Source organism: Micrasema longulum, unplaced genomic scaffold (genome assembly GCF_059751315.1).
Source record: "Micrasema longulum isolate JH-2025_06_02 unplaced genomic scaffold, ASM5975131v1 h1tg000861l, whole genome shotgun sequence".
Taxonomy (NCBI): Eukaryota; Metazoa; Arthropoda; class Insecta; order Trichoptera; family Brachycentridae; genus Micrasema; species Micrasema longulum.
Window position 1 is genome coordinate 2,515 of NW_028278053.1, and position 72,089 is coordinate 74,603.

Consider the following 72,089-nt stretch of genomic DNA (forward strand, 5'->3'; position numbering starts at 1 on the left):
TATCTAGTGAGGTCCCTATATCACCGGAAAACCCCATAATTGAGAATATAAACAAATAAGTAAAGAGCCATAAAACATAAAAATAATTCACCATGGAACCTAATGATTGTCAATTAGGACGTTTGAAAATATAAAAAAATCATTTGTTAATTTATTATAATGGGTACCTACAGTAATGGGAAATCAAAATGTTTTAGCTGTTCATTAGGTAGTAATTATTACTCTACTAACAAAACGTAATTATTACCATACAAACTCTATTCTACAAACAAAACGTAAATGAGGTATATCAGCTCGATATTCATCCAAAAATACTTCAGAAAAAGATTCTTCGATTTCGTGCTCTTCGTAAGAGTCATATTATAAATTATTATCACAACCACTTAAAAAAATATCGTTATTGTCATATTCACTTTCGGAATAGGTTGAGCTGCTAAGCCTCCGAGTTTCTCGGCGAGGTACTATTATTTCTTTATCACTTTCACTATCCGTTATCATTTTGAATTATATATTTTGTAAATTTATTCATAATAAAAAGGACGCTTTGCAGAGTTAAATTGTTAATTAGAGTAACAAAGTAAGATTAAAAATATATATAAATGTAAAAAATATGTAATTTACCTCAGCTGTTTGTAATTTCGGCAACTGTTGTCTATCTCGCTCAGTCCATTATGCGTGAACTAGCTACTATCGAAACGGAATATTTTTCTTAGAAGAAATATCAATTTGTGAGACAGTTGTACAAAAACATATTTTTTTTAAATTTAAATTATATTATAACAACTACCAAGAAATAATATCACTTCTTTTACCGTACTACTACGTACTACTTTCACGTACATTTACCGGTTACCTTTAGGTTTCAATCTAAATAACTCCCTACAAACATTTAGACATACTCAAAATATTGTTGATTAAAATAACTTGCATAAAAAATTTAAAGTAATTTTAGGCATTACCTAGGAGGTGAAATAATTTATCCAGATGAAACTTACCGACATCAATAAAGGTTTCAGCTCTTTTAGTTTGCAAAAGTCAACAGATGGAAGAGTTGAGGTAATGTAAAAATAATCATGAATATGTATGTGTAGACATACCCAGAATAGTGAATATCTCGCAGTGTGTAAAGTGGTAATTTAAACCAGCCAATGACAGATCATAAGTCCTGTAAATGCCTAGACTTCCATATTCCCTTGGCAAAAATGTTTTTCCTCTCTGTTGCAACAAATTTCAAGATATATTTTACTCAATTTTTGTTTAAATGCATTGATGGAAGTGGTAGGTTTGATAATTTATAACAGAGCACTTTGCCCCGCAATTAACAAAAAAACTATAATAATTATTTCGTTTCAATAATAACAATGCGCCTTGAGATTGCAGTACGAGATCAGTTTGTTTGTTTTTATTTTCAATTAAGAAAGGGTTTACAACCGCTGTACGAAAATTGTCTATTTGCGGCATGAGTTGTCCATCTTGCTCACTCCATTAGGCTTGAATTAGATATTTATGAAATGGAAGATTTTTCTTGGAATTGCTATTAATTGATAAAACAGTAGTGTGTTTGGAAAACAACGTATTCGATAAAATATTTTTGAAATATATAAATGAGAGGATTTCTGATTAGATTCTTGAAAAACTGCGTAGCAGCGTAAGGGTTAACCCTTACGCTGCTACGCAGTTTTTCAAGAATCTAATCAGAAATCCTCTTATTTATACATTTAAACAATATTTTATCGAATACGTTGTTTTCCAAACACACTACTGTTTTATCAATTAATAGCAATTCCAAGAAAAATCTTCCATTTCATAAATATCTAATTCAAGCCTAATGGAGTGAGCAAGATAGACAGTTCGTGCCGCAAATAGACAATTTTCGTACAGCGGTTGTAAACCCTTTCTTAATTGAAAATAAAAACAAACAAACTGATCTCGTAGTGCAATTTCAAGGCGCATTGTTATTATTGAAACGAAATAATTATAGTTTTTTTGTTGATTGCGGAGCAAAGTGCTCTGTTATATATTATCAAACCTACCACTTCCATCAATGCATCTAAACAAAAATTGAGTAAAATATATCTAGAAATTTGTTGCAACAGAGAGGAAAAACATTTTTGCCAAGGGAATATGGAAGTCTAGGCATTTACAGAACTTATGATCTGTCATTGGCTGGTTTAAATGACCACTTTACACACTGCGAAATATTCACTATTCTGGGTATGTTTTACACATACATATTCATGATTATTTTTACATTACCTCAACTCTTCCATCTGTTGACTTTTGCAAACTAAAAGAGCTGAAACCTTTATTGTTGTCGGTAAGTTTCATCTGGATAAATTATTTCACCTCCTAGGTAATGCCTAAAATTACTTAAGTTATTTTAATCAACAATATTTTGAATATGTCCAAATGTTTGTAAGGAGTTATTTAGATTGAAACCTAAAGGTAACCGGTAAATGTACAAATATGTGATACTATTTCTTGGTAGTTGTTATAAAATAATTAAAATTTTAAAAAAATATGTTTTTGTACAACTGTCTCACAAATTGATATCTCTCCTAAGAAAAATTTTCCGTTTCACTAATAGCTAGTTCACGCATAATGGATTGAGCGAGATAGACAACAGTTGCCGAAATTACAAACAGCTGATGTAAATTACATATTTTTTACATTTATATATATTTTTAATCTTACTTTGTTACTCTAACAATTTAACTCTTCAAAGCGTCCTTTTTATTATTAATAAATTTACAAAATATATCATTCAAAATAACGGATAGTGAAAGTGATAAAAAAATAAAAGTACCTCGCCGAGAAAGTCGGAGGCTTAGCAGCTCAACCTATTCCGAAAGTGAATATGACAATAACGATATTTTTTTAAGTGATAGTGATAATAATTTATAATATGACTCTTACGAAGAGCACGAAATCGAAAAAGCTTTTTCTGAAGTATTTTTGGATCAATATCGAGCTGATATACCTCATTTGCGTTTTGTTTGTAGAATAGTTTGTAGAATAGAGTTTGTAAAGTAATAATTATGTTTTGTTAGTAGAGTAATAATTACTACCTAATAAACAGCTAAAACATTATGATTTCCCATTACTGTGGGTACCCATTATAATAAATTAACAAATGATTTTTTAATATTCAAACGTCCTAATTGACAATCATTAGGTTCCATGGTGAATTCTTTTTATGTTTTATGGCTCTTTACTTATTTGTTTATATTCTTAATTATGGGGTTTTCCGGTGATATAGGGACCTCACAAGATAAGAGTTATTATATTAAAGGTAAATTATTCAATTAGTTATTCATTACGGAAATACATCAATATTTTCGTAATCACTGAATCGGGTTTAATAGCGGGGAAAACACCAAATATAATTATTTTCCTCAAATATCATATAAGTGATTAAAAATCTAACTATTAACATTGATTTATTTTTTATTTCACTGTTTTTGGAATGTTAAAAAGTTCACTGTTTCAGGTCCCGACAAGCTAGAAGTTTCCTGTGTTTAGTCGTTTCTCTTTTCTTAAAAGCACTGAGAATTTAAACAACATAAGTAAATTTATAATGAAGATGTTTAGTGGTTTTAAAAAAAAAATCGTTAAAAGACAAAGCTTTTTTTTTCAATTTTTATGTATCGTATTATCAGCGCTACGATATTTTAATGTTTTGTATTTCTGACATTAATCCGCGTGTGACGTCGCAAGTTCTCTTCCGCTTTTTCTCGGTTAGTTCTGTTGATTAGTCCATTGACGATTAGCAAACCGGAAATCTTACACAACCCTCTTATCATTGATTGATTCATATGAACAAGTGACGTCGTTCAAAGTTGTTCGTTTTCATTAAAATATTTTAAATGATTTTTTATTCATTTTCAAGAAACTTTGCCGTACAATTTAATGCTTAAATTTTTACAGCGCGTAAGAAAACATTTTTTGTATAAAATTTTCCGTAAGGCTGAAATAGGTACGAAACTAAATAATAACCCGTCGAATAAGTAATTTTTATGTTTTGAAAATGTTTTATACCACTGACGGTTAAGTGCAACAAGCAGTTCCCGAATTCATTTACCCTTTTGGGGATTATGACGTCAGCATCAGTCTAGTTAGAACTTTATGATAGGGATTAACAACAACGATATATCGTTGTTTAGCAGTATAAGGGTTAAGGTCACTCGAATGTGCACAGGTTCCGTACATTCGCCATCGCTCCGATTACCGGCCCGCTCTCATTACCCCGCGCTCCCCTATAATTGATTTATTTTTAACAATGTTTGATTATGTCCAAATGCTTGCAGACTGGTTGAATTTCCTCCCTAGGGAGTTGTTCGTATTTAAATTTATTTCAACAGAGAGGGAAAAAGTTTTCGAGAAGGGAATATGGAAGTCTAGGCATTTACAGGGCTTATGATCTGTCATTGGTTGGTTTAAGTGGCCACTTTACACACTGTGTAACATTCACCATTCTGCCCATGTTTGAACATCCACATTTCCTCAACTCTTCCATCTGTTGACTTTTGTGAAGACATATGAGTGTTTCTATACGAAAAAAATGACAAAAATTACTCTTATTCCATTAATTTGCACAATACTGTTGATATACGCAAGTTGTATATGTAATCTCACCCGCATAAATAAAGGTCTCAGCTCTTTAACTTCACAAACATGAACAGATGAAAGAATTTGAGGGATATTCAAATATGGACAGAATGGTGAATGTTACACTGTGTGTAAATTGGACACTTAAACCAGCCAATGACTGGTTATAAGCCCTGTAGATGCCTAAACTTCGATGTTACTTTCCCTCAAATGTTCTTAATCTCTGTTGTAATATATTAATGTTAACGGCTCCCCAGGGAGTTGAATCCAGTACTTGTCTACAAAAATTTGGACAAACTCAAAATATTGTTAAAAAAGAGAGTTTTTTTTAGGATTCAGTATCAGAGAAATGTTCCGTTTTCGACAGGCAAATGGACGACAGTCAAAAATACTATGCTAAAGACTTAGACGGGTATTTAAACACTACAATGACTTACCTAAGTTCTTGAGACAATATTTGGCAGGCAAATTTTAAATCAACATTTAAAATCACTTGATGATTTGTACAGCCCTAACTGGTTTTAAAATTATAAATTAAATACTTAAAAATCTCTCGAATCCTTTTAAATATAATATTATATGTTATTGTACATTGTAACGGTTATGAAAACTACCGAACAATATATTTCAAGTGTTATTTCCATGGCTGACTGTTAATCATTTGACTAATTGAAAATAAAACGCCTAAGCGTATTTGAAGTCCTAAGATTAAATCAATCAATATGAGTTTCCTGTTTGCATTTGACGCTTGTAACGACTTCCGGTAATTTTATTAAACTTCCTGCTTGAAACTTTCAACTTATTATTTATAAGTGCTTTTGCTGTTAGCCCTTTCAGACCTGAAACAATTTCTGTGGATATAAGAAATATTAGGTATTATGTATAAATATTGTACATACTAAATTAATTAGGTATTTTAAACATTTTCTGTACCTTTTTTTTACATTTTTTTTTTGCACCACAACAGGCCAGGAGGCCTAATTACAGTGGTGAATTATATCTCAAAGCATCCAGGCTTGAGAAAAATCACATTTTAATTTTTGTGTTCTCACCGGGAATCGAACCCGGAACCTTCCGTGCGTGAATCAAGCGTCTTGACCACTACACCACGGAGGCCGCCGCGCGCCAACCTCGCAAGAGGTCATATATTCGATTCCCTACATGGTTGATATGAAATATTTATTTAAATAAGTGTTTTTACACTAGAATATTTTATAGTCCCTGGACTGGTACCTGAAGCGTAAGACTGAGCATCTTACCTTCATGTAACAAAAATTATCAAGATACGCTGCGGTCGGTGAACCATTGTAGTGCCATATGCACCATCAGGTGTGAAAAGGGAATACTGATAGAAATTATTGGAATTTCAATGAACTTGAAATTAAAATTTATGATACACGTTTTATCACCTTACAATATATGTTTATTCAATAAAATTTGTTTGAATTTCGTGAAATATATTTAAAAAATGGGGATTATTCTTGACTCTACCCGACCGAGTTTCTCCAGGGTATTCTTGGCTACAACAGTTTAGAGACTAGAAGAAATGTGTATTTGACTGCACATTTTTATCGGTTGTTGCGCGGTATGGTTGATACTCCTGAGATTATGATGCGCATTGGTTAGTATGTTCCTGATAATTACCTAAGACAGCGTCAGCATAGATTGTTTCATATTCCGATATACAGGACCAACCTGCCGATGGTTATGCCTGTTGGAAGGAGCTACCGCTATGCTGAACAACATCATGCAACATCAACAACAGAATACATGCATAAGGTACACTTTTGGTCTTAGGAAATATGACCACATTTCTGATTATCGTAGGCAACTGAAATGGCTCAAAATTAGACAGCGGAGAGACTATCACTCTCTCTCACTTATGTTTAATGTACTTCATAGTCCTAACGCTCATATATACCTGCGTAAAAAATTTCAACGCTTATCAGTTCATGGTTTACTCCTTCGTTTTAATTCTCAAGGCACCCATCCACAATACCTCTTTCTTCTCTAACTCATATAGTGTCGATGTGGCTCGACTGTGGAATCATCTCCCATCCACCATCAAAGATGTTACTCCATTATCTCTGTTTAAATCACGTCTGATGAAACATCTCCTTTGTCTTCCTTAATCTTTTCTCTTTAATCATTTTTCCCATTGAGTAATAGTTTTGATTTATGGTCATTTATAAACAAATACGTTTATTTCTATTTTGACATATCTTTAGCTTTTTAATCTTTATTTTCTATTGAATATGTTCTGTAACTTGAATTATAAAAAATAAAACTTTTATTTTATTGGTTGGTTGGAAGAAATTGCCATTTGGCAATAAGCCCGCCAATGTTCAAATAACATTATGTACAAAAAGTTAAATAAATAAGTGAATCCTAAATTTCTTATACATACATTTAAATGAACGCCCGGACTGAAAGGGCTAATAGTTACAGAAACTGAAAAAATATAATATTGTTTACTTAAAACTAGGCGTTCAACAAATTGTTGTAAATAACGGAATCAATAATTTTAACGATAATAACAAAATAGTATATGTTGGTAAATACTTAACTATTCAAGTAACGTAAGTGTCTTGATATAGAAGGTCACGTATGTACACAGGTAAATATAAAAAAGACGGCAGGATTTTAAAAGTAAATTAGTGTTTTACTCAGAATAATAATGCGTAATCTAGAGAAAAGCCCTTTCACTATGTTTCATAGAACGCAAGCGATGTTGGTTTGTTGGTTAGCAACCAATTGGTGGCCATTTTGTTTTATTTGACAACATAACGGTTCGATCAGATGCTTTTGTAGCTGTGCTTGGCTTTGTTTGTAAATAACTTGGATATTTACGTTATAATAAATAAAAATCGACTATGGTGAATTGCAGTATGTTTGGTTACAGCAATAGGAGCGTCAAAGGTGTAAAAGGAACCAGTTTTCACAGGCAATTGATTTCGAATATTTTCCCATGATTTCCATTGATTTTTGGCATTTATTGACACGACAAGTGTATTATGTTGCTTAAAAACTTTTCTTATATCAACACATTTACTTCAGATACTATTTATTTTCAATTTGGGAGATAAATTTGTGAATTAAAGTATGTTTACTGTTGATAATGACAGTTGATTACAGGCAATATGTAGGCATCCATATAAAGTTTGAGTTTTTATCGAGTAGAGGTCGATTCAAGTTTTACTCGGAAATAGCAATGTTAACCTTGAAATCGCATCTAAAACGACGTGTCCAAATTTCAGGCCGCTACGACTAGCCATTTCGGAGATGTGACGGACAAACAAACAAACTCAACACAGGACTTTGGTTCCATTGAGTTGGGATTTATGTCTCAATAAATGTAACATAAGTATATTGTGAATAAAATGAATAAATAAATAAAAAAAATAAACAGACGTATGTATTTTCAGTTTTATAAAATACATATAGGCGAATTATATAAAAATAATTTGGAATAACCCTGCAATAATAAATAAACAGGTAGATATTAAAAAATATTTACAATGCAAATGAATATCCATTTGGTTATTCTCGACCTGAGTACGGCCCATTGTTTTGCTGCGAACTGTAGCTAACTTAATACCCAATAGTCATAGAATGGTTTTCCTACGTTTGGGCTCCGCTATAACTTGGTGCATGATTACTCTGAGGTTTTACTAGTGTTGAGAATTCAAAGATAAATCAACGGAGATGGCGAAGTTTTAAGAAGTGAGTTTAACATTTCAACTCTCCTTAGCGACCTCGATATTACAAAGCTGGCTATACCGCGTTGCAGTGGCGAACGGTGGTTTTTTTTTAGGTAATATACAAAAAAATATCATTAATTTGTACCTGCACATAAGCACATAATATATATGTAATATAATTATAAATGGCTATTTTTTCTGTGGTTCTGTGAAAATCAACTCCAACAACATTAATATTATATCAGTACCATAGAATTCAGAATAGTCTAGAAGGAGCGTAGAATAATATTTAAATACATCGGACTGTGTCCAAAAGTGCCTCCACTATGCCCCACTTTCGCCGCGTGCATTCGTGATGTCGCCGCGTAATGTTGTACGGTGGGAAAGAATATAATCATAACGTAAATGTAAGGTAAAAAAAAAGCAAACTGTTAATTTCTCTAAAATTTTATTGTGCGCTCGGAAATATTGATTGACACAACATAGTAGATAAGTAAAGGGTCATTTAATAAGAGTAATTGAATTAATAAACTTTAAATATAAAACAAATTTTATTTTACATAAAACGGAAACTTTTATATCATGTTAAATAATATTTTATGTTTTAAAGATAATGTCGTGTAATAAATAACGTGTACTTTTTAAAATTTGAAATAAGCGGGCTCGTGGTGTAATAGTCAGTGCGTTTGCCTTCCATGCAAGAGGTCTCGGGTTCGATTCCCAACGCGGTTAAAAAAACGTTTATTTAAAGTAGTGTGTTTACACTAGTCTATTTCATAGACCCTGGACTGGTACCTGAAGCGTAAGACTAATCATCTTACAAACTAATTACTCACTCAAAAATGATCAAGATATGCTGCGATTGGTGTACCAATGCAGTGCCCTGTGCACCATTAGATGTGGAGAAGGAATGAAGAATAATTTGTGGATTTTAATTTTTTGCATGCGACTACACTTTGCTTCATATATGGCCACACTGATTACATGTCAAATGACAAAACACTTTTATAATTGACATTTTATAGTTCGCCATGGTAAAAATGTTTAAAAAACTGAACAATCAAATATGGTTAATCAAATGTTTTGCGAAATTCTTAAGGTCGCAATAATGTTCTTAATGAAAATCATCATCAATGTTTGAGTATGTCCAAATGCTTGCAGACTGACTGGATTTTCTCCCTAGGAAGCTGTTCATATTAAATTTTATTGCAACAGAGATGGAAAACATTTTTGAGAAGGAATATGGGCGTCTAGGCATTTACAGGGCTTATGACATATCATTGGCTGGTTCAAGTGGCCACTTTACACACTGTGTAACATTCACCATTCTGCCCATGTTTGAACATCCACATTTCCTCAACTCTTCCATCTGCTGACTTTTGTGAAGTAAAAGAGCTGAAACCTTTATCACGTGGGTGAGATTCATCCGGCTGAACCAAATCACCTACTAGGCAACGCTTGAAATGCTTGAAACGCTTGAAATGCAATTGCAATGACAGGTCATAAGCCCTGTAAATTCCTAGACTTCCATATTCCCTTCTCAAAAATGTTTTCCCTCTCTGTTGAAATGGAAATAAAAATCATCTTGTTTGGTTTGTTCGCATTTTTCGAGAAGTGATCAGATTGCGAAAATTTGCATAAAAAAACACGGTGTATCCACACCTTGTTTAAGTATATCTACACCTTGTTTAAGTGTATCTACACGGTATCTACAAGTGTATCTACAAGTGTATCTACACGGTGTATCTACACCTTGTTTTTGTAACTCGTTTAACTAATTTATGTATTTATTTAAAAAAAAATTTGGCTGAAGTCATAGAACTAAATGGTCATATTATCGATTAGCGATTTAAATAAATATTTTGTTTTAGCAGTCAAGGTCTCATGGCTGCGTTCGTATGCTGCATACCCATTAATTTTAGGGTCAATTTGCTTACCCAAACATTCACGAGGCACGTAACGGGGTCAAGAATGGGCAGAATGGTCAGACAATACATAATATTATAGTCAACAACGCATAATACTTTTTGGAGGAGAAAAATACCAAGTTATTTTCAAAGCGTGGCTCGGATATTATGATTCTTCCCGGTAACCGCCGCCGTCGGTAAAATGAGAAGTGAATATTTGATTAAATGGGTGCCTCCTTGTCGCTCTTTTTCACTCTTGTGTGGCTGTGGTGTCACACTAGTCGACATAGGACACAAAACTTGATATATCTCTCTTATTTTTTCAAATGGACATTGTCACACCGGATTTGGAAAGCAAAACTTGTATAACTATGCTAAATGTTAATACAAAAAATATTTATCCTCGCTACGCGAAGAATTAACGTTTGCTTATTCAGCAACACATCTATACAAATACCTTATACAAGAGAGAGCACGAAGATAGAAGTCATACCAAGGAAGACAGAGACGCTGTTCTGCGGCGGGTGTTGTGTAAAACCGATTCAGTCTTCTGTCGGTTGATGGCAGTGATGGGGGACGCACGCGCGTATCATGAGTGGCGTATTTGTGATTTTTAATATATTTTGCTATAAAAAGGCTAAAGTATATGTTTATTTGCATAAATTATGGAAAAAAAATTAAATCCCTCTTCTGCAATGCTAATCTCAACTTGAAAAAAGGCAAAGATTGGTAAAATGTTATGTGTGGTCTGTATTGCTGTATGGCTGTGAGACTTGGACTCTGAAAGTGAACACTATGAATAGGCTGGAGGCTTTTGAGATGTAGTTGCATCGCAGAATGCTTAAGATATCATGGACAGACCTAATAACGAACTCAGAAGTCTTAAGTCGAGCTAGAACGAACAGAGAACTCTTAACCACCATAAAAATGTTACTACATTATCTCTGTTTAAATCACGTCTGAAGAAACATCTCCTTTCTCTTCTTTAATCTCTCCTCCTTTCCTTTTTCCTCTTTCCTCTTTTTTCCTTTTTCCCATTGAGTAATAGTTTTGATTTAAGGTAATTTATAAACACATACGTTTATTTCTATTTTTATATATTTTTAACTTTTTAATCTTTTTTTTTCTATCGAATATGTTCTGTAACTTGAATTATAAAAATAAAACTTTTATTTTATTGGTTGGTTGGAAGAAATTGTCATTTGGCAATAAGCCCGCCAATGTACAAATAACATTATGTACAAAAAGTTGAATAAATAAAATAAAATAAAAAGTTCGTAAAAAAATCATATCAGGGGCATATAATGCGTGGAGAAAAGTACCACTTGCTTCATTTAATTTTGAAAGGTAAGATTGAGGGGAAATATAAGTTCAGGACTGTGGAGCAGATTTTCCGGGAAGCACAGGACAGGGAGACTTTTTCCAGAGTGATTGCCAACGTTGGGGATACCTGACAGGGCACTAAGAGAAGATGGAAAAGAAATTATCAAACAGTATGTCTACATGTTTTTTTTTCATATGTCTGAACTTTAGAATATTTCGTCTTTTACTAGTGGTAACACGATGTTACATCACCGCGCGCAAAGGGATTATTTACCACGGTCTTTTAAGAGTTAAATATGTATTTATTAAGACGAAGCAGTAGCTCAATCACAAATAACTATCGACGTGCCAATAAGCGACGTGACAACAATTTTTCACCATGGTTTTTTATCGTATTCACGATCACAATGGAACATCCGTGAACACCTAATATTAAATATCAAAATATTTACGTTTCGCGGCGTATAATCCTGCTACGCAATCACATATATATTTCAATTTCACCGGTGTAAGTATGAAAAATATTCCGAAGCTGCTATTTTTATTATTTATTTATTATTTATCGTGCTATTTATTGCATTTAGCTGGCGGTTAGCAAATCAAATGTCAAAAAAAGCAGTCGCCGTAGTAATTGTAATTTAATATTCACTTTTTTGTATTAGATACTCCTTACTATTTTGCAAATGCAATATGCAACTATCACCAAAATTCTCTTGAAAGAGTCCAAAAAAAATTCTTACGGTATTTAAACTTAGAATCAGTCATGAATTTTTAAATTACAATTTTTTACTAAAAACATTAAATTTGTTAAAACTTAACGATAGAAGAAAAAATATACACCTTTTAAATTTATTCAAAATTGTAAATTCAATATGGGATTGCCCTGAACTATTATCTCTCATCGACTTCAGGGTGCCTGGAAGAATGACTAGACAGGTGCCACCGTTTTGTAGCAACAATTCACGGACAGTGTATACTTGTAATGCCGTATTAAAAAGACTTCATGAACTCGGCAGTAGTTATTCCCACGTATCTGATATATTTAGTGTAGGGTATTGTTCCTACAGAATAAACCTTTTGAACTTTTTCAAAAAAGGTAAATGGTAATTATATTTATTTATTCATGCATTTCACATAATAAACACAGTTTTTTGTTCACTTTACCCAGCTGTATAAAACAGTACTTATGATTTTCTTGTTGTATTACTGTAGAATGTTTTATTATTAAAACTTTCTACTGAATGTGCTGTATAATTTTTTAAATATAAATCTTGTATAATTTTTAGATTGAATTTTTTAAATAAATCTTGGGTATAAGGAAATTTATGTTTTAAAAAAATATATACATATATATACTAAGCCAAATATGTTAGTATTATATATGTTTGTAAAAGGTCGATTTGCCGTTTATGTTAATAAAATAGAATAAATAAAATATCATTTGATTTTTTATTGTAAACGCCGATTTTTCGGAATGACCGTTTTTGCGAAAATCTAAATTTCCCGAATTTAAAAATATATTTTATGTTACTAATAAATAGCAAGAAAATATTTAATTGACTGGACGGTATTTTATAGACCTTTATTACTTTAAAGTGTTTTTTTAAAAAAAAACGTGATATATCCCAATTTAGAAATATTATTATTTTGTGGTATCATTAATGCCATTATTCGGAAAATAACAAAAAATGTTACTTTACAACAGCCTATTTGGATTCGCCGTAAAAACTATTTCGAAATACGCGTTCGAAGCTAATTTGTTTTTAATTACAATTTTTCTTTTGTTCGTAACATTAGCCAAGATGACCTTAAAACTCACACACACTTTTGAAAAATTAAATATTTTGATTTTCGATAATCTCAACCAAGACATTTGAACGTAGTTATGCAGAAAGCAGCCAGTCATAGAAAAGAGAAACTGAGATAATAGCGCTTTTGTAAAAAGATTGAATAATCGAATCTGCACAACAGTTGGAAGGTTTTTGACTTTGACAAATAATAAACAATAGTTTTTTTTTTATATTACAAACAATATCCTTATTACATATTTGACCAGTTTTAATTATTTTTAAAGTACCGTAAGATTTTTCAAGTGGTGTGGGTGTTTTCCGCAAATTGAGAAATGCCGTTTTTGTGATTGACACTATTTTCAGAAGGTGATTATTACAGTTTTTTTTTTAATAAAAGCGGCCTGGCTGTTTTTAGCAGAACATAGAATTGACCTTACTTGACCGATTTCAGAAATATCTATTTTTTTATTAAATTGTGGACTGGCTGCTTTCTGCATAGCTACGTTAATTTTATATAAGGAATATGAAAATCAAACCTTTTAGGGGACTGGATTACCATAGACTAGTTTAAGTGATTACGTTTAAATATTATTGATTAAATCGACATTCATTTTATTGAAAAAAAAAAATGGTTATTAGTGTTACACGTTGGTTCTATTAAAAGAACCAAACTTTAGTTTCGGGAGAGCACTCCTCCCGTCGATAGGTAGAACAAAGTGTGTTTTGTACAAAGTGTGTTTTGTACAAATTGTACTTTGTACAAAGTGTGTTTTGTACAAAGTGAGTTTTGTACATATTGTACTTTGTACAAAGTGTGTTTTGTACAAAGTGTGTTTTGTACAAATTGTGATTTTTACAAAGTGTATTTTGTACCACCCGTCGATGAGAAGAGTGCGCTCTCAAAACTAGAGTCGTGTTATTTAAATAGAATAAACGTGTGTTACTCATAAAAATGTTTTATTGAATTGATCACGTTATATGCTGCATTTGAAGATCCATATAATAAACTAATTGTAACATGTACATATTGTACATATAATGTATGTTTATTGGCATAACGACTTTTTGTACAGCAAGCATTTGGTATATATATATATATATATATATATATAATGGCTATGAGAATCAATTATACAGTGAAAAATTTTTATGAAGCTGTATTTTTAATTCAGCTTTGCTTGGGATTTATTTAAACTTTATTTTCGTTCGTTACAAAAAAAACATTTAATTTAAATTACCTTTAATACTCGTAAGTACTCGTAATTTCATTCAAGAAAAGCAGGATTTTTTTCACGTCTCTGTGACTTACCGTTAGTGGATTTAATTTTACTTAAGAGGGACGAGAAAACTTTGTCTTGAAAATAACGCAACTATTGTAAAACTTACATCTCAAATGGTGTTTGGTGTGTGTTGTTGAAGAAGACCCGAAAAGTTTGGCTTAAAAACAGCAAGGTTGATCTATAAATGGGATTTTAAATCTTTTGTCTACATACTGGCTGCCGCACCAGTCACACGAATCTATCTCTTTTCCATGTATCTACAGTTCGCACCAACTATGCACAGAACTCTCCTCTGATTCGCTTGGCGCGTAATTATAATGTATTTTTCAAAAGCATAGATATGTTTAACTGCAGTAAACCCACTTTGAAAATAAGAATTCAATAACTTTTATTTGAAATCGTTTCTTTATATCAATATTGTTTTTACAATAAAATATTTTTTCTTGTTTTCACATTTTGAATTTAAGATGTTTCTATTCACTCATATCAAACACACACTCACCCTGTCCATAAACCCACCCTCACACCCATATACACTCACACACATATTCACATACCTACCAAAACCACACTCCACTCACTTACCTACGCATCCTCACACACAAAAACTCACACACATGCACTTCTACATGTAATAATATCTAAATGAACTGGATTTTTATAATTGTATTTATGTGGGAAACTTATTTGGCTTTATTTTATGTTTTGTTTATAATGTTGAATATATACTCGTGGTGTAATGGTCAGGCAAATGCCTACCATGCAAGAGGTCTCGGGTTCGATTCCCGACATGGTTGATATGAAATATTATTTGAAAGGGTGTTTTTATACTAGAATATTTCATAGTAGACTGATATCCGAAGCGTAAGACTAATCATCTTACCATTATGTAACAAAAATGAAGAAGAGACGCTGCGATCGTTGAACCAATGCAGTGCCCTATGCACCGTTAGGTGCGCAAAGCGAATGATTACGGTATATTTTTTTGAATTTTGCTGTTGTTTTTCTGAATAAGCAAAATAAGTAAATAAACAAATTTTATTTTTGCTCAAAGTAATAGTGTTAAAATTCTATCTTGAGAAATCTAATTATAAAATAATTCTCAACGTAAAGTATAGAAAGTCAAACCTTTTACTGTCGGTCAGGGGTCGGCATCCTACGGCCCGCGGGCTTACCCCGCTGCTTATTTTTAATACCTCTGTAAATAAATGTGAATGACAGGAAGTACTCACTTCGAAACCAGTGAACGATAGTATGGTATTCACAGAGGCCTCTCTGTCTGCGACCAACTCCCGAGTGTCCCGAGTCGGATCCGCGTCCCGTAATTCAGTCGTAAACTGCCGTCGAACTGAAAACCATGGACGCCTGGACCCGAGCACCTGATGCCTTGTAAAGTAGGCAAGCGTCGTAATGTAGGCAAGTCCCTGGACTGCCTCCTGAGGCATCCGTTTTATATATTTATACAATACATCACATACAAATAATATAATCACTAGATCCTCAACACATAAACAACTTAAACAAATACAAACTAATACCACTTTCGGACAAAGGGATTTTGAGTATTATTCAATTAAAATCTATAACCTACTTACACTGTCTAATGAAACAATTAGTAAGGAGAAAATGTTTAAAACGGCTATAAAAAATGGATAGTGGAGCTAGGTAGAAGTAAAATGGGTTGTCACATTCGCCCATACCAATATTGAATCAACCGCTCCACAAGTGTAAAGCTTATGTTAGGTTTTTGTTATTTTCGTTGTGTGTTAATATAAATAATATAGATGTACATAAAAACCTTGTTCTTAAAAATGTATGAATATTTGTTAATTACGCAACGCCTGAAAATGTTATTTTTTCAATTTCTATACTAAGAGTTTTAGTCCCAACACTTATGTATGGAAGTGAAACATGGAACTGGCAGAGAAAGGATGAAAGCTGAGTGAACGCGGTTGAAATACGATCTCTTGGACGAATGTGTGGGAAATCAATGTATGACAGGGTTACGAATGATGAAATCAGGCGAGAGTGTAAATCTGAGACAAGTATAATTGATAAGATTAAGAAAGGGTCTCTGAGATGGTTTGGTCACGTAGAACGAATGGATGACGAGAGAATGGTAAAACAAGTATATATGGCAAAAATGAACGGCAACGTTAGACGAGGACGACCAAGGAATACGTGGCATGATCAGATAAACCAAAATCTTAAGTCTGGTCATGTCAAAAGCAGACAGAACCGAAGGGCATGTATGACAAGATGTATGAATGTGGAAGAGGCTAAGATTGTATGCCAGGATAGACGCGTGTGGCGGTCCATTCTCTCTGCCTACCCCTACAAGGAAATGGCGTGATGGTAGTAGTAGTAGTCTATACTTCTTCATGTACCAGGTGTTGCCTAGTATGTAGGTGAAATAATTCAATTAGATGAATCTCGCCCGCATAAATAAAGGTGCTCTTTAACTTCACAAACATCAACAGATGAAAGAATTGAAGGAATATAAATGTTCAAATATGGGCAGAATGGTGAATGTTACACAGTGTGTAAAGTGGCCACTTAAACCAGCCATTGACAGGTCATAAGCCCTGTAGATGCCTAGACTTCTATATTACCTTCTCTTAAATGTACTTCATCTCTGTTGTAATATGTCAATAAAAAAAGTGTTTTATTTTGGATATCTCACCAAATATTTTTATGGCTTAGTTAGATAGTCTATTAACAAATAGTTTTTTTAAACCACTGACTTCCTCATATACAAAAATATTAATAAAGCGAAAGTTCTATTTCCAAGCTATAAATATTGCAATATTCCAGCCCATCAATGTAATTATCCAAAGTATTTATTAAACCGTTTTAGTAAGCAATTGTTCTAAGAAGTTTGCTCTGTTCGGATTTAATTTAATTTTTATGGATATACTAGAAAATAAAACCAAAGCTAGCTCCTGATCCAGGATTTATAGAGTAATTAATACATGAGATGACTTCGTTAACATACTTGAGTTATCTCTAATATGACTCTCGAAAAAATTGTCGACTCCTGCTTTATAGCTGCTTATGCAGTTCCCTTTAATATTGCGTATAACTTGACTTGTACAACATAACGACGCAAGAACTTAATCTATTCATTGTTCGTACGTAATTTATGTTACGTCACAATTATTATAATATAGTACTGCGTAACATCTAAATATTTGTCCCTTTGTAGGACAAGATTATAATAATGTCATGTTGCATTATTTAATGAAACGGAAACGATGCCAGACGACTGGAACATCGGTGTTATATGCCCCCTGCACAAAAAGGTGCCATGAACTGTGATAATTACAGAGGCATAACACTGCTGGACACAGCTTACTAAGTCTTTGCTGCATTCTTATTTAAAAGACTTCTCCCACATGTCGAAAATATAGTAGGGTGATACCAGAGTGGATTTAGACCAGATAGATCAACAACTGACCAAATATTTGCATTGAGGATCATACTGGAAAAATGCTGGAATAACACGTTGCGACCCACCACATATTTATTGACTTCAAAGCGGCATATGACAGTATCAAGAGGTCGAAACTGAACGAGGCAATTGTGGAATTGGGGATTCCTAAAAAGCTAATAAGAATCACTAAGATGACAATGTCTAAAACACAATGCTTGGTGAAGGTTCAAAACAGCAAGTCAGATCAACGGTCTAAGGCAAGGTGATGCACTGGTATGCCTGTTGTTTAATATTTCTCTTGGAAAATTCATAAGAGATGCAGGAGTAAAAACAACAGGAACTATTTTTAGAAAGACCGCCCAGATATTAGCCTATGCCTCTCTAGAACTGTCCCGGGATTAAAAGATGATTTCTTAAAGCTTGAAATGGCTGCAAACGACATGAGTCTTAAAATAAATACATCTAAGACTAAATATATGTTTGCAAGAACGTCACAAATAAACTATGTACAACAGGCAATTGACGTTGGATCACACCACATTAACAATGTCAATTCCTTTAAATATTTAGGTACTGAAATGACTAATGATAACAATTATAGTACCGAGATTAGAGCACGGCTATCGGCAGCAAACAGATGTTATTAAGGCTTGTTTAAACATCTGGAATCCAAATTGCTCTTTAGAAAAACTAAGACCATTATTTACAAAACTCTCCCCAGACCGGTCATTACATATGGTGCCAAATGCTGGGTTATGACCAAAAGAAATGAAAATATGGTATGAGTATTCGAAAGAAAAATATTAAGGAAGATATTTAGTGCTGTTAACCAAAACGGAGTGTGACGGAGACGGTTTAATCATGAATTAGAGGCACTGTTTGGCGAACTCAACATTGCACAATTCATCAAAATAAGACGATTACAATGGTTGGGCCATGTGCATAGAATGAATGATAACCGCACCCCAAAAAAGATTATTTATACCACTCCGGAAGGCAGACAAAGCAGAGGTAGACCAAAATTAAGATGGTTGGATAATGTGGAAAGTGACTAGATTAGAGTGATTGGCCTGACGAACTAAAGAAGAGCCGCGGAGTGCAGGGACGAATGGAGACAAATTCTGGAGGAGGCCAGGGCCCACAACGGGCTGTAGCGCCACTGATGATGATGACATTATTTAAGGGGGTTCTCTGGTTTGATGGGTTCAAAAAATCTTTTTTTTTGTTGCATAAATTGTTTCCTTAATATATTTCAAATATGTTGGTCAAGTAAATTTTTAAAATTCGAAGCCATTATAAAGATACAGCAGCTAGAAGAGGCAGGTATTCGGAGCGCTGCGCTGGTATGAGTTGTAACTGTACTTGAAACTTCAAACGTGTTTTTCTCAATACTGTGTTTTTCAAACTTTCCTCCATTATATCTTGAGAACGGCTTGGCCGATTAATTTCAAATTTATAGGGTCGACTCAACATATATAGACGCACGGAATGATCTATTATCACTCCAAAATTTAAAATACATTTTTTTTTAACAAAAATTTGACAAAAAATACATGAAATTCGATTTTTTTTGTTCCGAAGTCTGTCAAAAATCCAATTGTCAATATTTTATTTTCATAATCGTCCATTCCGTGGATATAATCTTACAAAATTAAAACACCGCCAATTTTTTTAGTTTCAAATAAGCCAATCAGCTGATTTTGTGGAGGGAGTGAGCGTCCATTTTTTCGAGGGAGGTATCTTTAGAGCGCTATAACTTTGGTTTTAATGGATATTTTTAGCTAAAAATTTATGTGTATGCTTTTGAAACCCTTATAAATAAATAACAAAAACTTCAAAGTTCTATCTTTTCATTGGTTCTCACAAAAAAATGCTCAAAAATCCGACCGTCAAACCAGAGAACCCCCTTAACACAAAAAATGACACCTGTATTTAAATCCGACAGGGTCTCTCCTGGAGACGTCTGGTAATGTCCACATGCTCCACTTAGCAGCAGATGTGGAAAAGAAGAAGAATTTAAATAATTATTAATATTAGTTTCATACAAAAATGTGATATGTTTTAACTAAAGGAAATGTGTAAATCATATCTTCACAATAAACCTGACGCTCTACTGCAAGACGTAAGCCTCTCTCTGTTTTCTGCACTCTGGGTTCAGCTCCGTCCTCATCCACAAGTTCTCATCCACAAGTCCTCATCCACAAGTCTGCTGGAACACAGCGGACAGTGGACTAGATAAAAAAAATAGGCACGGCACGTTCCAGAGCGTCAAATACACATATTTTTAAAATTACATTTTTCATATCAAATACATATTTAACATATTACAACAGAGATAAAGAACATTTCAGAGAAGGTAATATAGAAGTCTAGGCATCTACAGGGCTTATGACCTGTCAATGGCTGGTTTAAGTGGCCAGTAACATTTACCATATTTGAACATCTATATTCTATTTCTGTTCATATTTGAACATCTATATTCCTTCAATTCTTTCATCTGTTGATGTTTGTAAAGTTAAAAAGCTGAAACCTTTATTTATGCGGGTGAGGTTCATCCAATACATATTTGCTAAACACAATGTGCTGACTGCTAGATGCTATTTTATTTTGTTGCTGACAATGTTGATTGAAAAAAATAAACAATCATTCTAAAACAATACCTATTACCAGTAATATGATGTATATCGTTCACAGACTCCCAGCCTTACAAGAAAAACTTTAATATTTCTAAAACTTAATCATGGCATTTAAGTAGGTATGCAATAAGAGCGGTACTCAAATGGCAGCTAGTGCTTAGAAAACCAGTTACCCGTTGAAAGTCAGTTTTAGAAAATAATTAATGTATTTCAACTTCACAAGAGTCGTTTGTTTATAAATACCACACTAATTTAACTAGCTTTGCAAATATCAAATCACACAACCTCGAAATGATGTATTTTCAGATATAAGAAAGAATGGTGAAACTCTGAGCTATGAAGAATTATAGAAAATAGTTCAATGACATAATAAATTAAACATTTTTATGAAAAGAAACTATTACTCAATTATTGTAGATTTTATTATAATAGATTTTTAATAGGAAACTGTCAGTACCTTAATTATCAAATTGTCTTTGCGTTGGCAATATTTTCTTAACCAAAAGTATTTTTTATTTCACATTAAGATTACACAATTTTGTTTCATTAAAATATGCTTAAATATTAGATGAATATTTTTTTTTTTTGTTATCAATAAAAAGAAATGTAAAAAAAACCGTCATCAAAAGGTACATTCAACAATGTTTTAAGTATGTCCAAACACTTGCAGACTTGCTGGATTTCCTCCCTAGGGAGATATAAATATTTAAATTTGTAACAAATGTAAATATTAATAACTTCCTGGGGACAAAACCCAGCCAGTCTGCAAGCATTTTGACACACTCAAAACATTGTTGAATTAACTACCTGGTATAAGAAGTTGTATATAAATTGGAAAATTGAATTCAGGCGTTGCCTTAGGTGAATTGGTTCAGCCGGATGAATCTCACCCACATAATAAAGGTTTCAGCTCCTTTACTTCACAAAAGTCAACAGATGGAAGAGTTGAGGAAGTGTGCATGTTAAAACATGGGCAGAATGGTGAATGTTTCACAGTGTGTAAAGTGGCCTCTCAAACCAGCCAACGATTGGGTATAAGCCCTGTAAATGCCTAGACTTCCATATTTCCTTCTCAAAAATATTTTCCCTCTCTACTAAAACAAATTTAAAAAGATACATTGTTTAAATTATCTCCTTTATTTTTTTCAAATGTTATTCTACCGGTGCAATTATGAAATATTGGTTAAGGCCAAAAAGTCAACATAGTTATCTTCGACTGTCTATAAAGAAAAAGCGATATTTGTGTACAAAAATGAGTATATTTGAATAAAAAATTAAAGTATCTTCGTTGGTAACATATAATTGAACATGTTTATAAGAAAAAAATGTAAGCATATTCTGCTTTTCATGCAGAAAACTTTATTTTACTTTGTAGATTCACACGGCTTTAGAATACGTGCATTGGGAATATTTTTGGCCTTAGGAAATATGATCATATTTCTAATTATCGCAGGCAACTGAAATGGCTCAAAATTAGACAGCGGAGAGACCATAACTCCCTCTCACTTCTGTTTAATGTACTTCAAAATCCTAACGCTTCTATATACCTCCGCGAAAAATTTCAACGCTTATCAGTTGATGATTTACCTCTTTGTTCTTATTCTCAAGGCACTCTCTTAACTCTTAAAAGACTGTGGTAAATAATCCCTTTGCGCGCGGTGATGTAATGTCGTATTACCACCAGTAACAGACGAAATATTATAAAGTTCAGACATTTGAAAAAAAAATGGAGTCATACTGTTTAATAATTCTTTTTCCATAATTTAAGCGAAAAAACATATAATTTAGCCCTATTATAGCAAAGTTAATTTAAAAAACACAAATACGCCGTATATATTACGCGCGTGCGTCCCCCATCACTGTCATCACACGACTGATGACTGAATCTGTTTTAGGCAACACCCGCCACAGAACAGCGTCTCTGTCTTCCTTGTTATGACTTCTATCTTCGTGCTCTCTCTTGTTTAAGGTATCTGTATAGATGTGTTTCTAAATTAACGGACATTCATTCTTCGCGTTGCAAGGATTAATATTTTTTGTATTAACATTTAGCATAGTTTTAAATTTTACTCTCCAAATCGGGTGTTAAAATGTCCATTTGAAGATTGCGAAAAATACGAATCCAGCATTTTAAAAAATAAGAGAGATTTATCAAGTCTTGTTTCCTATGTCAACTAGTGTGACATCACAGCCACACAAGAGTTTATACCCATCTACCTACGAAAAAAAGCATTTTTAACATACGATGTTTTACTTATTGGTACATGAAACAGGTGGTACCATCTACAAATCCTGGCTGGCACATGTATTGTTATTAAATCAAGCAGCTCTGTACAGTCAACCATTCCTGTCATAATTTTGTAAAGCAGTAGTTGGTCCGCACACACTCTGATGTATTGTAGAGAAATGATTCCATGGAAGGTGGAGGCAGTGAGAGTAGATACATAAGAAATACCGGTTTTGTATTTAAGGTACTTTATAAATTTGTTTTGAATATTTTCTATTCTACTTATATATATGGCATACTGGGGATTCCATATCTGAGAAGCGTATTCCAAATGGCTTCTGACAAATGTATAATATAATGAAATAAGGGCCTTTGGATTATCAAAGTGTTTACTCATTCGAATTATGAAACCTAACATGCTCAATGCTTTGGAGGTAATTTTATTGATATGCGATTCAAAAAGTAGTTTTGAGTCTAAAACAATCAAAAGATCTTTAATTTCGTGCTTTCTCATTAGTACATTATTGTTTAGTTTGTAATCAAAATTAAGATTTTTTCTTTTCCTTGTGAATGTAATACAGACACATTTATTTATATTCAAAAACAGTTTATTTTCAATACAATAGTCAGTTAGACGATTAAGATCGTCTTGAATCATTAGTATGCCTAATTATAATCGGTTCCTATATGGGCAAATGCTTGTTCTGAGAAACCGATTTGGTACGGCAATAAGGTAATCGAATATGTTTCCTATGAATAAAAATAATATTGAAGAAATAGAAAAACAGTTATAGCCTAAAAGAGAAGAAACAAAAGTACAGTTTACGTAAGTATAAAAATTAAATAAAATAAATAAATAGATATTACAAAAAAATAATAACGTATTCCTAACCATACGAGTCCAAGAGTGGAAGCATGCATATTTATTTATTTATTTACATACATTAGTTTATTGCACATTATTTGAGACATAAGTCCTAACTCCGTGGAACTAAAAGTCCTGTGTTGAGATGGGATGAGCAATTATAATTGAAATGTTGACACAGACACATAAGTATGGCACGTATTGTTAAAACATCTGGACAACGCGCTTAATTGTATATAAATCAATGCATTGTCCTTTGCACCACTACGTGCGGAAAATTAATAATGATGAATGTGATATAGGTGTTTTTGTACTCATTTTAAACTCGGAATAAATTTTATTACCCCCTCTGCTGGCAAATGTTTAATAAGTTGTAAATTCTTATATATTTATCAGATTTCTTATTCGATCTTCAATTTTACCAACAAAGTAAATTTAAGTTTTTCTGTGTGAAAAATAGAGTATACGTACGTTTTTTTTAAACATGTTCAATTACAGGTTACCAACGAAAATACATTAAATTTTCATACAAGTATATCGATTTTACTCCATACCGTCTCGATATAAACAGCTAGGCCCCGATTATAATGGGAAGTTAACATTTATCTTCAATTTTATTTAATTTTTTTACTTAATATTATTTGTACATTGCCGGGCTTATTGCCAAATGGCAATTTCTTCCAACCAACCAAAAAAATATTTTTTAATTTTTTTAAGTCAAGTTACAAAACATATTTAATAGAAAAAAAACTAAATATATGTGTATAAAAATAGAAATAAATGTATTTATGAAAAATTATCTTAAATCAATACCATTTCTCAATGGGAAAAAGGAAAAGAGGAAACGAGCGCTCAGACGCGCTTATGAGCGTGACATAGACAACTATTGCTTTATTAGTTGCTAATGATATGGTAACACAATACACACAGGATGCTTCTGCGTTCGTCTGAATTTCACTGCGATTCTTAATAGTAAAAATATAATAATATGTATGAGTTTTAAGTTATGGATTAAAAACACTGGTTTATAAATATGTAGATATTTCATTAAATCAAATTGTAGTGGCTGTCGTTGTAGTCTGTTTATCGTCGCTTTAGTTCGTTTTTGTCCAACATAAAATCGTGTCATCAAGTGTACATGAGTTCTGAGAAAGCCTTTATTTATATAATGTTTTTAATAATTGTTAGAGGGTTTTTTTAAACGAACGTTGTCTTAAGTTTTGGTAACTATTTATGCCTATTTCGTAAAAAACCTTCAAGGCTCTATTTCTGCAGATTTAGGTTTTGGTCTATTGGATAAAAACGACGTTACGTCATTTTATTTTTTTAACTTTTTGTACATAATGTAATTTGCACATTGGCGGGCTTATTGCCAAATGGCAATTTCTTCCAACCAACCAATAAAATAAAAGTTTTATTTTTATAATTCAAGTTACAGAACATATTCAATAGAAAAAAAGATTAAAAAGCCAAAGATATATTAAAATAGAAATAAACGTAATAAATTACCTTAAATCAAAACTATTACTCAATGGGAAAAGGGAAAAAAAAGGAAAGAGGAAAGGAGGAAAGGAGGAGAGATTAAGGAAGAGAAAGGAGATGTATCTTCAGACGTAATTTAAATAGAGATACTGTAGTAACATCTTTGATAGTAGATGGGGGATGATTCCACAGTCAAGTCGCATGTGCACATATGAGTTAGAGAAAAAAGAGGAATTGTGGATGGGTATTAAAAGAGTGCCTTGAGAATTAGAACGAAGAGGTAAACCATGAACTGAAGCGTTGAATTTTTTCACGCAGGTATATAGGAGCGTAAGGACTATGAAGTACATTAAACAGAAGTGAGAGGGAGTGATAGTCTCTCCGCTGTCTAATTTTGAGCCATTTCAGTTGTCTACGATAGTCAGAAATGTGGTCATATTTCCTAAGACCAAAAATATACCTTATGCACGTATTCTCAAATCGTGTGAATCTACAAAGTAAAATAAAGTTTTCTGTATGAAAAGCAGAATATGCATACAATTTTTTCTTCTAAACATGTTCAATTATAGGTTACCGACGAAGATACTTTGCATGTTCATACAAATATACTCATTTTCGTGCACAAATATCGGTTCTTCTTTATAAACAGTCGAAGATAACTCTGTTAACTTCGCACTGTAATCGGGGCCCTGAAGATAGCTTGCATGATAGTATATAATTGACCCCCTGGTTTGTTTATTTGGAAATTCTAGAAACAATTAACAGACAGTAGGATCGTTAATCAAAATAATAAATTATAATAAATTACTTTCAAGGTTTATCCATAGGTGCCAATTGCAAATCAATGTTTAAATATATAGGCACGTACTTTTAAATTGAGACGACATTGTAAATATTATTATATTCGTGATTAAAAAATCTTGACATTATTGAGGAAATATTGTTAAGTGAGGTTATTCATTCAGTGCTTCGATTATGAACGCTATCTTCATCTGTATATATCGAGACGGTATACTTACTTCGGTACTATCTGTATCTTACTTCGGTATGTTTTACCTACTTGTCATATCGACATCATATGATCGAAACAAGCCAATGGAATAACCGCAAACAATTAGTCCGCGTTCCTTACGTCATTAACATTTAAAATAGTTCTCATTTTTATTTTAAATAGGCTTCTGTAATTATAAGTGCTCACTTCAAAGCGAATATAAACTCCAATAAATCCCAGTTCAAGCAAAAAATGCTCGCTTGCATGACTTTTTTGAAACAATGCTCGCTTGCATGAAATTTTGCATGACTTTTGGAAATCACCTAGACGGTACACTTAACGATCGTCTGTATGTATCTACCGATCTGTACCGATCGACAACAAAGCCGGCTCCTATAATGTCTCGATACATACACTCGGAAAGATAGTAAAACACATGGAAAAAATATAATAACCGAATAAAATATAAAGTCCCTGATATAACGAGACTGACAAGTCTATCAATGTACTAAATAGATTTATAAGATTGCAGTCTTTCATTGTTGTGGCGTCGAGTAGACAGAATTATTTGGAAATTCTCCAATTGTCAGACTACACCGGCCCGGAAACGAGGATGGAGAAATTAATGTGGTTCATTTTCCTTTATCAATTTTAAAATTAAAAATTCTTACGGCGAATTAATCAAATTAACATACATCTTTGAATGCTGTAAAAATCCTATTGACTTTTTTGTATTTTATTTACCTATACTTAAATAATACCAATTAGTTTGCCTAAAACTGTTATAATTTTTCAAAAACAATTCATTATGTACCTACCTACTTTTACGTAGTATTTTAACTTTATTTATAAACATACATATAAAGCGTAATGTAATTATATACTTTAAAAAATATATTCATTAGATACATAATTATTAGAGCTACATATTGTTATAACATGAAATGGTTTTATTTATTTATTTATTGTTTTCACATTATCAAAAATGTTCAATAAAAAAATAATAAAACACCTAACAATAAACGAGTATTTATTTATTTTTTACATGTGAGAATATACAAAAAAGAATTCATTTACAGAGAGAAATAACAGAATATTCAGACAGTTTTAAACACTACTTATTTATGTTTATATTTAATTCACGTGTGCCTTTTTTATTTATATTATAAAACGCATAATAAAAGACCAAAAACATAGCAAAAATTATACATTTGTGGAGCACGTGACTCAATGTAGGTTTGGGCGAATGAGACAATCCATTTTACTTCTACCTAGGTCCATTTTAATTTTGTACCTGTCATGTAAAAGCCCTCCAGGTGTATATAATAATAAATAAATAAATGTGCGTGCTTACTCAAGCAAAAAATGTATGATAACTTGGTTCACCGACAGGCATAGGGTTACTAAACAATCGCTGTAAGTTTGATTATGATAGTGGGAGTTCACATTGAGTTATCCAAGCTCTATCACTTTATTCATACTTAGTAGATATTATGACTCAATAGCGTTAACACAGTGCACATAATGTCATATTTATCGTAAAGTGAAATATCAAATTACGGTTTTATTTATATCTCGGATTATCAATAAAAAATGTAAGTGAAACTTTGTGTTTTAAAAAAAAAAATTATAAACAATAGAAATTAAATCTCAGTATGTTGCCACAGAGAGGTACCATTTTTGAGAAGAAATTATGGAAGTCTAGGCATTTACAGGACTTATGACCTGTCACTGTAAAATCAAAACATTGTTGATTAAACTATAGTCCTTAAAATATTGCTTGATTAAAATGACAGCTGCCAAACTGATGTCAGATCACTGATCATGTACCGATCAAATCGATTTTATCAGTTTTTTCATGCAAACACAAAACTCTGTTTCCGAAAATTGATGTGTTTCAATCATTTACTAAAAAATAAGACATAAAATACTTTTTTTCATGAACAACAACAAATGAATTATTTTTTTTCAACAATGTTTGAGTATGTCCAAATGCTTACAGACGGGCTGGATTTCCTCCCTAGGGAGTTATTAATATTAAAATTTATTTCAACATAGAGGAAAAATATTCTTGAGAAGGGAATATGGAAGTCTAGGCATTTACAGAGCTTATGACTTGTCATTGGCTGGTTTGACTTTACACATTGTGCAACAGCTCTTTTACTTCACCAAAGTTAACAAATGGAAGAGTTGAGGAAATGTGGATATTCAAACATGGGCAGAATAATGAATAATACACAGTGTGTAAAGTGGCCACTTAAACCTGCCAATGACAGGTCATAAGCCCTGTAAATGCCTAGACTTCCATAATCCCTTCTCAAAAATGTTTTCCCTCTCTGTTGAAATAAACTTAAATATTTTTTATTCGATCGATTTACATTGATCCATCTCTAATATTTTTGCAAAATGACGTAACCTTGTAAAAACGTGGTTAATAATTAGGTTTTTAAAAAAATAGATTAGTTAGCTAATTTTTTAAAGTTATGTTGATTTATATGTCAAGCATTGTATAAAAAAAATTAACATGCCAGATGTCGAATCACTCCTTAGGCATCACTAAAAAGTTGTGTCATCACTTTCGCTGACAACTGTCATTCTAATCAAGCTATATTTTAAGGACTATAACTGGTAAAAGAAGTATAATAATTTAAAAATTGTTTTCAGGCGTTGCCTAGTTAGTGTAATGGTTTAACCGGATGAATTACACATTTTACATCACAAAAGTCCACAGATAAAAGAGTTATGGAAATGTGGATGTTTGAAAGTAGGCAAAATGGTGAATGTTACGCAGTGTGTAAAGTGGCTCCTTAAATCAGCCAATAACAGGTCATAAGGCGTGTAAATGCCTAGATTTCTGTATTTTCTTCTAAAATATATGTCCCTCTATTGCAACAAATTTAGATCTTCATAACTCCAGGAAATCCAGCCTGTCTGCAAACATTTGGAGATACTCAAAATATTGTTGAATCAAAAATAAATGAATAAATATTTAAGTTTGAAAAATAGGACATACATCCAGTTAAAGTTTTTCGCAAATATTTTTTTTTTTAAAAAATTTAAATATCAAATTTATACAAAAAAATTATAATATCCATATAGTACCAAACAAATAACAAATAAAAGTTCATCGGCGCTTTGAAATAAAAATAAAAATAAAAATAACAGGAATATATAATAATAGAACTCGTTACTTTTTTATTGGTTGTTATAACATCTTTATATTTTGTTTCCTGATAACGATCTGGATATTTGGCAACTCAGATGACTGGAGTTCGGATAAGCGGAGTTTTATTGTATTTACAAAAAACAATTGACCTAATTAAAAGCAAAGATTTTTTACAAATCTTTTTTGTCTTGATATGGTTGATATGAAATATTTATTTAAAATGGTGAATTCACACTAGAATATTTCATAGTCCCTAGACTGGTACCTGAAGCATAAGATTGATCATCTTACCTTCATATTTAAAAATGATCAAGATACGCTGCGATTGGTGTACCAATGCAGTTTCCTATGCACCATAAGTTGCGGAAGGGAAATGATGATGATGATAAAATATAGTTCCATCCGTGTCCAGGCGGATGAAGAATACAGTTATGTGTGTGAAATAGAACCTGAATCCCCGAAGAGCATTTTCGACTCTTTGGGTCCTCTCATCAAGCGGGGATAAGTCAGCTTCATAGGGAAGTTGTTGGACAATTCTTAAGGTCCCGGGTTCGATTACTTTTTTTTTTTTTTAATATTGCGCAATATTATACTGTACTAAAACGTACGACTATACTAGCTGTGATTGGAGTGCCAATGTAGTACCCTATACACCACTGTGTGAGCATACGAAAATGATTATGATAATAAAATATACTGTACTGCTGATATGGTAATGTAAACGTGCGGCCGAAGAACACAGGTCTGAGTTTAAAATAGAACCAAAATTCTGCACGAGTGTTTTTAACTTGATGGCTAACCTCGGGGAAATCGAGTGAAGATAAACCCACCTCGTAGTATAGTTGTTGACGCATTCGCCTAAAATGCGTGTGGTCCCGTAATCAATTCTTGGCAGGGTCGACATGAAATATTTATTTATAAGCTGTTTTTTCACTGCAATATTTCATAACAATATGGTAAATTTCACCGAATACGTCACAACCAATATGGATGACAGAACGCAAGTTGATGTCATATTCTTCTTCATCTGTACGTGTTATATCAGTTCACGTGTCGTTGACGATCACTTGGGAGAAAGCTTCCCTATCCCGAGCAGTTCAAAACAGCTGCTCCACAGTTCTAATCATGGTCCAAACACGGATGTTTCGAATCCAGGAAAGCTGTTTTCTTCCGACCCCTCTACGTCCCTCGATCTTCCCCTTCATAACAAGCTGAAGTGCGGCATATTTATCACCTCTCAACCCATGGACAAAATATGAAATCTTACGGAGCTTAACAGTGGTAAATAGTTCTCTATTAGTATTGGCTCTACGTAATACTTCATTGTTGGTTATCATATCGGTCCAAGATATTCTTGACATTCTACGGTGGATCCACATTCCAAATGCTTCAAGGCGGCTTGTAATATTAACTTTAAGAGTCCACGCCTCTACACCGTACAGTGAGACAGACCATGTATTGTCTCTGTCATTTGACTATTCGTTGTCTCAGCTTAAGGTTTATAGTATCGTCACAAAGATGTTTAATTTTGTTAAATCCTGTTCGGGCTGCTTCTATTCGGCATTTTATCTCAATGTCGGGATCTAGATTTTCAATGATGATATTGCCTAAGTACTTGAACTGTTTCACTCTCTCAATATAGACACCTTTAAGTTGGAGATTTACATTTAGATGATTCTCTCGGCTAAAAACCATAAGTTTAGTTTTGTTTGCATTAATATGATGTCATGTACACAGATGATTCTAAAGCGTTTGAAAAGGTGGATCACCTCAATGAATTAAAATTCTTATTAATTTTTTTACATACGAGGAATGGTAAAATATTTCCGATGATTAGTTTTAATGTTACGACTTTAGAAAATATTAGACAGTCTATTTCGTATGGAGCGGCACGGTAAGCAAGTAAATTAATTAGTTCTGGGGAATCAAATTTGTCTGATCGAAGATATCTCTTCTGTGTATTAGTAAGTGAATCAAGGTTATGATTTTTTAAAGAAGCCATATAATTTGAAAAATATAAATAGAATTTTTATTCTAAATGATTCAGGATTTTTTTTGAGCACTATCAATTCTATAAATATTCAATTTATGAACTGGGGACTAGATACAATTATGCAGCGTTTTTCACCACCTCATATTTTACGTTAACCTTTCTAGGAATCGAACCCGAGACCTCAAGCATGGTTAGCGAACACACTAACCACCTAACTATGAGGCAGAATCATCTACATCTACATCATCTAAAATTGATTTAATATTATTAATTATTACAAACAAAAAATTAATTTATAGGAAACCCTCGGCATTCAACACGGAAATTCTATATAAATTATTTTAAGTTCATACAGTAGACATTATTTAAAAAATAAATTCCTTTATACAAATTTATAAAGTAGAAAAAATAAAAGAATTTAAGATGGATAAGTCACTCAGATACCAAACTAATATTAAAACCCCTAAATTCCACACAAGTCACGGTCAAAACAGTTTTGTATTCAAAGGTTTTAAAAATTACAGTAATCTCCCCAATGAACTAAAAACTATTAATACTAATATATCAATAAATAAATTCAAAGTAAACTCAAATAAATTTTTTGAACAATAGTGTAAGAACTGCATTCAATTTTAATTAGTATGAATGTATTATTATTATTTTTGAAGTTTTTTTCCTCTCATGTACTCGTATATTCAAAATTATATAAATTCTAATAAATTAATAACTATAACAGTGTAAGTCACTCTCCACGCACGAAAGTTAGTATCTTTTTGGAGAGTTACAGTTATAATATTTACTTGATGTATAAAAGTAGATTTGAATAGAATAAAAAAAACATGTACCATTTATGAAATGAATAAATTAAAAATAATATTTTTAGTTGTGGACGCTCGAATTATTCTAGTTGGTAATATTCTTAGTAAATGTTATTAAATATTTGTATTAAACCACTTACCGACTTTTCTATATCTACCGGCTTCGAGATGTACCCATTTCTTCGTGAGGACACCAATTAATTAGATTTTTTATTGTGCCGATTTGCTGGCGAAATCAATTTTAATATTCCCCTTTGTTGCACTAGACATACTATGTAACTGATCAACGATAAATGCCACACCAGAGCAGCTCGGAATTCTCTATTAGGAAGAGCAATTAGTCATTTTTCCAAATTTGGGAATATGTACGATCTTGATTTATTTAACGACTCAGCTCTCCGCTACAAACGGAAGCTGAGTCTCATTTACAATAGTAATATTTAGCCTCTTTTAGCAATATTTAGCCTCTTTTAGCAATATTTAGCCTCGATTAATAACATAAGCCTCTTTTAATAATATTTAGCCTCTTCTTAAAAAAAAAAATGATATCAAACAAACATCAAACTTCACACAATTGGAGTCTTGCGTTAAACATATTCTTCTCACATTTTGTTGTCCTGTCAGAAATTGTATTATATATTGTGTTGTGTACGTAATTGGTGCTGTGTTAGATTTATGTTTTTTTTAAATAACACTGTAATTTTACCAATATAGCACGGTGTGCACAACAATATACTAGAATAAAACCCTCAATAAACCTTCACCATAGTTGTTACTCAAAAATATACAACCAACCCGACATGCATTTTAAAAGGCAACTCGTACATGTATGAACTGATTAGTGGTTAATAACATTTAGTAAGACCACTAAGTTAATACTTTAAATATTAATTATGTAATGTTATTATTTCAGTGAATATAAATACACAAAACCATCATGTCATCTTCCACCATCACCAGTTCGGTTATGGTTGTGATAATACTTGTAAATTGTTGCTCCTGCGCCCCTCGACCTCAACAAAGGAACTATGCCCACCCAGCGGTGATACGCAATGCTCAACTGGAAGAGCGGCTGACTCCACATATGAGGAATCGCTTCTACCAGGACGCTAGGACTTCGAGAGCCCTGGCAAGGCACAGCTGGTTCGGGGAGGGAGAGATGCCGGTAATTAGTATCTTAACAGACGAATCTCAGAGGTGGTATTCTAAACCACTCTCGTGGCCAGTTTTTCTCGTGTATTTTGTATGTAAATACACGAGATAATACGGCCACGAGAGCGTTTGGAATACCAGCTCAGAAGGGAATATTATGGAAGTTCGGGCATTTACGTAACTATACAGGATGTTGATTAAGCCCTGACACATCCGAAACCACGATGATCAGTAGAGCAAGAAGACATATTGGCACATTTTTTTTAGAACAAATAAAATTTAGAAAAATAAAATATCAAAAAAAGCAAATGGTTGCTTACTTCTGCAGGGGGGAAACGAGGAGGGGGGAGGAGGGATTCTGATGCTGCGCCGCGCTCCCCTCACTTCTCCCCTGCAGAAGTAAGCAACTTTTTTTTTTTTTAAACATTTATATATATTAAAATTTATTTGTTTTAATTTTTTTTTATAAATGCTAATATGAGTATTTAATTTTGCTGCTAGAAATACAAAATAAAAATACTGTTTTAAAAATATTTTTTTGATTTCACTGTTCATCGAGACTTGTTCTTAGGTGTACCTTTTTCTAAGATATTGATTTTCTATACAAAAAAAAACTTTATATCTTTATCTTTAAGGTTCAAACGAGAGAAGCTGAGAAAATTCCAAGAAGAGAGATTTATAATGTGCTCGTCCATGCTGGATTCTTGTCAAGACAGAGAAATCCTCCTGACTCCCTGAGGAGAATCTGAAGACGATGTTCCACCGAGGGTTCTGATATCAGCCATAATTATAAGACTACATTTACCTATCTGTATTTAACTATTAAGACTTGAGAATTAGCAACTAAATCGATTAATAATGCAGAATGTTATTGAACTAGACCAATGAGAAGTTAATATAAGGGTCCTTAATTATTGTATGTGGACAATTAAAGTCTTTATTGTAATCGGGGCCTGGAAACACTTATAATTTGTGATGTACCTATAGTTAAAACATTTAAGTTTATAAGTGAAACTTCTTGATGGAAGTTCATTGTAATTTATCATAGAAATAAAAGACAAGTGATACATTGATCCACAAATTTGGGATTTCCAGTGACTGGTTTCATCCCTTTCGCGACATCTTCGAGACTGGTATCTTTATTAAGGAATTCAATGTATTTATACATCCTTACCTCTGTTTTGTAACTTTAACTTAAAATTTATTGGTTTTATAAAATATGGATGTAATGCAAAAATAAACGTACCTATTATTATGAATTTCACCATAGATTATTTTCATGAATAAGAAATATACCTAATCATAACTACGTATTACAAAACGGACCTATGTAAGTTCTGAAGCTTGGATCAATAAAGGCCAATGTCATAAATCGTTATATTCATCATCATCATTATTCCCTTTCCGCACCTGATGGTGCATAGGGCACTGCATTGGTACACCAATCGCAGCGTATCTTGATCATTCTTGTTACATGAAGGGTCAACGGGTTATGAAATATTGTAGTGTGAAAACACCCTTTTAAATAAATATTTCATATCAACCATGTCGGGAATCGAACCCGAGACTTCTTGCATGGAAGGCTAATGCACTAACCATTACGCCACGAGGCCTATACAGGAGAGTAATTATTTAGTCATTTTATGGCGCTGTAATGAACTGTTTGGCGTCATTGATAACAAATATTAATACAAAACATTACAACATATGCATGTGTGTATAAAATAGTTGAATATACATTTTTGTAAATCAACATCGACCCTCTACAAAATGGTGGCAAGAACAATTGAACGTAGTTATGCAGAAAGCAGCCAGTAAACAGTTTCGGATGAGATATTGGTAAGGTCGATTCTATGTTCTGCTAAAAACAGCCAGACCGCTTTCATATAAAAAAACTGTATTAATCACCTCCGGAAAACGGTGTCGATCACAAAAACGGCATTTCTCAATTCGCAGAAAACGCCCACAAAACTAGAAAAATATTATGGTACTTTAAAAATCTTTTAAACGGGTCAAATACGCCAAAAGATTCTTGTTTGTAATATTTAAAAAAACTTATGTATTCATTGTTTATCGTTTGTTAAAGTCAAAAACATTCAAGATATTGTGTAGATTTTATGATTCACTTTTTTCACTAAATGGCTATTATCTCAGTTTCACTTTTCTATGGCTGGCTGCTTTCTGTATAACTATATTCAATTTGAAATCTGTCATTGGCCAGCTACAGAATTATGTGAATGATTTGATGGTACTGGTTGTAAATCATTTTGACAAAAATAACCGTTTTGTAAATGATAAAATATTATGTAATTCAAACGTATAGTATTTTAATTTATTCAGATTGATAATATTATGTTTTTTGTTTATTGTACAAAGAAAACTTCTAGACTGTTTTCGTTTTGGGAATCTCACAAGGCTCAGATTTGGGACGTATTTATTTCTAAAAAATATAAAAGCAGAACAATACTCTGGAAGTATTTATTGCTGAATTCACTGTTTTGTTTTGTTTAAGATGGTGAATTATGATTTAGATTTGGATGAAATAAAATATTGAGTATAAACTATTTGTAATTCATATCATTGTTTTACTTATGTGTGAATGATGAATTAAATCAATCGGATATCCATCGTGAAATCAAATTTGGTGGGTATGTTTCTGTTCACAGGACACATGGTTCTCAGCTTTTTAAACATCTACCATTCTGATATTTTTATTTCATATTTTAAAAAACAAAACCAATCAAAGGGAAACAAAAATACGAATATCGAATGGTTATTATAAAAACCACCAGAGAGATGGGTTATTGCAAAATATTATCAGATTGTCGTTAGGGTGTTCAAACCATAACTGATACTCGGTCGGTAAATCCATTAATTGTAGATATTCAGAGTAAAATCAAGCATCTAAAAATCAGAGGGATGATTATTCAAATATGCTGGATAAGAGGACATGCTGGTATCGTAGGAAATGTGAGAGCAGATGAACTAGCAAGAGCCGCAACTTGTAAAAGAACGGCACCTTTTTTCTCAGAATTTCCTCTTTACTTTGCTAAACGCTGTATAAAACAAAATACGCAGCAGCGTTGGGAGGTTCATTACCGCGCTTCTTCCACAGGTAAAATCACTAAAATGGTTTTCCCAACGCTGGCTGATGCAGCAAACTTCCGTCGTCATCACCAAGGTACTTTCAAAACGACCCAATTTTTTACCGGACACGGAGCTATGAGAAGTTACCAATATAGGTATAAATTAAGGAATGATGACTATTGTTCATGCGATGATATTTCTTCACAGAGTATCGAACATCTGTTATTTCAGTGCCCATTTTTCAGTTTACAACGCCACAATCTTGAAGCAGAATGCAGGAAAGATGGAATATCCTTAACAGATATATACACTGACGTTAAAAGTAGTTATCACGCGCCATTGTTCTTGAACTTTGCAACAATGGTGATTGGACTCATAAAGGTAATAAACCAAAATCAGTGATCGAACATCCCATTTCCAAGATAAACAAAAACGATTTTTTTCCGAGTACCTTAGCCTTGTACATGACACGTAAGGCTACTAAATACAGGGGTCCAAATATGTATATATTTTTTTTAAATAACTTAGGCAGGCAGTTGACCTCACCTATGAACCCTCCTCCTTTTGCATCCGGGCCTGGGACCGATAAAGTCAGAGTTAAAAATGGAGAATACAAATGGGTAATTAAATTTGATTTTTGTAATACACCTAAATGTATTTATAAAATAAAAATTTTAATTTAAAAAAAAATATTATAAGAATCTCAGTTCTAGACGAATGAAGTAAAACGTTTTTTTTAAGTTGTAATATTTATCATTAATGTGTAGTGTACTTACAATTCTTGATACTTATCAATAAAATTTATTCACAATAAGACAAAGTCAACACAATCTAAAACACTACAATAAACTAAACACTACAATGTTACCTGTACCGCGATTATGAACGCTATCTTCATCTGTAGGTATATATCGAGACGGTACCTACACTTAACTCTGTACTATCTTTATCTACATCGGAGCGTTCTACCGACTTGTCATCTCTACGCCATATGATTGAATCCAACCAATGGATGATCCCGAAAATTTAGTCCGCGTTCCTTACTCCATTAAAATTTGAAATAGTTCTCACTTATATTTTGAATAGGCTTCTGTGATAAAAAGCGCCCACTTCAAAGCGATTATAAGCTCCAATAAATCCAAATCCAAGCGGAAAATGCTCGCTTGAACATGATTTTTTATGACTTTTGACAATTAGCAAGACGGTATGCTTAACGGTCGTCTGTATTTATTTACCGAGCTATAACAAAGCCGACTCATTTGACGTCTCGATACGTACACTCAGGGAGATAGTAAAACAGATAGAAAAAATAAAATAACTAAATATATTTTTTAGAGTGGCAATATTTTGACACCTAGATGCTCGAATAAGTTAATAGTGCAAAATCTATTTATTTCTCTCTCGTATTTGTAATGGCTTTAAGAAAAAAAGTTCCAACCCCAGAACGAATAATAAACATTAAATACATTGTAATAAAAGGACGAATTGCTCGCTGGATTTTTTCGTCACTTTTAATGCCTTGATATGCATATCTAGGGGTACTCAATCAATCAGTACAAACCAATGTAGTTACATCTAAACTTGTAGGATCGGCAGTGTATCTTCGTAGTCGCTCCGGAAAATTTATCTTCAACCATGACGTCATAACGAAGTAATGTCTCTTTAGTGCGTAGATATGTGTACCGTGACGTACGCTACCCCTTGTTACGTATCTATGTACCTACCTAATACTTGAAGGTGAAGGGGCTGGTAGTGTATCTCCGTAATCGCTTGGTATTGAAGGTATGACGTCCTTAGCTTTCCATCATAATCGCGGCCCTGATTACCTAAGCTTGAAAATTTTAAATAAACATTCAAAAGTCATGACTATACTAACCACACGAGACGAAATATGAATTTACCTTATAAAAATCCAAACGTCAAATGTTCAACAAAAGCCAAAAGAATCTACTTTCTCTAAGTGATTTCTTATAATTTATAGCATTAATTTATATTTTCAGTACCTCAATACATTGGTTCTTTCATTATAAGGCTTACATTTCGTCGAACATTAATGGACTCGATCATAAACTGGATAAGAAAATCGAAATGTCATTTCATCAAATTTTGGATTTGCATCCGTTTGCATACGACGTACAGATTTTATTTTGACTTATGCCACATAAGAGTAAATCAATCCTCAAAATTAAAGGTAGGTACTGTTTTTACATGTAGGTCGTTCGATAATAATTCTAGAATCTTCTCTAACCTAAAACTTCGAAATTCCAGAGCTCTAAATTCGATTTGAATTCACCTAAGTTCCAATGCGCAGAATCGATAATTGCGACCGTAGCGCCACTGTCCGTCCGCCTTGTACTACCGCTGTACTGCAATTTGCCTGACAACTGGAGCTAGTTATGCATTAACCCAATATTATTAAACATTTTACCCGAATAAAAGTGAAATATTGATTTTTCCGCGTTCAGCGTGCGCAACTAACAACTACAAACTAACAAAACGTTAAAAAATTCCCTCCGAATAAGACCTTTCCTTTAAACACAGTACGCGATGTGTTATTATTTGACATTTGTAGTCATAAAACGTGATTCGATGTAATAATTCACCGGTATTACAGTGAAATAAAAAACATTAGTTTCAACTTTGAAGTTTTACGAACTATTGCGTTGTTATTATCGAATTTTCGTCAAAAAATACAAGTGCATCGGTTAATTGGATTGAAATGCTAGGTTGTGTTTTTTAAAGTGCCTCGTCAAAATGACATTTTATTATCACTATCATATGAAAAGAAACGTTTTGAAATAATGTTAGCTGGAAAAGTGTATTCTGAAGTGACAAATTGATGCGGATAATCAATACGAGTAAAGATTGCAAAAAACTTTTGAAAGTAAATTTTTTGCGGCAGGTATGTTGAAGATTATATAATTAAATATCAATAAACAAATTGAGACGTATTGCATAATAATGAGAATAAATTGAATTTGGAGTAATAAAGTTATTTTTTTATTTGAAAATTTACTTACGGATTATTACATTCATCTTACAAAAATAATATAAACATTTTTCATTCATACTCTGTTGTTCAAAATAATATTTATACATCTTTTTAAAAGTTTGTCTGAGTCTTTTGTTTAGTTTTGTCTGGTAGTTTATTGTATAATTTAAGTCCCTGGTTCATTAGTCTTGATTGTCCTGGTCTTGTTTTAGAAAGTTGTATATGGTATTTGTCTGATATTCTCGTATTATGTCCATGTTGACTACAATTTTTTACAAGTTTTAGTTCTTCGTCTACAATTACATTAGTGGCTAATTTATGGATAAATTTTAATGATCCTAGTTGAAAGAGTTCTTAATTAAAATCTAGTTGAAAGAGTTCTTCATTCATTTATGGTACTTAAAGCTTTAGTTAGTTCTAATGTGAAATTAGACTCATTTGAACCGAAAATAAAGTGTGTTCCTTGAAAAGTCCGTTAGAAATTTTTGTAATGATCACATAGTCCATAATGTAGATATTATATATACGGCATTTTTGACCTGCCCAAACTTCTATTTCGGCAGTAAATTGTAAATTTATTTAAGAGGTATTTATGATTAATAACCTTGGGAAGAATATTTCTATTTCTGAAAATATTGTAAATTAGCAATTTAATAAAAAATATATTTATTTTCTTGAGTTAAAAACTCAAAAGTCGACTGTATTTTGAGCGTGCCCAAATGTTCGTAGACGAATGCAATTTAAAACGTTTATAAACAATTATGGATTTTTTAACAATGATTTTTACGAATTTGTGACTACCCTTAATTAAATAATAATATACTGAAGGAAGTATTTGAAATTTTTTGGTACTTACCTCAGTATACATAATATATTTTAAACTATGCAAATTATTTATCTTGAATTTTTAATAAACTATGGGTCTCAAACTGACAATAAATCGACATCAAGTTTATAAAACTGCTATTTTCTTACTATAAATGTTTATTGAATCAAAAAAGTTTCATTTAAGAAATATAATATTTAAAACTTGGCAACCAAATAAACCAGCCAGAAGCCAGCTGTAAAACTAAAAAAAAAAATTTTCGTATTGTACTGACTACTAACATACGCAAAAAAAATAGAGACATACTTAGGGATATCAGTAATGAAAAAAATATCTCACCGCTTTTAATTTCAGTAGGCACGAGAGTAAATAAAAAGGCTTTCAGCAAAATGGTTAAAGGTTAACTAATTCGACATAGCTACCAATGAAATAATTCATTTTTTTTACCAACATAACACAAAGCTTTTTTTTGTCTAAAACAAGTCAAATTTTTAATGATAACAATAAAAATATATTGTATTTAGTAAATACCGACGTTGTCAGACTGGTCGGACAGTGGTAAAAATTATTAATAAAACTAAATACATTATTTTAATTATTACACGGTCACGTAGAACAAATGGACGGCGAAAAAATGGTAAAACAAGTATATATGGCGAAAATGAACAGTAACGTGAGACGAGGACGACCAAGAAAGACGTGGCATGATCAGATAAATCAAAATCTTAAGTCTAGTCATGTCGAAAGCAGACAGAACCGAAGGGCATGTATGACAAGATGTATGAATGTGGAAGAAGCTAGGAATATAAGCCAGGATAGACGTGTGGCGGTCCATTCTCTCTGCCTACCTTTACGGGGAAATGGCATGATGGTAGTAGTAGTAATTATTATAATTAAAATGCAGCTCCACCAAGAAATGTCAGTAGAAAAACGAAATCTACTTAAAGTGTAATGTTTTCAGGAAACTTGATACCTGGAGTAACCATGGCGGCTACCTGCGAGTGGCCCTCCCGCTTGGCTATAGGCTGCCTGTGGCTGGGGGCGCTGGGGGCCGCGAGCGCGGGCAAGGGGCTGCTTCCGTCGCTTCCCCTGGCTGCCCTCACGACAGCCCTCGCAGGTAAACACGGGGCGCAATATCTGAAAAAGAACTGTTTCATTTTTTACTACCAATAGTACCTAGTTAGGCAGACTATACATGATCCAGAGAAATCTATTACATGTAGTGGGTAGATATTTAATTATTATTAATATTATTCATCATTCCATGTCCGCTCCCTAGTTGCGGCATATTTTTTTTTTTTTAATTCATTTTATTTATTAGTTTATACATACATTTTGACAAAAATGCCACAAAAAACACTCTGGCAAATTCTGCTTGTACTAGGAGTAGGCTCAGTATACGAAGGGTCGGCAAGCCAAAAATATTGGTATGCCTAATGTTGCAAACGGTTCCTATATGGGCAAATGCCTGTTCTAAGAAACTGATTTGTTGCGGCAAATATGGTTTTTGAATATGTTTCCTATAAATAAAAATAATATTGAAGAAATAGAAAACAGTTAAAGCCCAAACGAAAAGAAAAAAAAAGTACAGCTTACATTAAATGTAAAAATAAAATAAAATATATTAATATACATACATTAAAAATACAATAAATTTATAATTGATTCAATGGGATAGCATTATGTTTAGATTACTATCCTCAATAAATTCTCAGATTCCTTACTTCCAATGCCTGTTAGCCAAATTGTTATTATTTTTTTCAATACTGATGGTTTATCAGATTTCCAAACACACGGTATCAGGTTGTAAAGTTAAGGTCCGTTGTATAGAAATGATTTTTAGATGGTGCCACATAGAGCCTTTACGCATCTCTATAGGCTGCCAGATCCTGTGCGTCCTCCCAAGTCAGGTTCGCATCCCGTAGTTCTGACATAAACTGCCGACGAACAGTCAGCAGCGGACGTCCAGGACGTCGAGAACCAACTATTCTTCAATGTTTCCAAATGTTTTGTAATGGCATACACAAGAGCATCCAAAACAATATACTATCGTTATCTCATGGACGATGTAAGGCTTGAAAGGGCTTCAACGTCCAGAGATCTCGGGGTGTTGTTTGATGCTCAGTTATCTTTTAATCTTCATATGGTTAATCTATGTAATGACTCCCTTAAAATGCTTGGTTTTGTTCTTAGAAATGCCAAGATCTTTTCTAACACTCAGATTATGAGGACATTGTATAATTCCTTGGTAAGAAGTCGTTTGGAGTTTAGTTCCATTATTTGGTCGCCACATGAGACTCGATACTCTTTGATGGTGGAGAGAGTGCAGAAAAAATTTCTGCGCTATCTGTACCTAGAAGAGTGTGGATATTATCCTTGGCTCTTCCCAACCGACTTTTTACTGGGGATGCTAGGCTATCAGTCATTATGGAGGAGGAGGGACGTTCATTTGGGTGTTCACTTTTTCCAGGTGATCGGTGGTCGCATACATAACTCAGAAATTCAGATGGATGTAGGTCTGTTCGTACCTGATAACTATCTTCGACAAAGACAGCATCGATTGTTTTACCTACCGCGATGCAGAACCAACCTGCCAATGATTATGCCGGTTGGTAGAGCAATCTTGCTACTTAATCGCATCGCCTCGGATCTCGACATATTTCACGACAGTGGGCCTTCCCTTAGGAAAGCCTTTTCTAACTTTTAATTTTTCTTTTTACATTTTGTTATAGTTTTTTAAATAACATAACTATCTACTGTAATTTGTGATCTATTATTGTATTTATAATGATTTGGGTCTTTTTTCTGTAAGGTTCTAAATATCTGAATAAATAAATGAAATGAAATGAAATAAAGCCTTGTAAAGTAAGCAAGCGTGGTTAAGGCTCTCTGGAGGCATCCGCAGTACATGGCCCAGTCAACCGTATTGCCTCCGCTTGATGACAGTTGTCACCAGAGCTTGCTGCGTCCGTTCTCTTATTACTTCATTTCATTTCATTTCAAGTCAAAGTAATTTATTTATTTCACAGTTTTAAAATGTACAGAGGTTCATGGTTTCAAGTCCTGACTATAATAGGAAATTCCTGTGTTTAGGCCGGTCCTTCTCTTTTACATGTTTTTTTATTTTTTTCATTAAATGATGCTTAAAAAATTAAAATAATAATAATAATATTTAAAAAATAAATATAAATTAGAAAAAATAATACAAATTAAAGAATAAATATAAATTAGAAAATTAGACCATTAATAATTAGGAAAAAAAACATGAATAAATATTTATATTATATTACAAATAAATTCCTATTTATATTTATGTTTTAGCTTTTAATTATTAATGGTTTATTTTTAATTTGCATGTATGCTTTAATTTGTATAAGTATCGGTATGTTTTGTAATTTAAATTTATTTTTTTACATTATTATTATTGTTTAAGAATTTTAAACATCATTTAATAATAAAAAAAAACATATGTAAAAAAGAACTTCCTGATCAAACACAGGAATTTCCTAGCTAGTCGGGACGTGAAACAAAGAACCTTTGTATAAACAATGTTTGAGTATGTCCAAATCCTTGCAGACCAGCTGGATTTCCTCCCTATTCATATTTAAATTTATTGCAACAGAGAGGGAAAACATTATTGAGAAGGGAATATGGAAGTCTAGGCATTTACAGGGCGTATGACCTGTCATTGGCTGGTTTAAGTGGCCACTTTACAAACTGTGTAACCCTTCGCAATAATGTTTTCCCTCTCTGTTGCAATTAATTTAAATATGAATAACTCTCCCTAGCGAGGAAATTCAGTCAGTCTGCAAGCGTTTGGACATACTCAAACATTATTGAATTAACTACCCGGTAAAAGAAGAAGTATAAAAATTGGAAAGTTGTTTTTAGGCGTTGCCAAGTAGGTGATTTGGTTCAGCCGGATGAATCTCACCCACATAATAAAGGTTTCAGCTCCTTTACTTCACAAAAGTCAACAGATGGAAGAGTTGAAGAAGTGTGCATGTTAAAACATGGGCAGAATGGTGAATGTTTCACAGTGTGTAAAGTGGCCACTTAAACCAGCCAATGACAGGTTATAAGCCCTATAAATGCCAAAACTTCCATTTTCCTTTCTGAATAATGTTTTCCCTTTCTGTTGCAATAAATTTAAACCTTTTTACATTTAAAAACTGTGAAACAAATCAATAACAATCAAATTTTGACATTTACATTAAAAAAAACATACAGTTGAAACAAACATACTCACGCACAGGCAATGCATATGTGGGAGTTTTTTTTTGTTTCAAATAATATATTTATTTATTTACGGACATTGTCCATGTATACAATTTATAGGGTTTAAATATTACAATAAAAAAAAGATTAGTTTCAAACATTTAAAAAAAAGAAGAATAGAAGCATTGACAAACATAAGGGACATCAAGACAAGATCTGCACTATTTATTTAGTGCTCGTTTAAATTGTTGTAAACTTAAATCAAAAAAGTCTAGATCTTCTCTTGAGTTAACAATACGACAAAGGCGGGTAATTAGAGAATTAAGGCCATAGTTTGTTCTATGCTGATCGATGAACAGGACTTAATTTTTTCTCAACATATGAGTCGGAATATTGAATTTTACTTGTCCCAGTAATGGATGGAATGTCGATTATACCATTTAGTATGCCGAACATATCAATAGAATCAACATTAGTTCGACGTTTTTGTAGACTAGAAAAAATAGTGATATATGTAATAGAAATGCACTAAAATGTGAACAAAAAAATGTAAATAAATATCTGTACAGTAAAATACATTCTTTAGCACTCATCATCATGTGTCTTCTCCGTCAGGTTACTGCGGGCGCTGCCTGCGCGGGGCGGAGGCGGCGGGGCGCGCGCCGGGGCGCTTCGCGCGCCTGTGGAGCCGCCTGCTGGCGCAGCTGGGCGCGCTGGCGGGCGCGGCGCGCGCGCTGGCCGGCACGCTGGACGCGCTGAGCGGCGGCCGCGCGCGCCACTGGCTGTTCGGCGAGCTGGAGGACGCGCCGACGAGAGCTGGCCGGACCCGCTGGCCGTGGCCGCGCTGGCCGTGCTGTGCGTCATGTGTCCTGTTCATGTTCGGACTCGAAGTGAGTCACACGCCGATGCTTTATGATATTTATTTTTAGTTTCAGTACGGCAAAACAGCGTTCATTGATAAAATAACTTATTTAATTATTTTTAATATTCACGTCACGCAGTTAAAAAATACATATTAAAAATAATATAAACATTTCAATACAGAATAAAAAACTTAAAAATGAAATATAAAATTATTATTTTACATAAAAACTATATAAATAACACTGCAGTTTTGTATAAAGAACATATTTAGATTATAAAAAAATAATTAAACAATGTGTATATTAAAAACAATAAAACTCTTTTGTCTCAAAAAAATAATTTTAAAAAATAGTTATAATAATGACAATTAAAGTAATTTAAAAATAAGTATACACGTAAATATGGTACACAATAGTACCCATACAAAAAAAACATAGAAAGCACTGTAATCTAAATATGGTACACAATAGTACCCATACAAAAGTAAAGATAGAAAGCACTGTAATCTAAATATGGTACACAATAGTACCCATACAAAAGTAAACATAGAAAGCACTGTAATCTAAATATGGTACACAATAGTACCCATACAAAAGTAAACATAGAAAGCACTATAATCTAAAAAATGTAAATTACCGTTTATCATCTTTGAAATTATTAAATAGAGTTGATTTATATAAGCTATACTTTAAGTGAAAAAAAAAATAGAAAAAAAAAAAAAACAATTGGGGAAATGTACGCCTCGTGGTGTAGGGGTTGGCGCCTTTGCCTACCATGCTTGAGGTTTCAGGTTTGATTCCTGAAAAGGTGAACAAAAATTAAATAAAAAATAAAATACAGTGAATTAGAGTCACATTAAAAACTTACTTAAACATGGCCAGCAAAATTAATTGCAGAAATCAATTCAAATTGAAAACTTCTTTATTTTATTTCCTGATAACGATCTGAATATTTGGCAATTAGGACGACTGGAGTTCGGATAAACGGAGTTCTACCGTATGTATTATGGTTAACTATTAATAGTCAACCATAATACATGTTAACATAATAGTACAAAGACACTTCAAAAATCCATTTTTCAGTTTCTCCACAAATCAACATTTCACAATTTGTTTTATTTTTCCAGAATAACAAAACATTCACTGTACTACTGATTAGTTCTGTGGTTTCTGGAGTCCTCTTCATAACAGTGGGGAGTTTGGGAGCCAACATCACTATCTGGCACGAACAAAGCTTCCTACCTCAGGGGTGGAATGACGTAAGTATTTATAATAGATCTCTGTATAAAACTTTGCCGTGTAACATTATTTAAAACCAGGGAATTGATTTATTATTTATCTCACTGGGAAATTTATTTATCAGTCTGATCAGGGTATATTGCTTCGCTCCTCCTAGGAGTGAATACTTTACGGCGACGTCTAGGTTTCAATATGTATTTATATGGGGAACAGGAAACCAAAATAACATAAACAGACTACGACAGCAAAATACAATATTAAAGCTAGTATATGACTTCCTTTATCTAACACCAACTTAAGAACTCTTAAAAAAACTAAGCAATTTTACGTAAATGAACTTTTTTAACTAGAATCTTTAAAATTTATTCATAAGTTAGCCAGTGATATCATTGTAGACGAAGAACTAAAACTTGAAAAAATTTGTTATAAACATGGACATAATACACGAATGTCAGAACAATATCACATACAGCATTCCAAAACAAGACAAGGACAATCGAGACTTATAAATCAGGGACTGAAATTATACAATAAACTACCAGACAAAACTAAACAAAAGACTCAAGACAAACTTTTCAAGAGGGAAAAAAAATGATTATCAACAACAGCAGAGCGTGAATAAAAAATGATTTATTATTATTTTTGTAAAATAAATGTAATAATCCGTAAGGGTAATAATAAATTTCTTTTTTTTTTCAAAAAATAAAAAAAACAAAACAGAATTGGTCATACAGCGCAAGTGACGGCGCGCGGCGGCGAGAGCCGTAGGTTTGAATACAAGCTGCTATGTGAACTGCTATGAACTGCTGGATAAGAATGCTATATTCTAGTACATCTATCCACTATTATAGTAGCTAGGAGTAAACCCCTTTCATTTAGCAACTTACAAGTTCTTGCACAATAATAGTCTATCAACTTTTCTTTGATTCGATCGATGCACCAGAATTTAGAAAAAATGATTTGATGCGAGTGTGAGTCATTGACCCGTGCTTTTTTTAAGTGCCAGTTATTCGACTTTGGCTACTTCTCTCCATGGAAGACAATCTTCTCAATCTCTTTTAAGAAACGTCTTTTCATGGTACTTCCATTGCAGCTCCTTTCCTGCACCAGTTGTCCATCTGACACTTTTGTTTTTTTTATTTTTTATATGGAAGTTGCAGTACCATTGACCTTGTTTATAGTGTTCAAGGTTTATATTTCATAAGTGGATTTTGCTTCTGGCTATCTTTATCTGAGTTAGGGGAGGATTCTGATCAAGCTATATTTTAAGGACTATAGGTACCTACTTAAATTCAATATTTGAATATTAATAATTTCTAGTTTTGGAATTCAATCATAAACAAGTACCTACTTATCGATCAAGGTACCTACTTATCAATGAAAAGTATTTTTCCAAGCTAATAGCAGGCAAGCCAACGTTCGGGCAGGACAACATCTGTCGGGTCCGCTAGTTTATTAATGTATAATTAATTTGTAATAATGCATCACTGCGTAACCTATTTTTTTTTACGAAAATGTTTTTCTACAATCAATTTGTTACGGGGACTATTTATCAAACACTTTATGCAGGGTATTCTTTAAGCCCTGTCACATCCGAGACCACGATGATCGGTGTGGGCAGGAAGGCATATTAGCAGATTTGCGTTTTAAAGCTACCAGACTTTTTGTGTTTTTGTGTTTTTGTTAGCTATCATATTATATTTATCATATTTTGTAAATGTTATCAACTATCAAATATCTAAATTTAGTAAATGGGGTCTAGAATTTCAACCGTCGATGCGCTCAGTAGCGGCAAGACTTGTTGTTATCTTACTTCTATTATTATAAACTTGCTTTTTATTTCATTTTAAAAATATCACTTAAACTTTAAACTTCACTGTTACATAAAAAAAAAAAAAAAATGTAAATAGGGGCTAGATTTCTTACTGTCCATACGCTCTGTAGATGCAAGACGTGCTGTTATCTAGCTAATATATATCATAATTGGAGACGAGGAACTAGAATCCCAACCGTCCATGCGCTCTGTAGCTGCAAGACGTGCTGGGATATTTATTTATTGTACAGCGCCCTTGAGGGGATTTACATTATCCAAACATATATACATATAAAGAGGGAATTTCGGCTGAAGACCTTTACAAGAACCTCTCCGCATTTGCTTAGTGGAGTCTTGTTTGTTGACATCTGGCTTACCACCTTTTCTCCCTCTTTTCAACCTCACAACAGTCATCTATGTGTTATGATGCTTCCAGATGATATTGTGGGCGGCGTGTTGCAGCTACGCCTTTCCTGTTATCATGCCCAGTACAGGAACCCTCCTGAAGAGCTTCACGTGCGTCGGATTATTCCTGTTGCCTTTAGCATGCATGACGGCTGTTACTGCTGTTTTTAGTTTCCTCGTTCCGTACAGGTAAATAATTTTTAGAACCTTTTTTACTTTTAAGGCTATAGTCCTGTAGAATGTTCGAAAAGTAAGAAAATTAAACGACTTTGCCTTTTTTAGCCTAGCCATTTATTTATATGTCCAGGCGGATTAAGAATACAATTATGAGTGTGAAACTGAACCAGAACACTGGACGAGTGTTTTCAGTTCGATGGCTACTGTCAGGTAAAAATCCTGAAAATGCAAATCGAGTGGAGATAAGTCCACTTTGTAGTGTAGTGTTTGGTGGATTCGCCTGAAGTGTTTGGGGTCCTAGGTTCGATTCCTGGCAGGATAAGCATGAATTATTGGTTTTAAAGGAGGTTGGACACTGCAATATTTCATTGCTTGTAGGCTGGTACTTGCAGCGTAAAACTGGTCACATTACCTTCAACATAATAAAAAAAAATTAAAATGCACTATAATTGGAGCAACAATTCAGTGCCTTATGTACCACTGAGTGCGAAAAGGGAAATGATGATTTATTTACAATACGTCATCAGCTGGTTTAGTTCATCACTTTATTTAGCATTTTGACTATACAGTAGGGCCTCGCTAATCCGGACCCCGCTTATCCGGTGATGAAAACTAACTCAAACCATTGTTGTAAAACATATTTATTTTATAACCATTAAAGTATTTAAGACCATAATCCAGACGCCTTGGTAACCCGCCAAAGTCCTGTTTTTTGCCTGTCCGGATTGTAGAGATCATACTGTATTTAGTAATGCCTAAGCTAGTAAATGTCTACACACATTTGTAATTTCTTTTATGATTTTCAGAGAGTACAGTGAGTCAGCCGTTCCTTTGATCCAGATCTTCGAAACTCACCCTCCGGACTGGGCCAGCCCAGCGATGGCCTCCTTCACCGTGGTCGGACTGGCGCTGGCCATGTCCGAGATCCTGCCCATCGCAGTGGGGCTCATGGCCACTCTGGCGAGCTCCGAGTGGAAGGTCCTCACCAGAGTCCTGACCTACGAGAGCCCCACCACTGGAAGCCAGGTGCTTGCTGTATTTAGTGCGGGTAACTATACTATCAATCGTTCTTCTTCCATTCGAAGCGGGATCTGGGAAGTTTGGCGGTGGTTCCAATTTGGAACTAACACTGTATTCCTCTACTGTCATGCTGGGAAACCAGAATAAGGTGAATGTACTGACGATGTGTATTTGATTGATCATAAATTGACAATACTGCAGTGAGGGGTACAATAAAATTTCTAAGGTTTGATATTTTCATAATATTTGTTTACGCTAAATAGCTATATAAAAATGGATATTTAATATGTAAAGAAAGAAACAAATCTTTATAAACAGTTTCGGGAAAAAGGTAGACAGTTTCAACAACTCGTCAAAAAATGTGTCAGTGAATTTATTGATGCTTGAAACGGTCAATTATTTAGTTTTATTTTTTGCAACACTATGCCTTGTACAGGCAACTCTCGATACCCGAAATAGACAGGTCATAAGCCCTGTATATGCCTAGACTTACATATTACCATCTCTAAAATGTTCTTCATCTCTGTCGTAATATGTAAATATTAACATCTTTCCGGGGAATTGAATCCAGTCCTTGTTTACAAAATTTGGACAAACTCAAAATATTGTTAATTTATGAATATTATTTTAGTATGTAATACTATCATAATTATTCCATTTTCGAACCTAACGGTGCATTGGGCACTGCCGTATCTTGATATTTTTCGTTACATGATCAGACTTACACGTAAAAACACAATTTTAAATAAATATTTTACGTCAATCGTGTCGGGACCCAAACTTGAGACCGAGGGGTCTGGTTCTACACACAGAACTCTATTATTCTTCCGCCTAAACACTGGAAAATATTGTATATTGTATAAACTCAAAATGCATTTATTCAGGAAGTTTATCGGCCATCCTGGCGTTTGCCTGCCCTATGGTGCACTTAATGAAGTTGACTTGTGCTGGACAAATGCTGGTGTGGATGCTCGAAGCAGCCACCCTCCTCCAGCTCCGAACCCAGCCAGAGATAATAGAAGAAGAACCGGCAGGTAATGATTCCTTCGCAAAATACGTATTTGTAATAAAAAATATTAGAACAGTTAAATAAATAATAAAACTGATAGACATACCTGCCGTAATTGAAGCGCTAAAATCCAAAGGAACTCTCGACAGTTCTGGGTAAAATGGTTTCCTAAAGATATGTTTATTTTTTGGGTAATACCGTGTGTCAGTTGGATTTCAATACAAATTCTGTTCATGAATTAAAAAGAATTCTCACTCGTTATTTATTAGAAAAATAATGGATTTATTTAAAAATAAATTCTTAATTTAACTTTGTTTCCTGGAATACGTGATTATTTATTTCTTAATTTAACATGTTGGACATAATTTAAATTGTACATTGGTGGATTTATTGCCAAATTGCAACTTCTTCCAACCAACTGTCGATGATGATTTCACTAAATAAAGGTAGGGCGGTTTGATAAGTCAGTGACTTTTTGAATTTCCCGCGCAGTTACTTCAAATGCAACAGTGCTGCCGTCAACTGTAATCTATCAGTGGGCAACGTTCTAATTTTGATCAAGGTACGTCGTTCAGTTGGTGTTTGACAGCCGTTCAAAGCAGACAACCTTGTGATTTTCTACGAAAATGGAAAAAAGTGAATTTCGTGTGTTGATTAAACATTATTTTTTACGTAAAAAAACCATCACTGAAACTAAGGAAAGACTTGATAAATAGTACGGGGACTCGGCACCATCAATTTCAATGGTTAAGAAGTGGTTTACTGAGTTCCGTTGTGGTCGTACCAGTACTAGTGACGCCGAACGTTCAGGTCGTCCAAAAGAAGTGATCACGCCGGAAATCATCGATAAAATCCACGAAATGATATTGGACGATCGGAGAATGAAAGTGCGTGAGTTGGCTAATGCTGTAAGTATCTCAACTGAACGTGTACATCATATTTTACACGAATATTTGGATATGAAAAAACTCTCCGCGAGATGGGTGCCGCGATTGCTCACACTCGACCATAAGTGCAGTCGTGTGACCACTTCAAAAGAGTGTTTAGCGATGTTTAGCCGTGATCAGAACGACTTTTTGCGCCGTTTTGTCACTGTGGACGAAACATGGATCCATCACAACACGCCAGAGACCAAGGAACAATCAAAGCAGTGGGTTGCTCGGGGTGAACGTGGACCAAAGAAGGCCAAACTGTGTCTGTCAGCCAACAAGGTCATGGCCACAGTTTTTTGGGATGCACGCGGTGTCATTCACATCGATTACCTCGAGAAAGGTAAAACGATCACCGGCGAATATTATTCAAACCTTTTGAACAGATTCGACGTTGATTTGAAGGAAAAACGGCCGCATTTGGCGAAGAAGAAAGTGCTGTTCCATCAAGACAATGCACGTGTGCACACATGTCTAGTCACGATGGTCAAAATTCACGAATTGGGCTACGAACTTCTACCCCATCCAGCATATTCTCCTGATCTAGCCCCCTGCGACTATTTTCTTTTTCCAAACCTAAAGAAATGGCTGGGCGGTAAAAGATTTGAGTCGAATGAAGAAGTCATTACCGAAACAAACGCCTATTTTGAGAGCCTTGAGCAAACCTATTATTTGGAGGGAATAAAAAAATTAGAAAAACGCTGGACTAAATGTATCGAGCTAAAAGGTGATTATGTAGAAAAATAAAATGTTTATTTGCCGAAAAAAAAATGTTTTTTTCAAAAAGTCACTGACTTATCAAACCGCCTTAGTATTATTTAGTTAATTTAAGTTTTTTTATTTTATTGCTCAAAAAACTTATAATTTTTTGAGTACCGCGAAACTGTCCAATTTCGCCCTGGATGGATATTTTGCCTAAACAGTCTAATCTATGATCAACCTTTAAAAAAACATATTTCCATTTGATTTCGGTAAATTTGGTACCAAATTGGGCAAAATATCCACCCAGGGCAAAATTGTACGGTTTCGCGGTACTACTGTCGTATTATTTTTTTAAATTATTATCGTCTAGTTATTCTCAACTTTACTGTGGTATATTTATATTTAGAACATAAGATTTTCTCATGGTTATTGTTATCTTTTATTTAGAGATGTTATGTTTTTTTTTTACTTTTTGTCTTTTGTATTATATGTTCACTATTTTTTTTAGTTATAATTATTCTATTATTTCAGACTATGTACTACATGTTTATTGTGCACTGCTGTGATTATTTATATAAATTATTATTTTTTGTAAAAGGTTCTTTGAACTGTAAATAAATTAATAAATAAATAAATTTGTTCCGATGTTTCGGCTACCATTGCAGGAGTAATCTGCAGGGTAAACTGTGTGTTTTGTGGAAAAAAGTCAGTTTTTGAGTACTAGTAATTTGAACGGTTTCTCAGTTAGCCGTAGGCATTTCTATTTGTATTTGTAGTAAGTAGTGCTGGGAACCATGTTGAGTTTCATTTAAACCCGTCGTCTTTGTTTATGTTATTTGGGTGTCTGTGTATTTAAATTGCCTCTTTAATTATTCATGCACTGCAATAACTGGGTTTATGTAAAAAAATCATTTTAATTTTTTTGTATTTTTAGAAAAAAAATCCAAAAATTGCCCTTTTTATGCAATTTCTAACTAATCTGAAATTATTGTGGGAAATAACACCTGATCTGTGAGTTCACAACGCTACCACGGGACCACAAACCAGTTATTAATTTTATAAATTAGTTTTTTTTAATAGTTTTTTCCATTGAAAAAAATGTTGACAAAATAAGTACAACATTACAAATGGTTTGTACGTACATAATTAATAATAACAATAAACTCTTGGTCTTCTCCAGATGTTAAATACAAGAAACTGTCCGGTGCCCAGGGAGAGCATTGACAGACAAACCATCGCGTGGAGCCCGTCTGGTCGCCGGCCTGTGGTTCTTACCCAAGTCTGTGAGACAGCAGGCCCCGCCAGATCCAAATGGCTTCCTAAAAAGTAAGATTTTTTACTATTGTGGGTTGTTGTGGCGTTTGGCTTACCTGTCGGGGTCTCTCTGTACACGATGTGTGTAACTTTTATACGCACAGGCGTGTGCGTGAGGTAGGATTAGGCAATCTTCCTTTTTACCTGCATCCGTCCGCTCGGGGCCTCGCGTCCCTGCTGGAGCCTGCAATCGGTCCCGTCGGTGCCTTATGGCCTCTCGCTCAACACCCTACTACGTTCTTTTCAGAAGGTGGCGGGGAAAAGGATTCACATATATATTATCACACAAGAAATAAGAACGGCTTACTTACATGGATAACACTATTTATTTTATAAAAAAACTGGCGTGTAATACAAAGATATTTTATTACACGTTCAATAAAATCTAACTTACTTCGAATTTATATCTAACACGTGTTTTATAGAAGACTAATTTTATGTGAGGAAGCACTGCAGTTGAGTTTCGGACAAGGAGAGAAGGACGGGCCTTGAACTTCGCGCCTTTTATAGCCTTTGTTCTTGTCGCCCTCTGCTTCCGGCTGGGTATCGAACCGCAGGCTGGTAACTTAACGAGCTGCGTTCGCTTGCGTGGTTTCGCTCCTCGGTAGGTCCTTGAGGATTGTTTATGACGGAGGCGCCACACTATCTTCAATATCTTTAGGTTATTTATTTACAAATAGTTCAACAAAGTGAAATAATATGTTCAATGAATCGACTAAAGAACGCTGAATCAATGGTCCTTTGAGCCGGATTATATGCATGTTTTTTTGAATAATTTAATTTTTACACACAACAGGAACAATTGTATCCTCGCAAGTCACGATTATTTATTGTGTGACCTATTTTGACAGTAAAATAAAATAAAGCAAAAACATTTATTTGTAAACAAAAACACAATAAAAAAAAAGTGGAAAAAGTCATCATCATTATTCACTTTCGCACCTAATGGTGCACAGGGCACTGCAATGGTTCAACAATCGCAGCGTATCTTGATTATTTTTGTCACATGAAGGTAAGATGATCAGTTTTACGTTTCAGGTACCAGTCCAGGGACTATGGGTATAATATTTTCTAGTGTAAAAACACTATTTTCAATAAATATTTCTTATCAACCTTTTTTTCATATGATTTATATCATATTTATCTTTAATTTCATTTATACATAATTTTTATTATTCTTATTATTCAATTCGAAGTCAAATACTTAATTTGCTTTATTTTGTATTGCATGCATTTACTTTTATTTTTTGCCAATAAACGCCGTATTTCGGGACTGAACCTGAACCTGAACCATGTCGGGAATCAAACCCGGGATCTCTGGCGTGGTAGGCAAACGCGCTGACCATTACACCACGAGGCCGATTAAAAAACCACACCAAAATACCATCCACAAACTGTTCCAGACTAAGCTGATATTGGTACGCTACATACGAGTAGTACTTTAAGAATTTTAGCAAAAATTGCGTAACCTGTTGTATTAGCAAGAGCAGAGGCATTAAACTTAAACCATATTTTTTTACTAAAGACTAGTGAAAACCTTTTTGACTAAAACCAAAGCAGAGGCAGCAATCTATTGCACATATAACAAATAATAATAATATATATAATTATGTTTTATTTGAATCCTGTTATGCCTTATATTATAAACATAATATAATGTATGTATTATGTCTTAATAGTGTATTATGTTAACTATGTAACTTTATTTTTAAATTTTAATAATATATTTTTTTAAATTTTTATATTTGAAAAAATGTTAATTATGTTTAATGTGTAACTTTTTCTTATTATATAGTATGTATAATGTAAAAGCCCCATGGGCGTCAACAGAAAGAAAATAAAAAAAAATAAAAAATAAAATAAAATAAAAAAATAACATGAATGTTTTTTTTTCAATAGCTGGAGAAGAGGAACGCGAGTGCCTACTGCTGGATGAGTACGCTGCAGCTCCACCACAAGTCGAGGAATCCGAACCGGAGCCATCTGACCCTGAACCTCTATCCAGCGAAGGAGAGTCCTCAACCGACATAGACGCCGTGGTTAAGGAGTACAAAGACCGCATAACTGTGAGACATTTATATTCAATTAATCCCCTTCACGTCTCATACATTATGTCATTGAATTAGGACCAATGGTGTATTTTTACAATGATCAAATTCAGTCATTTTTCAGCTAACAAGAAAGGCACTACTCGTATTAAAACTTATATACATTTTATTATCTTCATATAGTTTAAATGAAAACGTGTATTTTAGTTTAAATGAAAATTCCATCATTTCCAACAGTAATTATTTTCCAGGTAGTTTCTTCGACTCCAGAATCTAGTAGAAATACCCTCAGAGTTCCCACTGCAGCGTCAGGGAAGAGAGGAACAGCTGGGACTATTATTGTAGTGGGAGCTTGTTTCCTCATCTCCATGGGCGTTTTTGTCTCGGAACCATATATGGTGTATATAGCTATTCCAGGTATGTTATTTTTATTTAAAATATTTAAATAAAAAATTGACAGCCCTGCTTTGCTAGAATTAATCCAAATTTGAATTGGTAGATGTACGAAAAGCAGATAAATATTTTATATTTTTTCAACAATAATTATTCACGAACCAACTTCGAAATGCACTCACCTATAGCTACTTAAGAATGGTAATCAGCATGGCCAAATATTTTACATTATAATTACGAACTCTGTTAATCAAATAAAATCTAACCTTACTCGAGATTACCTTGCTTTTTAGAAAAGTAACAGTTTTTTTCTTCTTCCTCTTCATTTAGATCTGTTGATCTGTTAAGGCAGAAAGCTGCTACTCTTGGGACGTTGAAAACCAACTGTCACTCAATCTTTTAAATGGTATACCAGTAAGACGATGACCAGGTGGAATTTTCTGCATCAGCCAGCGTTGGGAAAAACATTTTTGTGATTTTACCTGTAGAAGAAGCGCGGTAATGATCCTCCCAACGCTGCTGCGTATTTTGTTTTATACAGCGTTTAGCATGGCTAAGGGGAAATTCTGAGAAGAAAGGTGCCGTTCTTTTACAAGTTGCGGCTCTTGCTCGTTCATCCGCTCTCTCATTTCCTACGATACCAAAGAAAGAACACTGTGGCTCTTGCGCTGACTACTCTCTTGCTTGTTGTATTCCAGTGCTGGTGGGCGGTGCGCTGTTGTGCGGGTGGCAGCCGGCGAGGGCGGGGGTCCGGCTGGGTGCCGGGCCTTGCGTGGCCAGCTGCCTCCTGTGCAGCGTGCTGGCTCTCCCCCTCCTAAAGGACGCGTGGCCCGCCCTCTTCATGTTCTTTTCGGGGGGTAATAAAATACCAAATATTAAAAATTCTAGTTTTTTAGTCAAAATGCGGATCTTCGGAGTGACGGAAAACACGCGTACGGTAAAACTAAGAGCATTAAATTGTGTTCACGAAAAGCAAACTGTAGCGAAAAGACGAAATTTATTTTTTTAAATATTTTTTTATTTCTGTAAAAAAAATTTTTTTTTTCTTTATTCTGAATTAAAAATTTTAATGCAGAGAAAACTTTAATTAATAATATTATATTTCAAAATGCATTATCCTGCTATCAATATTCCCTATAATTAGGAAAACCCAACCCCCTCCACCACACATTCCCTTCCGCCCGACCCTATCAGTACCTAAGTATTAATCTGTATATGTATTTTAGTTTAGTTTATATTTACACCTGAGGATGGGTAATACTGATTACCCGAAACTAGTCGTGTTTTAATGTATTAAACTCTTGTGTGGTAAATTAACAAAGTGTTTTATTTTAAATAAATTAAAATGTTTTCCCACAAAGTAAATGCTGAAACAATAAATCATATAACATTCAATATTTTTTTAGCAATAACATTATATTGTTTTTTTTTTTACCAAAGGACGGGTTGACACAAGTGGAATAATTCAGTTAAATTGTCTTGAAAACGGAGATGTCAAACGTCGGAATAATCGTCATGTTTGAATGAGAAGATGTATGAATGTAGAGAAAGCGAGGCCTGTTCGAAAATTCAGAGTGATGTGGCGTTCTATCGTCTCTGCCAACCCGCACGGGGAAACGACGTGATGGTTTGTTTGTCAATGAATAAAATTATTTAAATTGTGTCGTAGGTTTGGTGATGTACGCTCGGCACTCCATCGTGTGCGGCTACGCGCCACGCAAGCGCGGCCGCGCCCCGCTGCTGGGCCCCCGGCCGCGGCCGTCCCGCGCGGCGCGCCTGGACACCGTGTACATCCCCAGGTGACAGGACAGCGACAGTTGGAGCGACAGCGACTCGGACATGGACGACCTCGCGACCCTCATAGACTAACTCGCCCCCAACAGAAGCGGACCCGCACACGGCCGGCTGCGTCGGAAGAAGGCCAGCTGAAGTCGAATGAACTGCAAAATGCAGATATTCACTATTTGTTCCCAAGACTCCACTTTCCTGGGAGCGATCGTACCACAGCTCTGCCGTCATACGAAGAAAGGCCGTTACTTCGTCGAAGTAAATTCCGAGGAAATAGGGAAATATCACGTTTTTTTACATTTTAATGTAATAAAGGTCTATGAAATACTGTCCAGTAAAAAAAATATTTTTTGTTAATTATTAGTACGATAAAAAATATTTTTAAATTTGTAATTTTGAATTACCGTAAAAACGGTCATTCCTTCGGCCACGCCCCTAATACGTCATGATTCATGTTTATTTGTTCCTGACCATTCAAATTTGTTTAGAACATTATCACGAATCTTGACGTGCCAACTATCAAGGCCGAACATGTCGCGTTTTTCTTGCAACATATTTTATTAAATTTCTTTTTTACATTCATGTATGAAAACATTTCCCCACAGTATCCAAATTGATTTTGAAAATACAATAAATTATTCTAAATCCATTTATTATATTTTTATCGGTATTCGTAGTATGTGATATTTCCCTATTAACGTTTTGTCGAAAGTGAAGATTTGAGCTTTTAGATAAAGTATACGTGTTTTGTAACATCATCATCATTCCCTATCATCACCTAATGGTGCATAGGGCACTGAATTGGTGCACCAATGATGATCACTCTTAGGCTTCAGGCCAGTCCGGGGACTATGAAATACTCTTGTGTGAAAACACCCCTTTTAATAAATATTTCATATCAACCATGTCAGGAATCGAACCCGCGACCTCTTGCATGGTAGGCAAACGCGCTGACCATCATACCACGATGCTGACACGAGGAACACTTGTGTGTTTTATTACAAAAATAAGTATGGGATATTTTTGAAAAATACTATTTTTATTGTAGGTTGTCCCTTTCATTGTTGTAAATAAGTTTTTCTGGGTTAAACTGCCGTGTGCCGTTCGTACATTCGACCAACGTTTCGGATCGCACTACAGCGTCCATCATCAGGGTTGATGTTATTTGTGTTGTGGAGGTCATCAAGTTGACAGGGCCGAATACCGTTTTGGCCCGCAACGCGTAACCCGACGCAACGTCAGCTCGGACAAGTAGTTAAATGCCGTGCAGCGAAAGAATATGCACATTTCAGCTTGATTTTTCACTACCCAACCATGCGGTTATTGAAAAGAAAAAATATAGATTGTAAATAATATGTTTAAAAGTACGGATTTATATTCGTCGAGTCACCATTTGTATGGATGGGTGAATTGATTTGAGGTTAAATGAGAAAGATGGATTACAATTGAAGTTATTTATTGAGTAGATACACACAAGTTACATCCTTACAATTTTGTACAGAAGGAATTTACAATAGCGAACACTGGCGAGGAGCTGGTTGACGGGCGACACCAAATGCCAAGATGAAATGTGCATATTCTTTCGCTGTACGACGTTTAATTACTTGTCCGAGCTGACGTTGCGTCGGGTTACGCGTTGCGGGCCAAAACGATGTTCGGCCCTGTCAACTTTGCGGCTTGATAGTGATGACCTCCACAGTGTAGATAGATATGTAACCTTAAGTACCCAGAAAAACTTACTGTGCGTCTGAACGGCAGTGAAAACCTACCCGTTGCGGGCCAAAACGATGTTCGGCCCTGTCAACTTTGCGGCTTGATAGTGATGACCTCCACAGTGTAGATTGATATGTAACCTTAAGTACCCAGAAAAACTTACTGTGCGTCTGAACGGCAGTGAAAACCTAAGAAGTTTAACATTCAGTGAAATTGCGTCCAATTGTATTTTGATAAATAAAAACGATTTGATCTTTGTTACAAAATGTTCACCTTTTCTTAGTGATTTCAATATATATATATTTGGATAATTTATACAGCGCCATTTTTGTGCAAATAACCTTAAGGGCGCTGTGCAATAAATAAGTATCCCTGCACTTCTTGCAGCTACAGAGCGCATGGGCGATTGGGATTCTAGTTCCTCATTTCCTGATATATTTAAATTTTATCATTTACGAGCTAGGCTACAGCACGTCTTGCAGCTACAAGCGCATGGACGATAAGTAATCTAGCCCCCATGTACGTTTTAATTTGACAATAAAGTAAAGTATTTGAATGATATTATAACAAGTCTGGCAACTACTGAGCGCATGGACTGTTGAAATTCTAGATCCCATTTACAAAATTTATGGTTGATAAAATTTACATATTAAGGCAAGATTACCAATCGTTCTGCAGCTACAAAGCGCATGGAAAAGTGGAGTTCTAGCAACTTAAAATTAAAATTAAATCTATGCTCAAATCATTTTCGTCAAAAATGTTAGTTACGGCGTTTCTCTGTATGACGGCAGGGCTTTTAAGGATTTATTTCACTTACTTCGGTGCAATTTAAAAAGCAACTATCTCAAAAAAAATTCTCTGAATTTGTCTCTAGCTATGTTTGTATTTGGTGTCTTAAAAGAGCTAAACATAGATGAGAGACTGTCCAAATCAAGGCTGCCACAGGAACATCAGTGGTTGGAGCGATGAAAACGGCGGTGTGGCGGGAGAGGTGGTGGACAACAATCCGTAACGTGTTTAACAGCGAGGGAGGTTCGTGACTGAGTTAGTGATGAAATGGATAGTCTTTGGCCGGATACCGGATACCAGGTATCCAGCCAAGCCCCTAAGCCGAATATCCGGCTTATTGTCTAACAAAACAATAAAAACACCCCATTACTCGAATTTCAGTTAAAAACAAACAAAATATGTTCCTAATACCAAAAACCAAATCAATCAAATAATTATAATGGTTTTGGGTAGTTTTATTTTTTTCACGCAAATATTTTAATTAAAAAAATATTTTTGATGAAAATTTTTTATTTTTGCGGGTTAAATTATTTTTCTAGGGTTTACTATAAACTGAACTCTGACGAACTTTTTCATGAAAAAAACAGTTTTTCTAATAATGTTCTTAGTTTTTCTTTCATGAAATTATCGTCATTACATTTATATTAAGTATACGCCGGATATTGAGCTACTATCTGGTATCCGGCCAGATATTAAACTACTATCCAGTATTCGGCCGGATATTGAACTACTATTCGGTATCCGGCCGGATATCGGATAGTTACCGGATACCGGTTTCATCTCTAGGCACGATTCTCAGCAGTGAGGATAATGATGCAGATAATTATGTTTATATTGTTATTTTGCTTAAAAACTCCTTATTTTGTTAATTTATTTATATTTTCTTTGTATACGTGTTACTGTAACTACAGACTTTCCTCCTCATTATCATCATTTTCCATTCGCACCCAGTGGTGCATAGGGAAATTACAGCGTATCTCGACCATCTACATAAAGGTAATGTGATCAGTCTTTCGCCTTGGGCGCCAGTCTAGGGACAATGAAATATTGCAGTCCAAAAACAACTTGTCAGAAATATTTCATAATTTCGTGTCGACTTTACCAGGAATCGAACCCAGAACAAAATTCATTAGGATTATATTTGCGTAATCTTTAAGTATGAAAGCACTACCTACAGTATATTAATTATGAATTATAACTGTATATAAAATATTTGCGATACTGTTTCAACTAAGCAATAACTTAGATATAACAAATAAAAATGATATTGATTTTTAAGAAAATTATATTTAAAAAATTTAACATAATAAAATTAAAGTTATCAAAATTTTATATAATCTCTCGTACCATTAAAATATGTATTCAAAATTACCTAAATCATCTACACCTCAGTGCTTGGCCATAGTGGCTCAATAGGTGAACTCAAACATATGGTAACAAGTGAAACGCTCTCCACTATGGCCAAGCACTCAGCGTCATAGATAAATATACGTTAATGTTTTTTTTTTTTTTTAAATATGTGTTCATTCTTTTGACATAACTTTTTTTATGATACTGGCTATATTGTTTGTTTTATCGTTTGCTTTTTGGAGTAAATTTATTATATAAATAAAACACGAGTGATACTTTAATAAATTACAATGAACTTCCATCAAGAATTTTCACTTACAAACTTAAATGTTTTGGAGTAAAGTTATCAAATCATAATATAAAACCATCAGATTGTTACCGATCTTCTTCACATCAATATAGACAGCGTCTTAGGTGGGGGCTGGCCAGGCGGCAGCTACAACCCTCAGGGGGGCGCACTTTGCAGACCGACAGCCTTCTTTTCTTTTTATCTTTGGAGAAAATAAATTTCGGGGCGCGTAATTCAAATCTTCCCAAGGGCGCTTATACTTTGCAACAAAAAATATGTCATGTCAAATGATCACTCAAATCAACTTACCACACGTCAAAAGCTGTGTAAATGCCTGGACTTGTCGTTTTCAAAGATGTTCACCACCTCTGACTCTGTTGTAAACATTTTCCCTAAAAACCTGTTTATAATTTTTGCTTACCACCGATACATGCATTTTTAATATACAGTATAAAAATATCGTCTGAATTTATTGTAATGATTCAGAATTATTAATTGATAAAAAATACAATTAGATCATTCACTAAAAAATATTTCGGCACGAAATAATGTAGACATTTTTACACTATGCACTATTAAAAAGCAATATAAACAGTATTATAAGTAATGTAAAATATAAATATGTAGATTTACTATTATAAGCAATGTAAATTATAAGTCTTGGTGAGAAAGTAACCAGGAAACAAAAAAAGTGATTTATACAAATTTATTTAAAAAAATAGTTAAATTTAACATAAAAAACAAGCCAAAATTGTGTTGCCCTTGATAATTCGAAATAAAGAAACAGCTCAATCATTGTGAGAAAGAGATATAAATACATATTTTCTTAGTTCACATTTCTATGTTCTGTCAATGGTATTATTTGTGTACTTTAAAATTGTGAAATAATTTATTTAAATTACTACTAGTTACTTTTTTAATAAATTGGATTGTGTTTAGAAATTAAACGATATCGAGCTATGATTGCTAAAACAAAATTACCGATAAAAACAATATTTTATGGGAGAATTTTTGTCTTCTGAATTATTAAGGAATAAACTTAACCAAATTTTGTTTCGAATATTTATTTTATTAAAATCAATCAAATAAATATTCTAATCAAAGTTTGGTTCCAAAAAGTATATTCCTTAAGAGAAAATGCAGTCTGACTTCTCTTCATACAAACGTATGCCCGTATTTTCTCCCTGGATTATGGCAATAGAGCATTGTTTTTTTACACACTACAGATATTTACCATTGGCGTGTCTCTATTTATTTATTTATTTATTTACACTCTTTATCAAAATACAATTCCATGTTCACTTTGCCCAACTAACAAGGGTACATACCCCGTTCCAAGCTAGGCAATTACATTTTAATATATTATAATAGTTAACAAATTAATATAGAGCACAGACAAACAAAATATAAGTTTATTCGTATACACATTTTGATACATATACATACAGACATACACATATATACACACATATATATATACACATATATACACATGTACATACACACCCACGTACATACACCCATGCGTATACACATACATACATTCATAAAAACATCGACAATTTATTTATGCGAAACTTAATGGTTGTCATCTATTATTATATATTTTTTTAATTATTCCTTATTTTATTTTCGACATCCAGTAAGAATCTCCAATCCGTGGCATGCATCAACTTTTCTGACTCCCTACGACCAATGTCATGAAAGAGTGAGGTCAATACCTTCCGTAACTTGACAGCACTCCCGTCTTTCCACGATTCTGGACCTTTTTGCCTACGGAATAGTGTTGTCTCGATGCCAGAACAGTGTTGACCCCTTCACTTAGGATCAGATCCCTATTAGAGTATCTTGTATTATAGTTTTGGTTGACGCTTGGGTAAATGTCTCTATTTATGTGTGTAAATGTCTCTATTTATGTGTGTAAATGTCTCTATTGCTTCGTTTCTTTGATAAATAATTTCTTACGCGAGCTAGGACCATCCAAAAACCAAAAAAAGCGCCTACTTTTATCTGCCGTCTTTGGACGAACGGTATACAAATATGATAAGCAATTTTTAGAAGTGGTAAATCTACCGAAACAGAAAATTGCATTTGATACTTCCTTTAAAAAATTACCAAATCGGTTCAGTTTTGGGGTGCGGAAAATGGGACTTTGAAATGTCGATTTTCGTTAGGCAAAATTAATCCGACATGCAGTCGTGTTTTTCGCATGGTATCGGGGAGGTAATTTATTTATTTAATTTATTTATTTAGTTATGTACTTCACAGTTTAAAAATGTAGAATATTTAACTTCTCATTATTATGATACAATTTTGTTTCAACAAAATATAGTTAAATATTTTGTCAAAATAAAATTACGTATTTTTCCTTTTTGTCATCAATAAAAATGTATTTAAAAATAAAATCCATAATCGAAAGATACATGGTTTAAATTATCTACTTTAAAAAATTCAAAATGTCACTTAACAGATATTACCAGCGCAACGACGATTTATTATTTATACGAATGATGTAATAACTTATATTTACATATAAGTTATTAATGTTTAAATACTTGGTACACTTCCACTTATTTATTTGACCAATTAGCGCTTTCACCCTCTAATGGGCATCTTCAGACTGGTGAATATTATACGGTGTAAGGATAATTTATATAAAACTAAATATTATCTTAAGTGTAGGTACATTTAAAAATAAATTTAAAAATATACAATACGCAATATTTCAAAGGAACAGAGTGAGACAAATTATTAAAACATGTGTTGGCGGTGTACTTTAAGAGAAGATTCTATTACATGAAAAATATTTATTGTTTTATTACAATGTACAGGGTCCAACCAAGACGGCTAAAAAGGGTGAATTTTTTAATTCTATCTGCTGATTTATTATTAATAAATTTTAAATGTACCTACACTTAAGATAATATTTAGTTTTATATAAATTATCCTTACACTGTATAATATTTACCAGTCTGAAGATGCCCATTAGAGGGTGAAAGCGCTGAATGGTCAAATAAATAAGTGGAAGTGTACCAAGTATTTTAAAATTAATAACTTATACAACATTATTTTGGTACGTGTATTTGTACATACACAAATCTGGATTTCTCCCTTTAACTCGGAAGAGTCTTAACTACATAAAATAAAAGTAATCTGCTAATTAAAATACTTAACTTCAATATCAATACATAGATGGCGCTCCAACTCGCTTGTGAATGGTTTCTCGTTTAGCAACATATATACAAAAATCAAAAATGTTACCTGTGTGGATATTCGCTAATAAGCGGAATGGGGAATGTTGTAGTACCTACTTAAAGTGGCCACTTAACCCAGCCAATGACAGGTCATAAGCCCTGTAAACGCTCGAATATCCATAATCCTGAATTTGAAAAAATTCTACCTCATCTCTGTAGGGATATAAATAAAAATAATAACTTATATGTCAATATAAGTTATTACAACATTACAATGGAATTCCATCAAGAATTGTTAATAAATAATTTTAATAAAATTTTATTTACACTTTGTTTTTCTGGATTGTTATTCTATTGCAACACATTATAATTTAAATGAACTAATTTTACTATGTATTTTTTTGTAATTTATAAGGCACGGGCACAGCTTAAAAAGGCCTTAATAGGTTAATTAATATTTAAACGAGTGTAATTTTGAATAAATAAAAAAATTTAAAAATTATAAGACAAAATGTTAGCCCGTAAAACACTGATTTTGTCGGTCAAGATATTTTGGCGATCATGGCTCGATTTATATCTCTTCTGTTTTTTAAAGTTGCGATGCGACTTCAACGAATCACGACTGATCATGACGAAAGTCTGTTAGAAAATGCGGGCAAGGAAGCCAATGGGGAAATATCACATACTATGAATACCAAAAAAATATTTGAAATGTATTTAGAATATATCGTTGTATTTTCAAAATCAATATGGATATTGTTAAGAAATATTTTCATATTAAATTTTTAAAATACGTCACTAGAAAAACGCGAAATGTTTGGCCTTGATAGCTGTGACGTCAAGATTCGTGACAATGTTCTAAGCAATGAATGGTCAGGAACAAATAAACATGAATCATGACATATTAGAGGCGTGGCCAATGGAATGACCATTTTCGAGGGAATTTAAAATTACAAATTAAAAAAAAATTTTTTTGCTACAAAGTAACAAATATTTTTTTTTACTGGACAGTAATTCAAAGACCTTTATTACTTTAAAAATGTAAAAAAAACGTGATATTTCCCAATTACCCGCGAATAAAAAAGGCACTGACTTTGCGCTTGTGACGTGTCTATTTGGTTATACGTAGTTGAACTGCGGATGTATAGTAATGTTATAAAGAGTGATTTTCAAATGAGGCCTTGAAGAGATTATAGGGAATAAAATAATTAAGAAGTGATTGAGATAGGAATAAATTTAAAATATACATAATTAATGTAGAATCATGTTACAGATGATATTCGAATATGCAAAAAAAGGTAGCGTAAAATATTCCATAAATACATTGAACAGACCCTCCTCATTTCAAAGGTGTAAATACACCTTTGAAATGAGGAGGATTAAATAATCATAATCCACGTTTTACTGCCTGTTGTTCTATTTTATAAACATTAGAAATTTAACAACATTAAGTTAATTGAAACACCAAAGTTTTAATTGTGTACGGAATAAACATAATATAATGACCTTGATAATTCCTCAAGGCGATCTAAGCTGGTTGATAATTGCTTTGAAAAAATTAAGTTAGTTATTGTACAACTTTACTGATGAGCGAGTGCCTATAGGCTACATTATATAAATAAGCTTTGCTTGATGTTATATCTGTAAGACTTTAATCTGAAATAAAAATATTTTATAATTCACTTTCTTTCAATACCCATCTTTCCTCTTTGACTATCAACAAATCAGTGGAAAATTTTTCACTATTTATTTTTTTATTTAGTCAAAGAACTAATTATGTAGTACTGTTTTTAATGTATTACTGGGTTTTTAAATGTGTTTTTTACTGCCATTTACTATGTATTTTACTGGATTTTTAAATTCGTTTTTGATTACATTTTTATTACATTTTTTACGTTGTTTTTACTATGTTTTTTAAAACTATGTATTTTACTATGTTTTTCACTAAATTGTCACTATGACTACTACCTTTATTTATTTTTTCTATGCATTGATTACTGTTATTTATATATTTTTTTTTTACTAACTTAGAACGAGGAAAATAACCCTAGTTAGATAGTCAAAGCAACTTTGTATAAATGTATGATTTTAGGTATATAATAATAAAAAAATCAATATCAGTATAAAATTTATCAGAGATAAAAAAGATAAGAACAAAGAGGAGAAAAAATGAGGAAGTTCAGTGGTCTGGGAAATTAGATACCTACAAAAAATGTTTTGTTACACGCGGTAAAAATTAGAGCATTAAATTGCATGGCGAAATTTCTCAAAGATGTATGAAAATATTGATAAAAATGAACTACTAAAAAGTATATCACAAGTTCTTCCAATTCAAACAATGATAGTGTTGTGATAGATGTCTGGTTTCCGGGAAGCCAACTCACCAATCAGCAGACCTCACCGACGGGAACTTGTGACGTCACGGGCGGAGTAATTTTTAAAATTATAAAACTTTAATAAATCATAGCGCTGATAATACAACACATACAACTATTTTGGCTTAGTTTAATAATCTATTGACGAAAACAAAATTTAAATAGGTTGATATCGTCAGTGGGCTAGTGCAAAAAGAAATCTATTATCAAAAGGTACTTTAAAAACAAAACAAATTGTTATTTCATTATGTTCTTTTATTCAGGAAACATGCAGTACAATTACATAGTTTTATAGTATACAAAATTAGACTTAACTCTAATGGACCAGTGGAGTTTCCATATTATATCACATGCTTAAAATAAAAAAGTTATGTTAAAAGTATCTATTCAGTATTTACATAAGTAATATTAAATAAAAATCTTGTTAAAAGTAATTAAAAAGGAAGAATTTGATTAAATAATAATAAAAACATGCTTTACAGCAAAAAACACTTTCTAAAAGGAATATATGAGGGTACTACTTGCAAACCCGGCAAAATCCAAAATCTAAAAAAATGAGATATTAATTGAAACTTATTCAGAATACAATTTTTTACAATAATTATAACATTGTCAGTTAAAAATACGGCTTTATTTGTAAGAACTTGACTTTTAAATTATCGGGTTTGTTGCGAACATGGCAACCTCTACTGGAGTATTGCAAAGTTGGAATGTATAAAATTTAATTTGTTATTTCACGACTGTTTCTTGACATAATCATGCTTATGTCACCCCTGTTAACGTATAAAATATTTACTGATTACAATAAAAAATTTAAGTTTACAAAAAGTTGAAGTTAAGAATTGTATAAGGTTTTTGTGATTTGCTCAAAATAAAGAAAGGTGGATTAGTACCCTCATATAAGGGTATTTTAAGTAAACTTAAAAATCTCCACCAAAAACCGAAAATTAGTCATTGATGCCAAAATGAAACTATACATAAAAACCTACCTACCTAAATAATTGCGTAATTCAAAACCGTCTCTAAATCTTGCAAAAACAGTTTTAAATTAAACTACTTGACACCGCAAACTTAGCATTCTCCATTGAGTTAGTGAAGCATAATTAGAAATATCACAATTCTTCTTTCAAAGTTTTAAAAAAAAAGTATCTCTAACTCCATCAATGGAGATTTCTAAGAATATAACTATAAAATATAGCTATAAAAGAAATAAAAGACCGTAAATTAACGTTAATTTAAAAAACAACTTAAAAAATTGTTTTATTAATATATATATATTTAAAAAAGCAATATATTCTTTTTAAAAGCAATTTAAGAAGTTTAACTAATTACAACAGGGATGGAGAACATTTTAAATGGAATATGAAAGTCTAGGCATTTACAGGGCTTATGACTTGTCATTGGCTGGTTTAAGTAGCCACTTCACACACAGTGTAACATTCACCATTTCGCCTATGTTTGAACATCCATATTTTTTTACTTATTCCCTCTGTTGATTTTAGTGAAGTTCAAGGGCTGAAACCTTTATTGATGCGAAGAGAATGTGAAATACTTCGATCAGATGAGTGGGCATTTGCAGGGCTTACGACCTGTCATTGGCTGGCGACCTTGGACCACTTTGGAGTTCGTTAGTTGGAGATGCAGTTAAACGAGTATGTAAGGCCCCTAGAACGGACATTTGCCTATTTAATGACCCATTGTTAAACGAATGGAAAAATTCTAGAGTAAAAAAAAAAGAATATGGGTATGTGACATTATGCGTAGTTCTATATATAATGAACAGAAAATTGGATGACAGGACAATGACATTGTGCTAGAGATAGTCATAGACGGGCAGGCTATCTGAGCTGGACAATAGCTTACCCTTACCAGCGTCATGTCATTGTGCATCCATTTTCGCAGCGTTCTGCGTTGTTCAACTGCGGTCAAATTGTTCCACTGTCCTGTCCTGGTCGAGGCTATTAACAGAGCTAGGACAGAACAGTATCTTAATATCTATTGTATTGTCCTTCTACATAACCAAAAATAACATGCATTTCAAAAATTAAAATATCTTTATCGAATAAAAACACATAATTTATGATTTAACGATAAAATTTATTTAGTTCATTAGCATATACATATTGACCATAACATAACATTTTGACACAACTTTTAAAATGTACCAAACATGACAAAAATCATATAATTATCATTATGGATAATTTATTTAGCGTTATTTTTGTGAAAATCAACTCAAGGGCGCTGTACAATAAACAAATATCCCAACATGTCTTGCAGCTACAGAGCGCACGGACGTTTGGGATTTTAGCTCCTTGTTTCCAATTATGATACATTTTAATAAGAGATAGGAGCTAGATTACAACACGTCTTGCAGCTACAGAGTGCATGAACGGTATGAATCTAGCTCCCATTAACATTATTTAATAATTTACTTTTTAGTGACAAGATGTATGAATGTGGAAGAAGCTAGGAATGTATGTCAGGATAGACAGTGTGGCAGTCTATCATCTCTGACTAACCCTACGGGGAAATGGCGTGATGGTCGTAGAAGTAGTAACTGTTAAGTTGTTTTTTATTTTACTGATTCGTGAATCTCGGTTATAAATCTTATCAATATGGAAGATTCTTTGAATTCCAAAAAAAATCATCCTTCTAAAGATGTTATAGAGTAAGGTGGCGAACGAGGGACCCGCGGGTCACGCAGTGATCCGCGGGAGAAATTATTTAACAAACTTGAACTTTTAGATACGATTGTTTTTATTTAATCATCTTGAAGTAATTGTTAATAAACTAAGATATTTAACCTATGTGTTCAAAAGACTAAGTATTTACGTCCAGCTAAATACGATTAAAATGGTATATTATGCACTTATATTTAAGAACCAAAATTTATTTACAAGTAATTCAAATAGATCAAGTCAAAGAAGGAATCGTGTGTTAGAAATACCACATTGTAAAACGAGGCTCGCACAGAGACATGCATATTTTATAGGCCCAAAAATGTTTAATTCTTTTTTTACTGATAATATTTCATTGATTCCGAACTTTCAAAATTTTCCTTCTTTTAAAAAACATGCACTATCCTGGATTCCAACTAAAGATATGAACTCTTTTTTTCTATGATTTATTTTGTTGCCCTTTCATAATAAGGAATATTTTTGTGTTGTTTTTAAATATTTTTTATTTCCTTTTTTAATTACTATAAAAAAAAAAAACCATATTATCTTGTACAGAATATTTTATTTTTTCTTTCTTATGTTTTACAAAAATATTATAACTGTCCATTATTTATTATAGGAGCAAAAATTAATTAACATTTTCTTGTATACCCACGAACAGGCCATGCCTTTGTGGGATTTTTTGTTTACTATTTTTCTATTAATATGTATTTCATCGATATGTAATTATGCTTTATTTTTTTAATACTCTGTTTTATTGTTATGTTTATTGTAAAAAAACAAAAAAAAATCAGCCCGGCGTCATCGGAATTTTTCACTAAACGCCGTTCTTGTGCTTGTACTTTATAAACCCCTGCATGTATTTTAACAATTAAATAAAATAAAAATATTTATTACACATAAACTCATACAGCAACTCTTAAATAAATACAAATACCTGTACATTCACATGTTGAAAAATGTTATATAACTCTTATTAGGGAAACCTTTTCATTGGTACATATAATATGGGGATGATTTTTGCGCACTCTTCATGAAAGGAATTGTAGAATCGGTATTTTTAAATGAGATGATAGAAGCAAGTGTAAAATTGAAAATGGTCACAGAACTGTTTAAATATATTATGTAAAAACAGTTATTTTAAATTTGACAGATTCAGAATTTCCAAAAATAATATCATTATATATCAACAATATTTTGAGTTTGTCCAAATTTTTGTAGACAAGGACTGGATTCAACTCCCTGGGGAGCTGTTTATATTAACATACTACAACAGAGATGAAGAACATTTAAGAGAAGGTAATATAGAAGTCTAGGCATCTACAGGGCTTATGTTAGATGTTAGAATATAATATAGGAATATAGAAGTCTAGGTATCTAACATAAGCCCTGTAGATGCCTAGACTTCTATATTACCTTCTCTTAAATGTTCTTCATCTCTGTTGTAGTATGTTAATCATTATTTTGAATCGGGTTGTGGTCCTGTGGCTAGTGTCTCGGACT

General features: G+C 33.2%; 2 protein-coding genes across 2 annotated transcripts; both read left to right on the forward strand.

Annotated features, from left to right (window-relative positions):
* The first annotated feature begins 27,720 nt into the window (after positions 1–27,720).
* Positions 27,721–34,631, forward strand: LOC148278553 (uncharacterized). Its single transcript, XM_088231212.1, has 3 exons — positions 27,721–27,838; positions 33,134–33,385; positions 34,008–34,631. The coding sequence occupies exons 2-3, from the start codon at positions 33,158–33,160 to the stop codon at positions 34,119–34,121; spliced, it is 342 nt and encodes a 113-aa protein (XP_088087338.1). The 5' UTR covers positions 27,721–27,838; positions 33,134–33,157; the 3' UTR covers positions 34,122–34,631.
* A 6,617-nt stretch (positions 34,632–41,248) lies between these two features.
* Positions 41,249–59,808, forward strand: tadr (torn and diminished rhabdomeres). The gene is given in 13 exon segments (XM_088231215.1): positions 41,249–41,394; positions 45,111–45,302; positions 45,305–45,372; positions 46,486–46,617; positions 48,847–49,004; positions 49,799–50,040; positions 50,897–51,046; positions 53,833–53,862; positions 53,865–53,978; positions 55,872–56,032; positions 56,266–56,431; positions 57,106–57,264; positions 58,077–59,808. Coding segments are annotated over 13 exon segments (1,839 nt in total). The 5' UTR covers positions 41,249–41,261; the 3' UTR covers positions 58,211–59,808.
* The last annotated feature ends 12,281 nt before the right edge of the window (positions 59,809–72,089 follow it).

Coding starts and splice junctions, on each gene's coding strand:
- LOC148278553 (XM_088231212.1), top strand. CDS start 33,158: ATGTCATCTTCCACCATCACCAGTTCGGTTATGGTTGTGATAATACTT. Junction 33,386..34,007: donor TCGGGGAGGGAGAGATGCCG/GTAATTAGTATC, acceptor TTTATCTTTAAG/GTTCAAACGAGAGAAGCTGA.